At 33.2% G+C, this 59685-nt stretch overlaps 5 protein-coding genes and 1 pseudogene across 7 annotated transcripts; 4 read left to right on the top strand and 2 right to left on the bottom strand.

The window, feature by feature from the left end:
- Positions 1-3399: 3399 nt before the first annotated feature.
- Positions 3400-6784, bottom strand: LOC129904499 (cytochrome P450 82A3-like). 2 transcript variants are annotated; one of them, XM_055980066.1, is made up of 3 exons: positions 6714-6784; positions 4906-5931; positions 3400-4183 (listed from the first exon to the last, which is right to left on the bottom strand). In XM_055980066.1, the coding sequence occupies exons 2-3, from the start codon at positions 5857-5859 to the stop codon at positions 3569-3571; spliced, it is 1569 nt and encodes a 522-aa protein (XP_055836041.1). In that variant the 5' UTR covers positions 5860-5931; positions 6714-6784; the 3' UTR covers positions 3400-3568. The 2 variants fall into 2 exon arrangements, with proteins under 2 accessions (XP_055836041.1, XP_055836040.1); XM_055980065.1 differs by lacking the exon at positions 6714-6784 and having other exon boundaries at positions 4906-6438.
- A 4722-nt stretch (positions 6785-11506) lies between these two features.
- On the top strand, positions 11507-14395 carry LOC129904516 (cytochrome P450 CYP82D47-like). The gene is made up of 2 exons (XM_055980080.1): positions 11507-13157; positions 13663-14395. The coding sequence occupies exons 1-2, from the start codon at positions 12213-12215 to the stop codon at positions 14284-14286; spliced, it is 1569 nt and encodes a 522-aa protein (XP_055836055.1). The 5' UTR covers positions 11507-12212; the 3' UTR covers positions 14287-14395.
- A 1621-nt stretch (positions 14396-16016) lies between these two features.
- On the top strand, positions 16017-18453 carry LOC129904047 (cytochrome P450 CYP82D47-like). Its single transcript, XM_055979575.1, has 2 exons — positions 16017-17265; positions 17741-18453. Exons 1-2 carry the CDS (start codon positions 16336-16338, stop codon positions 18362-18364), a joined length of 1554 nt encoding a protein of 517 aa, XP_055835550.1. The 5' UTR covers positions 16017-16335; the 3' UTR covers positions 18365-18453.
- A 3455-nt stretch (positions 18454-21908) lies between these two features.
- On the top strand, positions 21909-23736 carry LOC129902394 (cytochrome P450 82A3-like; annotated as a pseudogene).
- Positions 23737-27503: 3767 nt separating this feature from the next.
- LOC129903477 (inactive protein kinase SELMODRAFT_444075-like) lies at positions 27504-32121 on the top strand. Of its 2 annotated transcripts, XM_055979041.1 has the most exons (8): positions 27504-27977; positions 28055-28191; positions 29000-29094; positions 29511-30541; positions 30664-30824; positions 31053-31129; positions 31366-31687; positions 31781-32121. In XM_055979041.1, the coding sequence occupies exons 1-8, from the start codon at positions 27782-27784 to the stop codon at positions 31913-31915; spliced, it is 2154 nt and encodes a 717-aa protein (XP_055835016.1). In that variant the 5' UTR covers positions 27504-27781; the 3' UTR covers positions 31916-32121. The 2 variants fall into 2 exon arrangements, with proteins under 2 accessions (XP_055835016.1, XP_055835017.1); XM_055979042.1 differs by lacking the exon at positions 27504-27977 and having other exon boundaries at positions 28103-28191; positions 29000-29104.
- Positions 32122-43071: 10950 nt separating this feature from the next.
- LOC129902788 (protein JINGUBANG-like) lies at positions 43072-45240 on the bottom strand. The gene is made up of 2 exons (XM_055978191.1): positions 44511-45240; positions 43072-44071 (listed from the first exon to the last, which is right to left on the bottom strand). The coding sequence occupies exons 1-2, from the start codon at positions 45042-45044 to the stop codon at positions 43280-43282; spliced, it is 1326 nt and encodes a 441-aa protein (XP_055834166.1). The 5' UTR covers positions 45045-45240; the 3' UTR covers positions 43072-43279.
- Positions 45241-59685: the final 14445 nt, after the last annotated feature.

Below are 59685 nucleotides of genomic sequence, written 5' to 3'. Positions count from 1 at the left end.
CCTTTATGGGGACCAGACAAATATTCCGCATCTGCGTAATCAATCAATTGTGATGCAGATTTATTTGAGTAAAACAATCACATATCAATGGTCCCTCGAAGGTATCTGAATATATGCTTAATTCCATTTCAGTGTCTTCCTATTGGAGAAGAACTAAATCTTGATAACAAGCTTATAGAGAAAGCTAAATCTGATCTAGAATTATTGGCAAGATACATTAATGCACCAATTGCACTAAGATATGGTATTTCAGCACCAATAAGCTCTTCATCATTTTCATGAGGACGAAACGAATCTATATTAATATCAAGAGATCTCACAACCATTGGGGTACTCAATGGATGTGCTTTATCCATATAAAACCTCTTTAAAATATTTTCAATATATATTGACTGATGTACAAATATCTCATTTGTAAAATATTTAATTTGTAGACCAAAATAAAATTTTGTCTTTTCGAGGTCTTTCATTTCAAACTCCTTTTTCAGACATTTTACTGCCTTTGAAAGTTTTTCCGGAGTTCCAATAATATTCAAATCATCAACATATACTGCTATTATGACAAATTCAAATACAGACCTTTTCATAAAGATACAAGGGCAAATTGGATCATTTTTATATCCTTATTTTAGCAAATATTCGCTAAGACAATTATACCACATGCGCCCTGATTATTTCAACCCGTATAAGAATTTCTGAAGCTTTATTGAGCAAGTTTCTTGAGAATCCTTGTATGCTTTAGGCACTTTGAATCCTTCAAAAATTTTCATAAAAATATCGTAGTTCAATGAGCCATATAAATAGGCAGTGACCACGTCTATTAGGTGCATTTCAAGCTTTTCATGAACTGCCAAATTCATTACATACCTGAAGGTAATTACATCCACCAAAGGGGAATATAGACACCCCTAGGTCTAGCTATCAATTGGAGGTGTTTAATCAATAATTCTGCTAGACCATTTTAAGTATGAACATGAGAGATCAATGCTCAATTTTTATTTCAACCGACATACAATAATCATTAAAGGATTGAGATATAAATTCATCAGCATTATCAAGACGAATTATCTTTATTGCATAATCTAGAAATTGTGCTCTTAACCTTATAATTTGAGCTAATAATCTCGCAAAAATCATGTTGCGAGTTGATAATAAGCACACATATGATCATATTGTAGATACATTTATCAAGATCATATAATATTTAAATGGTCCACATGAAAGGTGAATTGTCCCACATATATCACCCTGTAAACGTTCCAGAAACAAAGGGAATATAATCCCAACCTTAGTTGCTGATAGTTTAATAATCAGTTTTTCTTGGGAACAAGCAACAGAAGAAAATTTCTTAGATTGAAGAATTTTTTGATTCTTCAAAGTGTGTCCATGTGAATTCTCAATAATTCTGCACGTCATATTATAATTGGGATGGCCCAACTGGTCATGCCAAATGATAAAATCATTAGAATCAGTAAACCTTTTATTTATTATGGCATGTAATTCAACAGTACCAATATTTGTATGGTACAATCCAGAAGAAAGTGCAGGTAATTTTTTATGCACAATTTTCTTCTTCGTATTTATTGTAGTAATATAAAGGTATTCAACCTTTCCTTCATTCGCAGTCTCAATATGATAGTCATTTTGGCGAATAACCTTGAAACTTAACAAGTTTATTTGAGAGTTACTACAATACAATGCATTATCAATTAACAATATCATTCCTCCAAGTAGTAATAAGACCGCTCTTCCAGGGGCTTAAATTAATTTTGTACTACCGGATATTGTATTGACATTGACCTTTTTCATAATCAAATGACGGAAATATTTCTTTTCTTTTTCATATCGTATGAGTTGTGGCACTATCCAAAAGGCACATATCTCCATTACTTATCTTGGATCCAATTGAAGACTGAGAAATTTATTTATCTTCATAAAATAAAAATACATTATAAGAGATAAAATAAGTAACAATATTACTAGAAAAATATAAGTCCTTTTTTCTTCTCTTTTTTAAATAGATAAACGTAAAAATATGATAATCAAAAGTATATAAAAAGGACAACATATTGTAAATCATATAGTGAAATTAAACATCAATTGTAATCCCTAAAAAAGTCTCCAACCTCCAAATGAGTAATATCATTGATGTCATTACAATCGTTATCCTCCAAAGCTAGATTTGCTTCAATATTGTCATTATGCGAAGGTCTTGTCTGAACATTATTTTTAAACGCCAAGTATGACTCTATCCGAGCATTAGAAGAAGGCACCACCTCTATTTGTCTTTCTTTTGAAGAAATTTTGATAAAGCCTTACAGAATGCTCAAGCGTCCGATATTCATTTTTTCAGTAGCCTTTCATGCCACGACGATGCCAGTTACTTCTTGAAGGGCCACTTTGAAAACTCATATTGTTCTCCCTTTTATGTTGACCACTACCACGACGATTATTATATCGTCTTCTTCCATTGCCACGTTCACGCACATTATTGTGACCTTGATTTTTATTTTGTCTTCTTTCAGACTGGCCATGTGCTTCTACCACATTTGCTTTCAGTAACGGGGCAGTTCCACTGAGACGGGCTTCATATTTTTTATTAAAAGAGCATTATGTTGCTTAGCCACCATAAGGCATGAGATCAATTCAGAGTATTTCTGAAAACCTTTTTCACGGTATTGCTGTTGTAATATCACATTAGAGGCATGAAAAGTAGTTAGTGTCTTCTCTAACATGTCCTTATCATTTATAGTTTTTCCACATAATTTTAATTGGGAAGTTATTCTAAATACAGCAGAATTATACTCAATTATAGTTTTAAAATCTTGAAACCGTAAGTGCATCCACTCATAACGAGACCTTGGCAATACCGTTGTCCTGAGGTGGTCATACCACCCTTTTAAATCTTTCCACAATTCAAGTGGATCTTTTACTATCAAGTATTCAATCCTTCAGGCTTTCATCTAGATGATGACGAAGAAAAATATAGCCTTCGCTTTATTCTGACTTGATGTTTTATTTCCTTCGATTATAGTATCACCAAGACCCTTAGTGGTAAGGTGGATTTCAGCATTAAGTACCCATAAAAATAAGTTTGACATGATGAAAATTAATTTAAAAATAACAAAGACAACTAAAATTAAATTTCTTCAGTAGATATACCTGATATAGAAGTTAATTTTTTGAAAAATAAAATTAGAGTTTCATGCTGATAACATATTATAAAATAAACTAACTTAGCAAAATAGAAAAAAGGGAGTAAGCGAAAAGGAGAGAATTCTTTTAATATCTGTATCTCTTAATATCACGACCTATAGGCTATTTATAGCCGGGGAAAGGAAGGGAGTTAAAATAACAAAATAAGTTATAGGAAAAAGTAAGAAAACAACAAATGATGGGTAGAAAAGAAAAATGGACAGCCACCACTTGTGTCCACTTGTATAACAAAAAAGTATTTTGATGAATAACTTTCATGACTTGAATCATTCAATAAATTACAAGTGTGCACTTCAATTATTGTAAAATGACATTTTCTTTTATTTAGAGTTTACTAATATGGGGTTTATATTTAGTAGTACAAATCTAGGGATAATCTTGGAGCAACAAGAACCTCGAGTGGTGTAGCTTTCGTCGCAAAACTCGCAGTCATGTCAATTGGTTCATCAGATGGCCTTGTAATTTTAAATGAATGTAGCAGGTTAGCTAAAGTTAAGTGCAATAACACAAGTGTTGAGGAAATTCCAGGGCAAATCCTTCTTCCGGCACCAAATGGAATCAATTCAAAATGATTTCCTTTAACATCTAAATCTTTATGAGTTGTCAAGAACCTCTCTGGCTTGAATAAATCAGGTTCTGACCAAATGATCGAATCCCGTTGAATCTTCCACAAGTTGAATAGTACTCGAGTACCTTTTGGGATATTATAGCCACCAATGGTGCAATCTTCCAAGGATTCATGAGGGGCTAAGAGTGGTCCAGGTGGATATAAACGTAACGATTCTTTAGTAATGGCTTGAAGAAAGACCAAGTTATTTATATGTGACTCGTCAACAAGTGTATTTCTTCCAACTTGAATGTCCAGTTCTTCTTGGGCCTTTTCCATTACTTGAGGGTTGTTGAGTAACAAAGACAGAGTCCATGTTAGTGATACAACTATGGTGTCAGATCCTCCTGCTAACATAGACTTCCAAAATAGGAAAACCGAAAAGAGAGAAAAGGAGAAAAAAATTAATAAATTATATAATGACCTGTATAAATGAAAGAGTAAGCTTTAGATATAGTATATAATATATGTAAAATAAAAAGGAAAAGATAGAAGTACTAAATCTTAATGTAACATATTATTACCAAAAGCATATACATATTATAAACTTATCAGTTACCACTCAGGAGTCAGGACGATATTACTTGGATATAGTCGGATTAAAAAGGTCACTTACTTTAATTTGTTCTAAGTTATGCGTTTTCTTTTTAATTTATTAGAGAGAAAAAGAAAAAGACCCTTCTTAAGTTTGGAAATAATAGGCATTTGGTTATAGATTCTAAATATTTTTTGTTTTATTTGAAATTTATGAAGATAGAGTTAAAGAATGAGTTGTGTTAGTAATATCTGTAGCAAATAAGAGAAGAAATCACTTTATTTGAAATTTATAAAGATAAAATTGAAAATAGAGTTGGAGCACTTTTCCAAATTTTTCTATCCAAGTCTAAATTGGATTTGAAAATTTTATAACGGAACATTTATTTCGAAATAAAGTAAAAAAGTATTCTAAAAAATATATAAATAATTTCTATATTCAAACGGTTAACTCAAAATCATCATTTTACCGGTACTAATTGACAAATTTTTATAACCACACAAATAAAATGCAAAGTAGAAGGAGTGGATTAAAAAATTAGACTTACCAAGCATGTAGATTTGATAATGGTGTCAGCATCAAAAGCAGCAAGATCTTCATCCATAGCATCTTCAAAAAGGGACAACATTATATCCATAAAATCTTTCTCATCCTCACATTTCTTTTCTCCACAACTTGTCTTTTTCTTATGTTCCACTAGCCATTTTTCAAGAATATAATCTATTTCCTTGGCATTCTCCTTCATTTCCTTCTCATATCCTCCTATATCTAAGCATCTTAGTGATGGTATATAATCAGCTACAACAAATGCACCAAGTAACTTGAAAAAGTTTGTCATTGCTTTTCTTGCTCTCTTTCCATCTTGTACCTCAAGTTCTTTTCCGAAAAGCATTCGTACAATAATGGTCATAGTCAAGTTCTCAAACCACTCTTTCATTTCTATTTTGACGAAATTTGAAGAATCGTTCATCTTTTCCTTCGACCACTTTTCGTACGTTGTTTTGATAGTTGTTTTCACTTGGAATTCTCGAATGTGTCTAAACATTTGTACGCGATGATTGGAGAGTAATTCGAGTACGACTATTTTTTTCAGTTCTCGCCAATACGGTCCGTATGGGCCAAGCCCAAAAACAGCATAGTTGTAGGCCAACAGCTCTACTGCCAACGACTTAGGTCGGCTCGCCAAGGCCTTGTCGTTAGTGGTTAAGCAATCTTGGGCTATCTTACTATCGTTCACCACCAAAACTTGATGGACTCCAAATTTTACTGTGAAAATTGGCCCATATTTGTCTGCCATGAGCCCAAAAGTTTTGTGAGGCTGATTAGATCCACTGAAGAGGTGAAGATGGCCAATGACAGGCCACGCACCAGCAACTTTTGGGGGCGTTCTGTTGTTAACATTGCCTTTTTTATTACTGAAAATCCCCTCCAAAAGCATGTAAATGAAGTAGAGAAAAATAATAACTGTAGTAGCATAAGTAATGGCAAGAAAGAAATCCATTTGGAAAAATGCTTTGCTGGTTTTTCCTCAATTGACCACCTTTGCTAGTTTTCCTCAATTTGTGTGTTGCTTCTGTAGTATTTCACCATTGCCAGTAGTCAAGTCAAAGAGAAGACGAAGCAATTCACGTAAGGGTAAAATAGGAAATAATAATGTGTTTTTTTAATGTGTTAAATCTATGTAATTAATCCCACGCTACTCTAACCAGTCTTCTATTTAATCCTGCTCTTACCTAACGCTACTTAATAATACTTGAAGCAATTTTCCTCTTCATCTTTCTTATTCCTACTTTATGCCACTTAACTCTAATTAATCCTTCTTTCCTATTACATAATCATATATAGGCAAAAACTAAACACCACCCGAAAATAGGAGCAGTCCGTTCAAAAACTTGATAAAATCATGTTTAAGCGCAAATTATTGAGCGCGCAAGCACCTCACATCCCATCTCTTATTCTAACAACATGAATTTTTCAAAACCCTTCCTAGCTATGTTCCAATTCAATCTTTTAATTTTCTCTGACGATAATTCAATCTCACCTTCTTTGTATGTCAAACCAAATTTTGAGATGAACAACCATGGAGAATAGTCGAGGTAACAATTATTCAATCCAATACTTGGAAACGAACGATTCATTTATCAGATGATCCCTCAACTAATAATAAATTACTTCTTGATTTTGATTTTTTGTTCAATAAAGAAAATAACTTTCTAATAGAATAATTAATAGTTGAGTTACCTTTGATCATACGGAAAATCAACTAGAAAAATAAATAAACAAAAGTAACGACGGACCGAAATATTTAATAATTAACTAAAGTCATAAGAAAATGAGTGAGAAAGAAAATGTTACCAAACAAACACTAGGTAAAGAAGCCAGATCGCAGCTTTGAAAGAAGAGGACCTACAACCAGATTACGAAAATTGTATGTCTATATATATAAATGAATTATGTATTTTGAGAAGAAGTTTTATCAAAGAGATAAGGCATGTGAGGTTAATTAACTGTCACATGGCAAACATTCTACTAATGAATTACTACTAATGAATTAATTATGTCTAGGCCAAAAAAATAAACTAAATAACTAGTCCAAAATGAAAATGCTACGACAAAGTTTACTGACTTATTAAATTAAGACATTAAAAAAAACTTTGTAATTTTTCTTTTTCTTTTAAAAATGAAACCAAATTTAATACCTAATATGAAACTCTTTTTCTTCAATATCGTGCAATATGCAAATCCTTGCTATTTTTTTAATATATTTTTTCAAGAATTTTTTTTGATAAGTAACTAAACATAAAAGATATCAAAAAATTACAGGGTTATTTTTTTTAATATTTAAAAATATGTCGGATTATTTATTCCTTCACCAATCATCATAGTGTGTTTTGTCTCTTGAGTAGATCAGTTTCGCTTTCTCTTGTTGGTAAACATATCTATTATGATATTATTGTCATGACGTTCCAATGGGGATGGACATCATATGATATATATCGAATTATCATATCAAATCAAAATTTTTGATATTATGATTTTGGTATTATGATATTTGATATGGTATATGATATATTTTTTAATTTTTCTGGTATTCAAAATGATATTTGGTATTTAGAATTAATATATCAAAATACCGAATATCATACTAAAGTAATAGTTATATAAATAATATATATATATATATATATATATATATATATATATATATATATATATATATATTATTAAAATACTAACATATATGCAACCTCATATTAGTATAAACTATATGTTTAGAAATTGAAACTTTGACTACTCTATTTTGTTGAAATGTATATTGAATAGAATTGATTAAGAAAATGAGTTGTTTGTACTTTCTTTTAAATATATATATTTCTACATGTATAATGTGTTAGTATGATACAATTGAGATCTTTTTTTGAATTATCGAAGTCTTAATACTCTATTATACGAGTATATATTAGCTAAAATTAAATAAACTATAGTTACTGATTTACTACCACACCAAAACCAAACTTTAAAACATTGAATCATACTGAATTAAATTGGTCTAATAATGAAATAAAATATTTTAAAAAAATTAAATAACAAAATTACCGTATCAAAATTTCAAATAGCATACCATATCCTACCATGTCATCCCTACGAGTTCCAATAGTGTGTGTGTGAATTTTTTGGCCAAAAGCAAGGAATTGGTTGCAATTTTTCTTGTTCTTATTTCTAGTTGTCGGACGTGATTGGTTATTATTCACTACTAGTTTCCAAATAAGTATATTGAATCATTCAATGTTTACGAAAAAATCAACATTTTTTTTTGACACGCATGAAAATTTTGACTGATCAATAATACTTCATCGATTTCATATTAATTGAATTTATCAGGTAATGCATATATATTAAAAAAAATATTTAAAATCATAATTTGAATCATACTTTCTAATATTGCATTTTGTAAAATCATAATATAACTAAAAAAGTAGTGTGATTTATCTCCTAAAAAATATAAAACTTCAATAAATGAAAAGGCAAATATGAAAATAATTTAATCATCCATCTTGAACTTTGAATAATTTAATTATTTAAAATAATAAAAATATCTCAAAAATTCAATTAATATGAAATAGAGAAAGTATTTACTAAACATTCTCTCTCGACGCCGAGAATTCTTTATGTGTCCAGATCGATTAGAGGTTCGGCTTCCTTCTCCCCCACCTTTTAGCCTTCTGGACCCCTGGATTTGATTATCAAAATATCTTGAACAATTATTATATGCAAAGGCCAACTTATCGAAGAGATTTGATTTATAAAGAACAGATTTTGTGTGGATTTCCAGAAAAGCTTCAAAATAACAAAATAGCTTCTTCTTTCTTTTTTTTTTTTTTTAAAAATACAATATAAATTTCATTTTCTAGCACATGACAATATGATATACAAGATGAGAGAACCGTCAGGATATAGTTGGAAATCTCAGTTAATCGAATTTGGTGTAATTACATTATCTGAAATATCTGATTGATTATGTAATTACTTGATCAATAGGTAATTGGGTGTAGTTAACAGGAGTAATTACACTCTACAATTAAGAGGGGGGAAATTTGTAAATTGGTGTAATTACATGATGTAATTACAAATTGATTACTTTTTAATTTCTTTATTTTATTTTTATTTTTTTCATTTTCATTTATTTTTTATTAAAATTTTTAAAATTTTTATTATTTTAATATTTTCTAAAAATTTTATTATTATTATTTAAATTTCATTTTCTTGTCATTGTCAACCTTTACTTCATGTGATTTCATGCAAATTTTTGTATTAATTTTTTTATTATATGTTTGTTATTTTCATTAACATAATTTCGCTAGTATTCGAATTTTTAAATTAAAGTAGAAGTCATTGTTGAATAAAGTTGTAGATTTACATTTTTCTTTTCTTTTAAATCATATTTATGTACGTTATGTTGAACTTTGACATAAGAGTAGTATTGTGTTTAAAATTTTATTTTGAATTTAAAATTTATGTTATATTTTCAGCTTCATTTATTTTAATAGTATTGACTTAATATTTCACATTGCAAGCCATTTATTTTTTAGTTAGATTTGTTAGATAATCTTTTTGTCAAATGTTTTGATAATTTTATGACATTATATTTATAATGTTAATGTTTTTTGTCAAACATGCATTTCATGATGTTGAAAGAAATGTTGTATTTTTAGTTTCTATGATTAATTAATTAAAATATACAAATTTTTTAAAAAATATAAATCAATTTTTTATAATATTAGTAAGAACTTATGTTTATTAATTAATATATTTTCAAAATACAATATATATCTAAAATGTTTAATTTAATATTATTTATAAAGGCTCTTGTTTGTCTAATATAAATTTTAAGTTTAGATAATTAATTTTTATTTTTAAAATTTAACACAATCTTGTAATTACATTTGTGCAACCAAATAGTCTAATTATAATGACACTGTAATTACATAGTAACAAACAAACACGTCATTATAATTACTAAGTTATGCTGATAATTACTATCCTAATAATTACATCAATTTTAATTACCCGATGGCTTTCCAAACAAACCCTCAAAGAAATTGAAAGCGTGCACTTAAATAATATAATGTGCATTGAAGTTTGACATCTATGGATTTAAAGCTTATATAAAAAGGATAAAAAATAAAATTGAAAGTTGAAACTAATATACTCATTAATAAACAAAGAAAATTGGCATAATTTATGAACTAATCGATGTTAAATAATCTCAAACAAATAACCAAAAATATACTATAACACTTATACTTATAATAATTATTTATATAAATTATATAGTACATAATAGTCTATCTATATTATAGTAGAAGTATGAAGTAGTTTTAAAAATGTTAATTGAACTTTTTGTCCTTTGTAAAAAAAGTTACTACCTACGTCCCATATTAGATGGACACTTTCTATTTAAATGGTGATTAAGAAATCATTAATGGATTGATTACTTTTACTATTTTTCCCTTTATTCACATCGATGTAATATAAATAGAGTATAAAAATAACTAGTATTGAAAATTATTCATATTCAAAAGGTCATATTGATTGTAGGGGTAAAATGAGAAAAAAATAATTAATTCTACCTTGATTTAATAAGTGATCAAATAATATAAGACAAATATTTTTAGTAAGATGTCTATCTAATATTGGATGAAGGGAGTATAAGATAAAATTGTTATTTATTATTTTTGTTTAATATTTTTAATAATAAATTTTCACATCATAAAAAAGGGAAAAAATTCAAAGTCAAGAAATGGCCTATCAAGTTGCCTGCTGATGTGCAGCCCTTGGAATTCTCCAAAATTTAGGCAAGGAGCAATTAATGTGAGGTATATTATTTGGAAATTGGCCAAGAATTTGGCAAGGAGCAATTAATAACAAAGAAAATATCTAATCAAAAAAAAATATTTATGGAAAAATATGAATTTTGTAGGTAACATAGTGAAAATATTTCGTGGGGAAATATTTATGAAAATAAAATGAATTTTATAGGTATGTTTGATAGAAGAAACGTGAGGTTAGTGGGGGAAAAACCTCCTAATATGAACCAACTACCATGACACATTACAATTGTTTTTTCATCAATAGAGAAAACATAAATTTGTCTTAAATTAGAGCATGACGTAACAAATTACCAACGAGTTTTGCTTAAAAGAATTTTAAAAATTATTCCTTTTTATGTTACTTTTTAATAGTAACATAAAAATAAATTTGTCTTAAATTAGGCTGAGGTTTTTTTATTTGATCAAATATGATTTATGTTAATTGAGTTCTACAAGTAATAGTGACCTGCAGAAGAAAAATGAAACCAAAAATGACAATTGAGTTTGTCGACAGTTTGACATTTCATCTTTTAGTTTGACAATGTTTCTTAACAAGATTGTACAAGAATGTAAACATACATTGCAATAATTAATATTTTCGTTGACCCTATTTTATTAGCATCGTTTGACGGGAAATGAAGATTAACAATAAAAAAAGACTTTTTAACTATAAATTATTTTATTAAGAATAAAAGAAGAATTTAAATATTAAGTTATTTATAAAAATATGATATTATTTTTAATTTTTTTTCATAAATAAATATAGCTTGAACCATAATTATGAATAATAATTATAGTTTTTCTAATTACAATTCATAGCAACAATTTTAGAGAGCAGAGAGACGAACGAGATAGAAAGAGACCTAAAATGTGAGTATGTTGTATTAAGATACAACGTGCATTTCAATTGAAATTAAAATACATAGATCACAAATACATAATTTTCTCATTCCCCTAAATCTCCTCGCCTCTCTCCTCTCTCTCAATCTCGACACACAAGTGTACAAATATACATATTAGTTTTGAAACTGAAATATAGATATATATACACATTGTACCACCGCAAAATAAATCTATAAATCTCTGTATCAAGTTTTTTCTTATATATAAGTTATAATACTTTTCAATATAGTTCTATTATACTTTTCAATATAACTTATCCACCCAAAACTATATCAAACTTTCAACGCTTTCACATTAAGGACATTATGTGTATCAATTACTGTGGCGAGTTGGTCAACATTCCCTTATTTATTTTTATTTATCGATTATATTATTGCGGTGAGTTGATGAACACTTATTTAATTATTTTTATTTATCCATTATATTAAAATATAACTTCAGTCTGTGACCGAATATTTTAAGTGATATAATCTCGGAGATTTTGTGATATGGTTGAAGATACTCAATATTATCGACAATATTGCGTATCAATTTGTATATAAGATTCCCCAGGATAGTTAGCTCGTTTAACAGAGCAGCCATGGATTTCCTTTTGATTGCCGTCACTGTAGGTAGCTCCTTTATCTTTTTCTTCTTTCTTCGCAAGCAATTTTTCTCAGCTAAAACAGAGAGTATAATTAGAAGGGTACCTGAAGCTGGCGGAGCATGGCCCATTATCGGCCATCTCCATCTTCTCGGTGGATCCGAAACTGATCAGTTACCTCACAAAATCATGGGCCGCATGGCAGATAAGTACGGGCCTATTTTCGGAATGAAGCTTGGAGTTCATCAGGCTATAGTTGTGAGCGATCCCAAATTAGCCAAAGAATGCTTCACAACAAACGACTTAGCCCTAGCGAACCGGCCCAAATCAATGGCTTCAGAGGTAATAGGCTACAACCACGCTATGTTTGCACTAACTCCTTACGGACCTTACTGGAGAGAAACAAGGAAGATTGCCACAATTGAGCTTTTCTCCAATCGGCGAATCGAGATGCTCAAACACATCCGAGAATTTGAGGTAAAATCAGGGATTAAAGAGATTTATAATAACTGGGAGAACAGTAATTTAAATGGTGTTGTGAAGATGGAGATGAAGGAATGGATTGGGGATATAGTTATGAACACTATGGGGAGAATTTTATTCGGAAAAGGGCGCAGTAGTAATGAGGAAGAAGGAATAAATAAGGCTCACAAATCAATAAGAAGATTTTTTGAACTGTTAGGGACTTTTGTTGTGGCTGATTTTATACCTTATTTAAGATGGCTGGATATAGGAGGCCATGAGAAGGCAATGAAGCAGACTGCTAAAGAAATGGACTCTTTTGTTGAAGAATGGTTAGCAGAGCACAAAACGAAAAGGGTTTCTAAAGGAATTATTAAATCTGGTGAAGGAGAAGATTTCATGGATGTCATGCTTTCCATTTGTGAAGACAGAGATCTGCCTGGATTTGATGCCGATACTGCTATCAAAGCTAACTGCATGGTATCTTCTAAAGCCTATTTCAAGCTCTGGCATGAAGTGACTGGACTCTAAACATCCAAAATCTTCAAAAAGACTTATTTTTAATGATTTTTATTTTTAAGCTTTTTTTAGTTTTGAAAGTTTTTGAATAACACAAAAAGTGTTTAAACGTACATTTTTAAAGCTGAAAAAGTATAACAAAAGATTTTAACTTATAAGTAACTTGAAAAAAAAGTTAATCGAAACGTTCACTAAAATTTACCTTCTAACTTTTGACTATATATAACTTAAAATTATTCTATTTTGGATTTTCGTCAGTGGTTGAGGTCCGAACTTTTGACTATATATAACTTAAAATTATCCTATTTTGAATTTCCGTCAGTGGTTGAGGTCCGAATATAGTTTTTTTCTTAGTGGTACGGGTAATATTAGATCAAACATCTAATATAATCTAAAATTATTTTTTCATTTACTAATTATCAATTGATTGTGTGGAGCTGATTACTTAATTTGTTGAATTTGTTAGGGTCTACTATCGGCAGGTACGGACACTACAATCGTAACTTCAATATGGACTTTATCTTTACTCCTAAACAATTACAATGCACTAAAAAAGGCCCAAGATGAGCTAGATGTGCACGTTGGAAAGAATAGATGGGTCCAAGAATCGGATATCAAGAACTTGATTTATCTTCAAGCTACTGTCAAAGAAGCATTACGTTTATATCCAGCTGGACCTATCTCTGTACCACACGAATCGATAGAGGATTGTGTTATTGGTGGCTACGATATACCAAAAGGCACTCGCTTATTGTTGAACATATGGAAGATTCATCATGATCCTAATATATGGCCACATCCTCACGAGTTTAAGCCAGAGAGGTTCTTGACGACCCACGATGATGTCGATGTAAGGGGCAATCACTTTGAGTTGTTACCTTTTGGTAGTGGAAGAAGAATGTGCCCTGGAATTTCATTGGCCCTTAAAGTGGTGCCCTTTGTAATAGCAGTGCTGCTGCAGGGGTTTGACATGAAGAGGCCTTCGGAGGAACCAATTGATATGAGTGAGAGCTTTGGATTGACAGTCCTCAAGGCTTCTCCGCTCGAAGTTCTCCTTGCTCCACGCTTGGCTCCCGTTCTTTATGAATGAAATGCTGACAAATTTGTGCCTCATGCCACTGTTGTATATTAGTTTGTAATATTATTGTGAAAATAATAATGGAACTTCAAAATTCCTACATTTCTTTGTTAACAACTTGATTTTGATATATCAACAAATCAAAGGTTACTTGAAAAAATTTAAAGCATCGTTGGTACGCTAGTGAGAAAATGACAGCAAAGACGTGAAAAATAAACTTAATTAAGATTAGTTATAAGCGAATCTATATATTATTTTATGTAGATATTCTTAGGATCGAAAATAATTAGGTGTCGTGCGGAAGCTAGCAACGCAAACCTCAAAAGACCATGAGTAAGAAGACAAACGAGAAATATACCAAAAAAAATACAAACATTTAATGTGTTTCGGTCAACCAACCTACATCCACAAGAGGAGATAAACAATCCACTATAAATATGAAAGTACAAAATATCGAGAGAAATAAACTCACACGATTCACCCGGAATACAAAGAGGATTACACGAGTGATAACGTATCACTTGTGACTCATAGTTTCTCTCCCCACACAAAACTGTCAAAGCCCCTTAGGACTACATTATGAATGTTATTATGTTAGAAGGAATGAACCTCTATTTATAGAATCATAAACATTTTCCTACAAGAAAAAAGACTAGTCAAATATGAAAACTTTGTGTTTTCCTTTTAGGAAAAGAAAAACTCAATTATACTAGGAAAGTCAAGGCAAACATCCAACAATTCTCCTCCTTGACCTGAATTTCTGACAAAATAAATTTGCTCCACCTTCTTTACATAATTTTCAACAGGTTGCATCTCCATTTTCAAAATCTCCTCTGCAAAATCTATGTCTCAACACTGAGAACTTTTCTGAAAAATTTCTCCAAAAAAAATCTTTATTACTATCAAAAAAGTTGCAGCTAAAACTGAACCCGCCAAGATGAACATCTGTTTTTAACTCGCTCTGATATTACTTCTTAGGATCGAAAATAATTAGGTGTCATGCGGAAGCTAGCAACGCAAACTTCGAAAGACCATGAGTAAGAAGACGAACGAAAAATATACCAAAAGTAACACAAACATTTAACGTGGTTCGATCAACCGACCTACATCCACAAGAGGAGATGAGCAATCCACTATAAATATGAAAATACAAAATATCGAGAGAAATAACCTCACACAATTTACTCGGAATACAAAGAAGTTCACACAAATGATACGTTATCATTTATGTCTCACAGTCCTCCTCCCCCCCACCCCCCAACCAACAAAACTCTCAAAGCTCCTTAGAACTACATTGTGAATGATACTATGTTAGAAGGAATTTTAGGAAAAGGAAAACCAATTATGCTAGAAAAATCAAGGCAAACATCCAACAGATATGAGTTATATATAGATTAATTATTCACGTATTAATTAACATGCATTAATTATTTCACCTTCTATTTTACATAAAATAATATATAAATATATATGTATTAGTTATATGAATTTCTAAATTTTCAATCAAATATCATATTAATTTTATACATAAATAATTCATTTTCTCTCTACTTATAAAATATTGTATAAATTATAAGAAAATAAATAATTAAATAACAGAAAGCATTCCGTCCTATTTTGTTTGCAGTCAAGTGTTTTATTTCAATTTCAAGTTTGAAAAATTAGTTTTTTATTTTAAAATAAGTTCCCAATGTCAATATCTTTTTCAAATAAAATGCCACAAAAGTTTACCAATTGATATAGAATTTGACATTTGTTCCCTGCCTACGTCCACAAGCCATCATTATCACTATCGCGCTTCCCAATGCAAATTTTGTCCTTTGTCGAATGGATTATTATTATTATTAGTTGTGCACAACTCTGCCGGAAATGGGAAAGGATCCATATATCTTTTTTCACACAAAATTGTTATCAAAATTTCAACGCTTTCATATATAATCGCCATATGTTTGGATTGATGAGAACAGCAATTATCACATATCAATCTCTCTCTCTATATAAGCTCCCTGCTCTTTTCTTTTTTCCCTCATTAGAGAAGACGACTGATAAGTTTTATTAGCCATGGATTCCGTTTTGATTGCCGTTACACTGGCTAGCTCCTTATTTGTTCTTTTCTTACTTCACAAACATTTTTTCTCAACTAAAAAGCAGAGTAGAATTAGAAGGGTACCTGAAGCTGGCGGAGCATGGCCTATTATCGGTCATCTCCACCTTCTCGGTGGATCCGAATCTGATCAATTGCCTCACAAGATCCTGGGCCGCATGGCAGATAAGTACGGTCCTATTTTCGGTATGAAGCTTGGAGTTCATCAGGCTATAGTTGTGAGCGATCCCAAATTAGCAAAAGAGTGCTTCACAACAAACGATTTAGCCCTAGCGAGCCGGCCTAAATCCATGGCTTCAGAGATCATAGGCTACAAAGACGCCATGATTGGACTTGGTCCTTACGGACCTTACTGGAGAGAAACAAGGAAGATTGCCACAATTGAACTTTTCTCCACTCGCCGAATCGAAACGCTCAAACACGTCAGGGAATTTGAGGTAAAATCAGCTATTAAAGAGGTTTATAATAATTGGGTGAAGAATAATTTAAATGGTGCTGTGAAGATGGAGATGAAGGAATGGATTGAGGATTTAGTTATGAACACTATGGGGAAAATGTTATTCGGAAAAAGGCGCAGGAGTAATGAGGAAGAAGGAATAAATAAAGCTCACAAAGCAATTAGGAGATTTTTTGAATTGTTAGGTGCTTTTGTTGTGGCTGATTTCTTACCTTATTTAAGATGGCTGGATATAGGAGGCCATGAGAAAGCAATGAAGGAGGTTGCTAAAGAATTGGACTTTGTTGTTGAAGAATGGTTAGCAGAACACAAATTGAAGAAGATTAAATCTGTTGAAGAAGAAGATTTCATGGATGTCATGCTTTCTATTTGTGAAGACAGAGATCTGCCTGGATTTGATGCCGATACTGCTATCAAAGCTACATGTATGGTACGTTTCTTCAGATTAATTACTCCAAATTTGTTTCTATTTTTGAGTTATAAACCAATTATATGACTTGACTAAATATTTACGAAATATGTCACAATCCATTGAATTATATCAAAGAAAAATGTTCAAATTTGCCGTATGTTATATTTTGGTCTTTTCACACCATTAACAGAACTTCAACATGAAGCGACTGTACTCCAAAGCGTCCAAATTCTTTAAGGAAAAAAGGTCTAAATTTATCTTTCAATTTCTATCATTAACGGGTAATTTCGGATAATACAAATACATATTTGATCAATTTTCCTTGTATGAAATAGCGTAGAACTTATTGTTTTCATCGTCAATATATGTACTCTAAATCTTTTTTCATTCACTAATTATCAATTGATTGTGTTCTAACTACGGAAAGAACTATATAAACTTGTCACTTTGTTGAGCTCATATGTGGATCTGATTGCTGAATTTGTCTTGTTAGGCTCTGCTGTCAGCAGGTACAGACACCACGATCGTAACTCTAACATGGACTTTATCTTTACTCCTAAACAACTACGAAGCACTACAAAAGGCCCAAGATGAGCTAGACGCTCATGTTGGCAAGAACAGATGGGTCAAAGAATCGGATATCAAAAATATGGTTTATCTTCAAGCTATTATTAAAGAAGCATTACGTTTATATCCGGCTGCACCGCTCTCGGTACCACACGAGTCGATGGAGGATTGTACTATCAATGGCTACGATATTCCAAAAGGCACTCGCTTATTAGTAAACTTATGGAAGATTCATCACGATCCTAATATATGGCCAAATCCTCACGAGTTTAAGCCAGAGAGGTTCTTGACGACCCACAAGGATGTCGATGTAAGGGGCAATCACTTTGAGTTGTTACCTTTTGGTAGTGGAAGAAGAATGTGCCCTGGGATTTCTTTGGCCCTTCAAGTTTTGCCCTTTGTAATAGCAGTGTTGCTGCAGGGGTTTGACATGAAGAGGACTTCAGATGAACCAATTGATATGAGTGAGAGCTTTGGATTGACAGTGCTCAAAGCTTCTCCGCTTGAAGTTCTCCTAGCTCCGCGCTTGGCTGCCGTTCTTTATGAATGAAATGCTGACAATATTTGTGCCTCATGACACTGTTGTATACTAGTTTGTAATATCGAAGTGAATATAATAAAGAAATACTTCCACACGTACGAGAATTCGAATTGAAGACTGTTAGGACCGAAATAATCAAGTGTCATGCGGAAGCCACCAAAGCAAATCTCGAAAGACCATGAGTAAGAAAATAAATGAGAAATATACCACAAGACACAAGTATTTAACGTGGTTCGGTTAATCAATCTTGTTAAAATTGACAAGATTCTAGATAGTCTTAATGTAGCAACTTGGTAAGTGAAAGTTTAGTAAACTTGGTAGGTGAAAGTTTGGTAAACTTTGACATTTTGACAAAATGTAATGTCATGGATGACATCAAGAAAAAGAATTTATTACTATAAATAGGTAGCTCTTGATCCTCAAAAACATTTCTCTCTTGTCTTCTCATATTATAAGACATTTGCAAAACACATTAGAAGAGTAGAGAATTGATAGAACAATTATCTTAGTTGTATTTGAGATCTCTTCCCTTTCTTTGTTAATATAAAGACAGTTGTTCTCTAGTGGACGTAAGATCATTCTGATCCGAACCACATTAACTATTGTTGTTCTTCCTTGTTCTTTATATTTTTCACGTTTCCACTAAGAGAAGATGAGCAATCCACTATATAAAAGAGAGTATACAATATCGAGAGAAATAACCTCACACAATTCACTCAGAATAAAAAGAGGTTCACACAAGTGTTAACGTAACACTTGTGTCTCACAAAATTTCCCCCTAAACAAAACTCTCAAAGCCCGTAGAACTACATTGTAAATGCTATCAAGTTAGAAAGAATGAGTCTCTATTTGTCAGAAAATTCTTCCTACAAGAAAAAGGATTAGCCAAATATGGAGACTTTGTATTTTCCTTTTAGAAAAAAAAAACTCAATTATACAAGAAAAATCAGGATAAACACCCAACAAAAACATGCATCAAACAAATATATGAAAGGTGTTTGAAGGAAAACATGAATGGTTCAAAATGTTGTTCAAAATATTAATGAGACATTGGTTCGAGAACTTGATCATGAACATTACTGTAAGGATGCTTTTGGAGAAGATCATGAGGTAAGAAGAATGAGCGCTAGGAAAGGAGAAGAGAATGTTTATTATTCAACTCTCGTACATGTTTGGCATGTGTATTATTAGTATATATTCACTTAAAATTTGACAACTTGCACGTACATGTTTGGCATGTGTATATATTCATTTAACATTTGTCTAGCTTATAATTTCTTGATTTATACCTTTTGAGAATCTTAGTGCTGCTAGTGATGAGAGCACGTGGGCAGAAATTCAATCATAATGTCGTATTTTTTAGTTTGTACAACATGTGGTATCTAATAAAAAATATTACGTATATAATTTCTCTTCGAACATTTTTTCAATCGAGCTCATCGTATCTTTTATGATTTATGAGTGCATATGAGAGAATTTACATAGTGTGCGCTTAAAAAGTAGCAAATCAATTTCCCGTTGGTTAAAAACAAGAAAAATTAGAAGGCAAGTTGTTTCGTGGAGCATGCTTCGCAGTATTATTGAGATAAACAAATAGTCGTAATTAATATATAGGGTGTGTTTGGTAGGAGGGAAAATGTTTATATGAAAAATAAATGATTTTCTTTTACTTTTTTTTTAATATTTGGTAAGTAAGCAAAAGAATATTATCTCAAAGTTATTATATGTAATGTCATTTATGTAACTTGTTTTTCCTACTTTCATTAAAGAAGTCGTTTTCCTCATTTTTAAAAAGCTTATTTTGCTAAAAAAAAATATTTTTCAAAAGATTTTGATCAATCAAACATGAAAAAATTAAAAAATATTTTAAAATATATTTATTTATCTATATAGAACCATGAAAAAGAAGGAAAAGTGCCACGCTCATCTTTGTTACGTTAATGACATGATCGACCTACTCCTTTGTAAATAAAGTAAAGAATTGGAGGTAGATGATTCAGGATATTATATTATTTGTTGTTGTTATTGTTTTCTTCTCCATTATTTTTGAGTATGACTTCTTCGCTATTATATTTGTTTTACATATTTAATTTTTAATATGCGTTAAATTACTTGAGTTGATGATCTATCAAAAACAACTTCTTTATCTTCACAGAGTAAGATTGAATATAATGTTGTTTTAATTGAAAAAAGATGAGCATATGCATCCAAAGGAAAAAAAAAAAGGAACATTTGAGATTATTTTTTCTTGAAATGAAAGAAAGATGTATTACTTAAAGAGAAACAGGTAAATTGTTTCCGGCAATAGCCGATACATGAGTTTGGGCTCCATACTGCGCAATGTTGTTAATATTATAAGAAGAGACTTTCCTAGTGTAACTAGTTCCTACCGCATCTGCTTTAAAAATATCGGTGGCAAAAGCTGATGGAAATTCTGGTAGATGTACGTCATCCAAAAAGGGGATCTGGCTCCTTGTTTCTCCAAGCTATCCGCTACTCCATTATCTTTCCTGAATATGTGCTTAATAGCTATGACCTGCAATTCCTTGATTAAGTATCTGCACTCAGAGGTGATATTGTTAAAACAATAGTGATTATTGGTAATCATTGATATTGCTTCGTGTGAGTCAGTATTGATCTCCAAAGATGTAAGTCTTCACTATTAATTAAAAATAATTCTTGGTTCAAACTCAATTTTTATTAAGAAAGTTTCCAACTTAATAAACTGAAATTTTGAATTAACCAGATTAATGAATTTTGAATATCAACTGAGTTAACGGCACTCGAAGCATTTGGAATTATCAACTCTCCATACTGTAGAGAAGGCCTTGGGTATGGTCCATGCTAAACATGAAATTGCGTCCCAATGCTTGATCCAAAGAGCTGTCCGGTTAAGTTTTACTTGTTCAAACATAATATAATTAAGTAATTAAAAATATTTTTATTTATTATTATATAAAATATGGAAAAGGGCTTAAAATGCTTTCCTACTATTGAAATGGAATAAAAATGCCTTCATCCATTTATTGAGCCTAAAATATCCTTGACATCCATCTTTAGGTTTAAAAATGACATTGTTTTTAATCGAAAAGGCATTTTTAGGCCTTATATATGGATGAGGGGTATTTTTGTACCATTTTCAATAGTTCGAGGGCATTTTAGACCTTTTCTAGTAATTAAAATTCTGTTAAATAAATTTTGATTTATAATTAATTTTAAATAATTAAATTGTAACCAATAGGTGACCGTCACGTGTTTAAAAAAATATTCAAATTATTTAATTCAAATTCTGTTAAATAAATTTTGATTTATAATTATTTTTAAATAATTCTGTTTAAAAAAATTATTCAATTTATTTAATTAAAATTTTGGATCTAAAAGTGGATAGTAAGGTCATTTTTGGACCTCTGAGCCTAAAATGCCCTTTTCGTTAAAAACAATGTCATTTTTGGACCTTAAAGTGGATGTGAAGGATATTTTAATGTCAATAGATAAATAAATATTATTTTTTTTTACTATTTTTAATAATATAAAGATATTTTAGGTCCTTTTTCGCGTATAAAATATGGTACTAGAGCAAAAGCAAATGTTTGAATTAAAATCTCAAAACATTTTTTTAGGTAATATATAATTTTGAAGACCATGTGATATGGTTGATGATACTGATTATTTTTTGGCTGATCGAGATTCGAGCCAACAATATCGCTTATCAATTTTTGTACGTATAGTATAAGCTTCCCCACGGTAGCTTAGCTCCTTCCACAGAGCAGCCATGAATTTGTTTTTGATTGCTGTCACAGTAGCTAGCTCATTCCTTGTTTTCTTCTTTCTTCGCAAGCAATTTTTCTCAGCTAAAACAGAGAATAGAATTAGAAGGGTACCTGAAGCTGGCGGAGCATGGCCCATTATCGGCCATCTCCATCTTCTCGGTGGATCCGAAACTGATCAGTTACCTCACAAAATCATGGGCCGCATGGCAGATAAGTACGGGCCTATTTTCGGAATGAAGCTTGGAGTTCATCAGGCTATAGTTGTGAGCGATCCCAAATTAGCCAAAGAATGCTTCACAACAAACGACTTAGCCCTAGCGAACCGGCCCAAATCAATGGCTTCAGAGGTAATAGGCTACAACCACGCTATGTTTGCACTAACTCCTTACGGACCTTACTGGAGAGAAACAAGGAAGATTGCCACAATTGAGCTTTTCTCCAATCGGCGAATCGAGATGCTCAAACACATCCGAGAATTTGAGGTAAAATCAGGGATTAAAGAGATTTATAATAACTGGGAGAACAGTAATTTAAATGGTGTTGTGAAGATGGAGATGAAGGAATGGATTGGGGATATAGTTATGAACACTATGGGGAGAATTTTATTCGGAAAAGGGCGCAGTAGTAATGAGGAAGAAGGAATATAGTTTTTTTCTTAGTGGTACGGGTAATATTAGATCAAACATCTAATATAATCCAAAATTATTTTTTCATTCACTAATTATCAATTGATTGTGTGGAGCAGATTACTTAATTTGTTGAATTTGTTAGGGTCTACTATCGGCAGGTACGGACACCACAATCGCAACTTCAACATGGGCTTTATCTTTGCTCCTAAACAATTACAAAGCACTAAAAACGGCCCAAGATGAGCTAGATGTGCACGTTGGAAAGAATAGATGGGTCCAAGAATCGGATATCAAGAACTTAGTTTATCTTCAAGCTATTGTCAAAGAAGCATTATGTTTATAACCAGCTGGACCGCTCTCTGTACCACACGAGTCGATAGAGGATTGTGTTATTGGTGGCTACGATATACCAAAAGGCACTAGCTTCTTGTTGAACATATGGAAGATTCATCATGATCCTAATATATGGCCACCTCCTCACGAGTTTAAGCCAGAGAGGTTTTTGACGACCCACGATGATGTCGATGTAAGGGACAATCACTTTGAGTTGATACCTTTTGGTAGTGGAAGAAGAATGTGCCCTGGAATTTCATTGGTCCTTCAAGTGGTGCCCTTTTCAATAGCAGTGTTGCTGCAGGGGTTTAACATGAAGAGGCCTTCGGATGAACCAATTGATATGAGTAAGAGCTTTGGAATAACAGGGCTCAAAGCTTCTCCCCTTGAAATTCTCCTTGCTCCACGCTTGGCTCCTGCTCTTTATGAGTGAAATGCTGACAAAATTCGTGCCTCCTACCACTGTTATTGTATGCTAGTTTGTAATATTGAAGTGAAAATAATTGCGGAACTTCAAAGGTTTTACATTTGAAATGTGATTGTAAAAGTATTTTTTGAGTCCTACAATGGGAATTTCATGTTGTAACTGTGACATTAGGCCTACATTATTCTCCCAGCTTTAATTACAATTTTGAATCGTTCAGCTTTAAGGGATATATATATCGACATTGTTGTTGTCATTTTCTCTCTTTCGTGACTACATATATGTCTACATCCCCTTAATTTTAATTTTTCAATTTCAATACATTTGATGAGTTGATCACCCAATGATGGATTAATTATTTGAACGAGTCTCTTTTAATAAATAATTACTAATTTTAAATATACTCTCTAATTATTACCATCTATAGTAATACTATGTATTTTATTAGATATCTCTCTTGCTCTTTCTCCCTTTCTTTCTCTCTCGTTCGTTCTCCCTTTCTTTCTCTCTCTCTGCACTCTATATCTCTGTGTTCTTTCTCGATCTCCCAAAATTGTGAAAAAAACTAGTCTTTTATCAAAGGATGAAGATCCATAGAGAAGTTAGGGCCGGCTATTTTTGTAGACTGAAGAACTGGGGCTGCTCAGTTTGCTGGAGAAGTTGGTCGGTTTCTCATTTGTTGCTTTGACGTTGGCGATGATACTCATTCTAGTGAATGTTATATTAATAATCGTATTTGGTATTTGTACCTAATGAATATTTGAAGATATGAATATTTGAATATATATGAGGATTTGATGAATATAAATATATGAAAGTTTGAAGATATAAGATTTAAATATATGTGAAGGTTTGAATATATGAAGATTTGAAGATATGATGATTTGAAGTTGTGAATTTTTGAAGATTGTAGTAAAATTGAAATGATGTATGTCATGTATATTAAAATTGTATTGTGCATTGTATTATAAGTATATTATAAATGATTCTAGTAAGTATCACTAAAAAGAAAGTTATGTTTGCCGTATGTATTATAAATATACTAGTAATAAATAAAACATAATCTTATAAATTGTTTTGCACTAAGAAAATGAGTGATGTTTGAAATATATATTACAATGTAGTGTATTTATATTATAAATGTATTAAAAATATTTATCTAAATTATTATGATTGATATCACTAAAAAAAAAAAAAAAAAGGTGAAGTCTGCAATATGTAAGAATGCTTTTTGGGAGAAGATTGTGAGGGCTAGGAAAGTAATTAAAAAAATGTTTAAGTTATTTGGTGTGATTGTTGTTGGTACATTAGGTGATTAGGTAGGACATGAGAAAATCGATTATTGTTGAAAGTTTGAAAGAGAATAATTTTTAAAGTAAAGTTGAGAGCATAAATTATTAAAAAATGACAATAAATATTATTTTTAAATAATAAGTTATGGTTTTTGTAGTTTGTCTAGAAAATCTATACAAAATCTTTTTTGTCTTTTTCTGATCTAACATAATTCAAACCCTGTCCTTTGAATGAGTTACGGAGCTAATGCATTTTGGGGTATAATACAAGGTCTTGTCATTCCCTCACCCCACCAACACCAAAACACCAACAATTCACGTTGTCTTTGTTTCTGTTAATTTGTGAATTGATCTTTTTTCTTTTAAAAAAAATGTTGTGCTATGGACCTACTGATTCATAGAGGTGATAAGGAGAGCCACCTTCAAATTTATTGGTTTCGAGACGTACCGATTGATGTATTTCAAATAATTTTATTCATTAAGGTATATTAACAAAAAAACGAAATTATCAACCTATTTCATTGATCACCAATCAGGTCGTTAGGTACTATTATGCAATTGATTCCACGAGTACTTTATGTTTGCCTAGGCCCTAAGGACACCACCAACGATTGCAAGCTCGCAATGTACTACTGCCTTTGTTTCCACCCAGCTGGAGTGGAGCCACTTTTGTCCTTCATTATCTTGTTTTCTCATCGTCTCTTTGACTACTAATAAATCTAATATTTGAGTTATGTATATTAATAAAGATTAAAAAAAATTACACTATCTTTTTTCAAATTATCAACTCATGGTTATCGTTAAAAATCGTTTTAGTTGAATTTGAGTTATAATAACCTGATAATATATATCTATTAAAAAAATTGCATTGTAAGAACTATCTACTTTAATTTAAAAAAAGGAAAAAGATACGAATAATGTCATGTTATCATATGTAAGCATATATTATATCAAAATTTTGCCGTTGTTTTCAGGATATTTTATGGTAAATACTTATTCACGTACACCAGTTTAATTAAATCAATGAATTCAAGACAAGTGTCTTGAACCATAATTCTAATAATGTATTCTCACTTTAAATTTTAATTGTTAAAGTTGAATTGCTTAATTCGATATAATTAAATATAATATCCGATGTAAATACGTATTTATCATACTTTTACCACCATATATATTAGCCATTCATGCATATGAAAACTTGAAGAGTTTGTTGGGACATTATAGCAGTGCGTTCAATTGGTTGACGGAAATGGGCGTGGTGTCGATCTCTGAGATAACGCAAAAGCATTGGGAAGAAAACCAAAATTAAACTTAGGAAGTCTTGGGAAAATGGATGAGCTTTTTATGACTTGCATTATGTGTTGAACCTTTCATGGCCAGGCCAGCCTGCCCCCATGTGATCGATATCACATTTTCAATAGTATCATGGCCCATTAGTCACTTGAAGATACCTTCTAGTCTTGGAACAATATTATCTCAAGTATAATTAACTTATGACGAGGCGGAATAACAGCGAGCGTTATATAAGAATTTATCTGAATTTATAAATTATTTTGACTCAAACATATCTATGAGTTAAAATGTTATTATATAAATATAAATAATTGATTTCGAATTCAATTACCGAGTTACAGTTTAATTTTTTTTTTAAAATTCATAATATTCAAATTATCAATCAACTTCTGATCATAAATTCTTGAAGTGCTAACGATGTAGATAGCTAGAGCTAGCTTGCACAGTATAAATGTTCATTTTTCACTTAGGAATTCAGATTTAAGTTATATATGTGATCGAGATATTTTTAAGAAAAATTTATTTATATTATATTCATGTTTATTGCCAAAAAAGAATCGTAAATATATAACTCCTGTCTCCTATACTTCTTACCTACTGACTTTAAATATTAAATTTAAAGATTGTCCAAGATCATATAAGGAGCTTTTTCATTCATCTGATGTAGGATTCTTCAATATCCTTATCACACTCATGGCTGAATATCTAAAGCATGGATAATTTAACCTGGGACCTACTATTGATAAATAGTAACTTGGATGTGCTCTAATAACACTTTAAAAATAAATTTTAAGTCTAATTCAACTTCAAAAACTAACCAATGAATTTTTTTTTATCGAAAATCATATAATTAAAGGAAATCACACATGAGTTGAAAATTGCATTCTTCCTGATAAACATATAGGTTATATGAGTAGTTAATTACTCTTGCGTATAGATGAGTACTACTCTAATTGAGATTGGAATTAATAGAAAATATAATAGAGTAGTATATTAAATTAAGATTAGGAAATTGATTGAATAATAATTATAATGTAGTAGAATGAAAGGAGCATTAATTGCATAATAAGTGTAATCACATGATTTTTCGTGTGACCTGAGCTAGCTGTCTTGAAAACAACATGGCATGCATGCCAATGCAACTGTTTTAATATGAGTTCTGATTTACTATTATTCATATGTTTATTCTAACATAAATACAAATTTAAAAGTATTCTGAGTCTCTAGTCCTCATATGTTCATCTCAGCCCTACCTACACACATCATTTTCATGGACTTGTTCACTCACTCCCAATTAGTCTCTTTTGCTTGGCTGTTTATGTTAACGCGCTCAGTTTTCATGATTCCATAGTCAATTAATTATTTTTTAAAATTTGCACCGTATGCGCTCACTATTAGCTAATCATTTATACTCGATGATTTACTAATTTAAATTCGCGCATCCTGTAACTAGCATATGATTTAATTGCCAGTTGAGTTCACTTTCTTAACAGTTAAGCGTATATTCCAAAATTAAAATCACAATCAAGCTATAGCTAGCCCCATATTTTAGCTCCCCATACTATAGGCCACATAGCTTTCTTCTCCCGGTAAGTAGTTAACCAACCGCTCAACCTCAAAAGGAAATTTCTCTCGCTTTCGCCATAGCATAAGCTTCACCGGTCGCCGGAAACTGACGCCATACAATGTTCCCGCCAAAACCACAACGCCGGACTCAGTCGATGCCACGTGGCATTTTTCCTAATCTGGCCGACAAAGTGATCGTCGCCGTGAAGGCGGAGAAGCTGATCAATAAGACCGCACTAGCTTGGGCTCTAACTCACGTTGTTCGTCCTGGAGATTGCATTACGTTGCTCGCTGTGTTTTCCGATGAGAAATCAGGTATATCTTCCGATGAATTTAGTAAGTTAATCCTTCTCGTTTAGATTTCACCTTTTTTAAAATGTTTTTTTTTACAGAGAGAAGAAGATTCTGGGGATTTCCGAGGATGAGAGGAGATTGCCGGAGTAATGAACGGACGAGCTCACATGATCAGATTGGAATAATCACGGAGTCTTGTTCTCAGATGGTTCTTCAATTTCACGATCGTATTGATGTGAGTAAATATTATTAATTTAATCAATAGTAAGAATTATACGAAGTGCGAATAATGAAAACAACCTATTGCAGAAATGCAAGCAATAGACCCTTCCCAAACCCCAATACTGGAGTGCTCTGTTTTAATCGTCCTCCCATCTCACTGGGAACTGCATTTGCTTTACTAGGAGGGATTTGTTTTGAACTTTTAACCCTATGTTGTTAGATTGAATTTATGTGTATCACGATGTCGTTCTGGTGGACGGAGTTAGAAAATTCCAGATAAATGTGTAGATTAAATCAAATTTAATTGTACATATAATTAATTTATTTTACACTGTAGTGGATAGAAATGAAATTCAGTAGTTAATCACATATTAATATGTTCTTCAATGTTCAATCTCTATGTCATATGATTGCGTTTTTTATGGATCAAAGAAGATTCTAAGCTTGTCAGGATCCAATGTAAACTGTTGTACTTGAAGCTAATAATTTGTAAGGAGTTGCATGTGCTCTCCAGAAGCAATGGCTGGTAGGTAATAAAATATTGAAGGAATCTTTTGTACTGCTGCTGATTTAGGCGTGATAATTTTGCTGATCAATCATTAGCACTACAATGTGCCGTTGGACTCTTATCTTTTCCTGGAAAATATGGAGAAAGTACGCAGAAAAGTAGTCAGCTTTCTCTTTAAAGATCACAAGATTAAAGATTTACGCTTGTTGAGACAGAAACGATAGATATTGCAGTGAGAAAAATGACATTACCCTTGCAAACAAGCGTGCTTAACAATAATGAAATTGTGATTTAAATCATCTTCTGTTTGTAGGTTAGGGTGCGAATTAAGGTCGTCTCAGCTTTGTGTGCTGGTGTAGTGGCAGCTGAAGCAAAAAGCAATGCAGTCAGCTGGGTCATTTTGGACAAGTAATAGCATGTAAATGTATTATTTTCTGTTTCACTCTCTACGCATCTTTGCCTAAAATATCTGTTCTCTCCTTGCCTCATCTCTGTTACCAACGCGAAATGGATTTCTTTTCCAATAACTTCAAGTTGACTTGCATGCATATTGCTGGATTATGGAAAACCTGTAGTATCAACATACCATATGTTGTTGCTCCCCAGGAGGTGTATGTACTTCTATATGTTCTCCATATACATTGTTGGATACTGTAATTGTAATTGTTACTTGCTTTTGTAGTTTTTTTTCTACTTTTTATATGGGGCTATCTCATTATTCTTTGTTGTGCATAAGGCAATATGTTTCTTTTCCTTTTCTCTTTCCCCTGTTTGAATATCAAATGGACTCATTTTCTTTTTGTTTTATCACTTTTGTTCTACAGAAAATTGAAGTTAGAGCTTAAGCATTGCATGGAAGAACTCCGTTGCAATATTGTAGTGATGAAGGGTTCCAAACCGAAAGTTCTCAGGTTAAATCTAGGATCTTCAGAGGAACTACAAACTCCTTTCTTCTCTGCCAATTCCTCTCCTGTTTTGGATAGTAGAGAATTACAGGATGAAAGGATGAAGCATTCTACTCCGGTGAGCAGTCCCGAGGATCAAAGAACATCCTATATCAGAACTTCATTACTGAATTCATTGACGGATCCAGACACATTCCTTCTGTATGAACGGAATCCTCTGTATGAAGGGTTCGATATAGAAACATTTTCACCGGTCCGCAAGCAAAGTGGGCATGATCATCCAGTAAATGAGCTGCCCTCGTTTGGGGAAAGGATAATAACTCTTTCAGCAGCTCCTAAATCTCAAACTCATAATCTTAAAACTATCCTTTGGATTCCGCAGAACGATATTATTGCTGACAACTATTCAGCTGTAGAAAACTGCAAAAGTACCTCACATTCTGTCACTTCTAGAAATGAAAATCGGAATTTTATCGGGTACAAACAAAACCTGAGTACCCAAGGAAGCAAGTTAAATCGAGACACTGACGTGGACTATCTGAACTCCAGCATCAGAGAAGCAGTCTCTTTAGGTCGAACTTCCTCGATACCTCCTCCTCTATGTTCATTCTGTCAATGTAAAGCACCCTCATTTGGAAAGCCTCCTAAACAATTTCGCTATGAAGAGTTAGAGGAAGCAACAAATGGATTCTCAGACACAAATTTTCTAGCAGAAGGTGGGTTCGGTCTGGTTCATAAAGGGGTTTTAAGGGATGGATTGGTTGTTGCAGTAAAACAGCTGAAGTTTATTGGATCTCAAGCAGACGCTGATTTTCATAGAGAAGTTCGAGTTTTGAGCTGTGCCCAGCACAGGAATGTTGTGCTGCTGGTTGGGTACTGCATTCAGGGAAATCGGAGACTATTTGTCTATGAGTTCATTTGCAACAAGTCCTTGGACTTCCATTTACATGGTATTTTCTGTTTAATTTTTCTCTTTTAAAGTTCATCTGCAATCCATCCTACAGTGCAGCTTTATATGAAGTTCAATCAACTGGACTGTGAAAACGCCTTAGTGTTCAAATAAATTTTGCAGGAAAAAAAGAAACAACTCTAGATTGGAGCTCACGCCTTAAGATAGCTATTGGGACAGCAAGAGGCTTACGATATCTTCATGAAGATTGCAGAGTGGGATGCATAGTTCACAGGGATCTCAGACCAAAAAACATTCTCTTAACTCACGATTTTGAACCTTTGGTATGTTTCGCTGATGGTTTTAGTCAAGCATGTTTATCATTACAGTTTTTGAGTGCCAGGTGCAGCATATATTAATCAAATCCATACATGCGCCATTTGGATGAGAAAAGCTATTACATTTGAGAGATCTGAAAGCTACCTAAAATTGCATGCATTTATGGATAAACACATTTATTCTTTTGTAAAAGCAATGAATAAAACCTATATCAAATGGTTTGCTTATTTAAGGTTGCTGATTTTGGACTTGCACAATTGTACAATGAATGGGAAGTTTCTGAAGATGAACATCTAATTAGAACTTCAAGGTAATTTCTGTTTATTTTGTTGTCTATGTTAACTGCATCTCAATCTTCCCCTAATTGTTGTTTATTATTATTGATAGTCTAGAACTTTTCAGCCTAGTGTCGTATACATCTAAACAAAGATCCCAAGCTCTAAGACTGCTTATGTTTTACTTTCTTTTTCAGACTCATCTCTATGTTTAAGTTGACAGATAGATTGATGGTTACTTGATGAGAATTATTTTGGAGTTGTTTTTCAGATATCTTGCCCCAGAATACTCTAATGATGGAAAGGTCACAGAGAAGGTTGACGTATATGCTTTTGGCTTGGTGGTATTGGAGTTGATAACTGGTAGAAAAACCACTGACTTGCAATGCTACAGCAGTCAGCACCTTCTTTCAGGAAGCCTTTCCCCTACATCTGGAAAGGGACCATATCTTTCAGCATTTAAAAATCAGCTGCTCGACTCCAACTTGACCTCATCTCAGCTTGAAAACTTCCCTTATGAACTACAGGCAATGAGTCATGCTGCTTATATGTGTCTACAGGAAGATCCTCATATGCGACCTCCCATTTCAAAGGTTCTTTTAGTGTATTGTTTTCCATTCCGTAGGCCTAGTAATGTACCTGATGCATGGTAGGAAATTTATTCGATGTTTCGTTTAAATTTTCAGGTACTTAAACTACTAGAAGGAGGCAGTGGCATTCTTGATTCAAATTCATTTGGTAGTAGAAGTGGTTATATGCAGGGAACAAATTCTAAAAACCATCCTATATCAACGGGACATTCTCGCAGGCTCTCTTACTAATATTATCGGAATGTGATTTCTACTTAAGAGTGGTGTGAATCCTTGATCTTCTTGTAGTCATTTTCCCTTCATACTCTAGAATTAATAACTCCAACCTAAGATAGATAAAGTTGTCATACAATTCTAGTTAATTTTTGTACAATCAGAAGTTTTCTCATCTCTCAATGTATCACATTTCTAGTGTAAATAGATGTAAGTTCATTCTTCCATCTTCGTGTGACGTCTTTGAACCCTTTTAGTGAAGCTATGTGAATTGAAATTTACATACTTTCTCTTAATTGGGAAGGTACTTTGTGTAATGGAGACTATCACAGGAGTCAATAGTTCATGTTTTGGCCTTCTGTTTTCAAAATTCCAGCTTTGGTTTTTACTCCTCCACAATTTGATCCAATGTCAATTTTTACTTCTGTTTGGAAGGACAATGAGCCTTGAAATTTGTCTGGAGATAAAATTGGTTGCTGATTGTATCTACTGATATTTTGGCCACCAAATATCGATGTGGGACAACTTAACACCCCTCAGAGGCCAACCCTCTCAACTGGAGTGTAGACAACATAATATCGGGCCGACATTGAGTAAACCGAGAGTTGGATGAGCCTGGGTATGATATTATGTGAATGTGAATTAAAGCAGTATTAAAGTTCCTCTAGATACGATATTAATAGCACTTGTTTATCTCACCATATTAGATTAGAAAAACATTATCCATGTTTAGTATTTTTATATTATAGTTTAAACCTCACCATGCTGTTTATTATTCACGTATTTGGTCAACTTCTTAGAAGTTGTCCTTTCTTCTCAATTGTAAGATTTGGAAGAAAATGCTTGTTATTCGCAATCAATGTATAAATAGAAACGAAAATAACAACAAAAAAATAGGAGATTGTTACTTGTTAGTGGCTATAAATTTGTGATCCCCTCGAGTTTTTAATATGTTTATTATATTTTTGTTAATAAAATTCAAGCAGGTTTTGATAATGATAAATGAGAACCGAGAATCAGGTTCACTTGCTGGATGGTACAGTAGGCAGATGTGGAAAACTGGACAAATCCTTATACGAGTCAAAAACGCAGAAATAAGGAAAGACGGTACAATAGGACTCCTATAAGGAAAAACAATGCTATAAAAGAAAAAGGTCGCACAAAGGATTTCTTGGCTTTGCAAATCTGAAATCGAATTTCTCAAGCAAAAGGCAAGGCAGAGTTTCAAGAGCAAAACATCAAAGAAAGAAGAACTAGAGTTAGGTTTTCTTTTTGAAAGTTAATTCATGTGTTTGAACTCTACTTAGAAATAATATTGAGTTATAATTTTCTAAAGTAGAAAGTGAGGTTTGTAACAAGAAGTGGGTTTGACTTCTTGGAGAATTTGAGTTGCGATTAAAGTTAATCGTTAGAGTTTAGGTACTTGAGTTAGTTCCTTGATTATTGAGTTGTAATCTAAAACCGCTCTTTGAACGTTAGTGAAGTTTGGTGGAAGTCCTACGAGGTATAGGTTGTGGTTTTTCTTACCTTGAGCAAGGAGGCTTTCCACAATAAATTCTGTGTTTGTTTACTGTTTACGTTCGTATTACTCGTTTAAAAACCTGGTTCTTGAAATCGTTAGGTGTTATATGTTTCTACGATTTTGAATTTTCTTAATAAATTTTTGACTTCGCTAGTTAATTTGTAAGTGTTATGACATTTCCAAGATTCCTGCTACCACCTAACGCCCTGCACCTGCAATGGAAAAAGAAGGAAAGAAGAAACAAAGGAAATTATGTGTATAGTTTTTGAATATTCAATTTTTTTAATTTTAAAATTTTAAATTAATTTAATCTAAGTTAACTTTAAACATTGATCAAATTGATTCTCAAAAAATAAAACGTGACAATTATTATGAGATAAAGGGAGTGTTTGTTGGAAAAAAGAAGAAGAAAGAGCTCGGAACTTGATCAAAAGTGGCCTGAATTTTTTTTATTTTTTTATAATGGGTAAATTCAAATTTATAATTTCATCAAATAATTTAAGATACTTTTAGTTTGGAGAGAAAACACTTTGATATTCTTAATTATGTCGTCCATGGTAATTAAAATTAATAGAGGATACCTAAGGGTATTTATGTAATATGTAAATATTATTCATATATATATCAGAGGTCATGGCACCCGTAGAGGGTGAGCAATATCATTATTTCACATGGTATCAAGAGCTAGGTTATTCTAGGGTTTATTTTTCTCTTCTTTTTTTTCTTTCCGCAGCCCTAGAAAATTGCTTTCGATCTCTGTTTTCGTGGCCTCTATTGGAATTCCTACTTCCACGATCTTAACCAATGTTAAGTCTGTCATGTCCACGCTTCTTTCCTCACCTTTGTCGTTTGTGACGCTGCCTGTTCATGGCGCCACCATGTCGCTGCCCTTCCCAATTGGCAGCCCTCGTGTCTCCTCGTTTCCTATGCAACCAGATAATGGAGAGCAATACTAGACAACTTTTACGTGGACTCCAACACGGTTTGTGGCTCCTTCTTTTCTCTTCCAGACCAGCCAATTTGAGCGTCGTAATTCTTATGGGGGTTCGACGTTCACTGGTCGTCCAAGATTCATATCCCAGCCATATACGACTTCTGGCTTTGGCGTACCCCTTGGTTTTCATCCTCATGGACCGTCTCTTGCCTCTCTCGCTTCTAGTCTGGAGCCATCTAAATTTAATGTCAACAATTTTGTTACTACTATTCTCAATGTTGTTGAGGATTATTTACCATGGAGTACATAATTTGAATCGTTTCTTATTGCTCATGGTATACTTGGCATGATTGATGGTTCCATTCTGAAGCCTCCAATTTATATATTGGATACTTGTCATCGTGAGATTGGCAATACTGATTATCATTACGAATTGATCAAGTTGTGCGTGTGTGTCTTTTTGCTACGTTGTCTAAAGAGACTTTAGTTGATGTACATGATATTAAACATTCGATAGGGATTTGGGAGAGATTACAGTCTTGTTTTATGAATGCAAGTATGGCTCGGTCTATGGAGTTGAAAGGTATGTTGTCTCATGTCGAGAAAGGCGAGACTCAATCTATAGAGGCATTTTTTTGTCAGATTAAACTGATCGTTGATTCTCTTGCTGCTATCAATTCTCCTGTGTCGAATAAAGATTTAATTGAATATACCGTATTGGGTCTTGGTGAGGATTATGAATCCTTCATTGCTAGAGTTACTTATTTTTCGGGGGCAATGTCCTTTGATGAGCTGCGTTCTATGCTACTAGTTCAATAACAACGAGCGATTTTCAAGAAGAACAGGGAACACGGGCTAGTGACTCATCAAGCGTTTGCTGCAAGTACTTCGTCTGCTAATACCAACACCAACTTCTCTACTTCTCATAACCATCAGCAGCACAAACAATACAATAAAAATAATGGTCGAGGACGAGGAGGTTGGCGTGGCGGTCGTGGGCGAGGTTGCGGTCACAGTGGCCAGCCACATGGACAGCAGCAAGGGGTATCTCAGGGCCACAGCAAAATGCACAAACTCAGAACACTCAAGGAGTTATGGCAATTTGTAATTCAGATTTAGCATCTAAGAGTATTATGACCCTTGCTTCCTATGGTACTAAACAAATTTTTGCAGGCAATTCTAATGTTGAGGGGGTGTTTGGGACTAATACTCCTCTTGTATTTTGTCAAATATGCTATCATCCAGGTCACTCAGCAATTTCTTTTCCATCCCGTTATGCTCAGACGTCGTCTACGTCAGCTTTTGCTGCACTTCCTATGGGCGAGAATGAGACCACTACTTGGTTTTCTGATTCCGGAGCATCTTCCCACATGAAAAATGATCAAGGTATTTTAACGAATAAATCTCTTTACTCTGGCCAAGTTCAAGTTCAGGTTGCAAATGGTACTAAAGTCCCTATTAAAAATATTGGTGATGCCTCATTAAACTCCAACAATAAATCTTTAAAGTTAAACTTTGTTTATCATGTTCCACAAATTAAATTTAATTTAATGTCGGTTCAAAAATTATGCAAAGATAATAATTGTACTGTGAATTTTCACGAGAATCATGTTTTTATAAAGGAAAATCACTCGGGGAAGGTGCTACTCAAGGTTACTAGTCAGTGGAGTGTATACCCGATCACCATCACCCATCGTTCTACTCCGCCAATAGCTCTTTGACAACCTCCATTCCTGGTCCAACCTGACATCGTCGACTTGGTCACTGTGGAGATAGAGTTCTAGACACACTTAGAAAAAATAAGGCTATTGTTTGTGCAACTATTTTTATTCATGGCTGTGTTTCATTTCGTTTAGGAAAATCTCATCGTCTTCCATTTAAAGATGTCATTCATTCGTGTGATAAACCTTTGCAAATTGTTCATTCTGATTTATAGTAATCTACTATTTCATCAAATCTTGGATACAAATATTATGTTTGTTTTGTGGATGATTATTCTCGCTACTCTTGGATTTATCCTTTAAAAAGAAAATCAGATGTTTATTAAAATTTTATTTTCTTTCAAAAGTTAGTTGAGAATTAATTTGATACAAAAATAAAATATTTTCAAAGTGATGGAGGGCGTTAGTTTGATAATGGTCCTTTAATTAACCATTTTTAACATAATGGTATTTCTTTTTGAAAATCCTTCCCGGACACCCAGGCACAAAATGGCGTAGCCAAACGAAAGCATCGACATATCATTGAGTTGGCCCGAACAACGCTCATTGCAGCCTTACTACCTGCTCAATTATGGGTCGATGCTGTCACGACCTAGCCCCGTGGGCCGTGACTAGTGTCCGAATTGGACACTCGTATACACACCTATTACCTATAGTCAATCGGCAGTTAAATATGATATAAGATTTATATGGGTAGCACGTCATCTCAAACTGTCACTTATATATATACCAAAATCACTTGTTTCTTGGAGAGTCTTAATTGTCAAAAATAAGATAACATAATACGTAAGCCGACAAGGCTTTCACTCCGAATGTAAACGTACAAAAACATAAGCCATACTAGTACACCAGACAACATCTACATATAACCCACTCATGTGTCTATAGACCTCTAAGAGGATTAACAATAGCATATGACGGGACAGGGCCCCGTCGTACCCCTAAATACACAAATATATACATTATAAGGATTAGTACCAAAGGTTTAGGCTCCGAGACAATGGAGCACTTCAAACCCGTTGAGTAGAATCCTAAGCTGGCGGCTCTCCAAAATGAGTATCAGTACCTACGGACACGAAACGCAGCCCCCCAAAGAAGGGGGTCAGTACGAAATATGTACCGAGTATATAAAGCATAAAATATTGTAAAGGAGATCACATCTGAAATAAAGATTCAGGAGTCAAGTATCATAATCAATAAATCGCTGTACCTGTGTCTTATAAAATGAAGACATGCATATCATCATCATATATCGTACCTGGCCCGTTATGGGACTCGGTATCACAATTATATTAATATATCGTCATATGTATATATATACCATACCCGGCCCTCTAGCAAGGGACTCGGTGAATAGAGTAGTGTACACTGATACCGTACCCGGCCCATTATGAGACTCGGTGCCATAATCATATCGTCATATCATCATAATATCATATTATCATATCACGTACCCGGCCCTCTAGTAAGGGACTCGATGAATAATGTAGTGGAATCCATACATGATAACATACCCGGCCTATCGTAGGACTCGGTGAATAATACCATAACAATATGCATGAATAAGGTATCATTAGCAATCTTGTGAAATTTGATCATTATCGGAGACTTAATAGAATAAGCAAAACAGTCCATCATTTGAAAACCAAGACAATAGTCATTATGAATCACATCAATTATGGATTATACTAAAATATGAATTATACCACAACATGAGTATACCAACTAGGATGGTTGGAATCATACACATGAGTCAAGACATAATAATATAAATTTTGAAAATCAAGAACGGTAGCCATCCGAGTATATCTACGAATAAGAGTTTCTTTGGAATTTAAGCATACGTCATTCGTTCGTTTCATATGGATCATGCCAAAAGAAGAAAATGTTAACTTTACATACCTTTAGCGTTTATACGTATATGCTGTCCAATATTGTCTCAACCTATATTAAAACGTTAAGCACTATGGTTAAGCTATGGACAAGAATAAAACGTAGTCTATCGTTAGTAGGTTATTTCTAAAAAAAATTGGACAGCACCTCCCCTATACCGCTCACTTTTCCCACTTTCAAACCAGCCATATAATCATCAAGAAACATCAACAATCCAAAATGTTAACACAAAATAAGATTTATTATTGACAATAAGCCTAGAATGTTTCCACCCGACTCATGTTACTAAAGCAATAAATTCGGAAAGCCGAGTACCTCAAGTTGTATCTAAATTTTGAAAATTAAAACGGCAAAACTGGACTTTATGACCTTCATGAAACATTTAGATCTCTATCTTAAGTTTCCAATGCAAAAGAAATCCACTCAAAACTCATTTTCTACAAAGAGATATCATCAAAACACTAACAGGTATACATGAGGGATTTTTGCAATCCAGAATCTGGACAGAATTTGTCTTATGATTCATCCTCATTTTGCGATATAATAACAGCATATATAGACTACAACATAAACATAAGAGTTGTAGGTACGTGTATTATCTTTCCAAAACATGTTTAATATCTAAAATCTAAGGTCTACACAATGAGATATTCCAGAATTACTACCAGCTACTCAATTCCAAAAACGGGTTTGAACATTCACAATCTTCATACACCTTTTTCCTCCAAATTTAAGAACAACAACTCATCAACAACATCAAAACAACATCAACCATTATTATACATCATCACTAAGATAATTCCATCCATTTAAGCTACCTAAAACAACCCTTTAACCTATAAATCTCAACAAATCACCAAACTAGTTTATAACACTATTTTCTCTGTTCTAATCCGTTAAAACTCTAACTAAACTTGTTAACAATGAAAAGGAGACTTTAATATTACCTTAAATTTGCAGCACCATATAAAATCTTCTCCTTATTGGATGATATCTAGCTCAAATTGAAGTCAATGTGACGTACAACAATTTTCTCTTCAAGAGCTTTGAGATTCGGGGCTTTAATTGTGGTAGATGTTGGTGTTTCTCTCTAGCTTTCCCTTCTCTTACTCTCTCTGGAAATTTCCAGATATTTCTTGGTCTAAAGTATGAAGGAAGAGATAAAAATTAGATTAATTTCGTGGGTATTGGGCCTGACCCGAATTAGAATTGGGTTGGGCCGAATTCACTATTTAGCTTGGCCTGTCAGACTTAAAACGTCTATATCTTATTACTCCGATATCACATTTCGTCCCACGACCTATGGTTGGAAAGATATTTCAATTACCTACAACTTTCATTTTGAGAGATTTCCCAAATTCCCAAATTCTAAAGAGGTTATGGCCTTCCAAAGTTGGCTTACCCGAAACGTGACTTTAAGAAAAAAAAAACATTTGATGGCTTCTACTTTGATTTGGCTCAAGGGTCCTTCTTGAGATGTATTTTACTTCACATAAATTATTCAAATAACTTGGCATCTATAACAAATCATGTCTTTTTAAAATTCAAAATTAAAAGTCCTTGAATTTATAACCGTTAGCTTACGAATAATCCAGATGCAAAAATACAGAATGTAACAAATGCTACTTATACAGCCATTTATCTAATTAATTGATCGCCAACTCCAGTTTTGCATGGTGTATCACCTTCTGAGAAATTATTTAAATGGATTTCAGATTATAATTTCTTACGAGTATTTGGAAGTTAGTGTTTTCCTAATTTTCCTACAAAACCATCAAACAAGTTAGCTCCTAGGTCAGTGTCATGTGTTTTCATTGGCTATGCTCCCGGTTATAAGGATTATAGGTGTTTGGATTCAATTACGGGCTGGGTATATGTGAGTCGGAATGTCGAATTTCATGAGTCTGTCTATCCATATCAAACCTTAGTGTCGAGTCAACTGCCCAAAGTCATTGGGACTAGTGATTCGTACCCCTCACTTTTATCTTTCTCCCAATCCCCGACTAATGTAGCTCACACCATTCCCTTAGGTGACCCTTCTGTTTCAGACCACACCCGTTGGTCTGACCCATCCCCAGGTTCCCCTTCTTCGTCTAGCTCATCTCGTGGTCCTCTTAGTTCACAGTCGAGTTCTAGTCTATTCCAGCAGCCACCTACACAATATCCTCTTGAGTTGTCACATTCCAGTCCACCTATGCAGCACAGTCCACGAGTCCCACCTAGCCCATACCTTGCTGGGTTATCTTCCCCATTTACGTCTTCTTCTGAGCCCCAAATTCAACAGCCCATTTGTGTTTCTTCTGATAACGTGGTCCAACAGCATGTCGCACCTCCTTTGGGTGGCATTTTTGTTCCACCGTCTTCGAGCAATGTTCATGAAATGCGGACCGGAGCTAAAGATGGTATTTTAAAACTAAATACTCTATTAAATCTCAACACTATTGAGTATGAAAATGAACCGAGTTGTTTTTCACAAGCTAATAAGGTGCTAAAGTGACGCCAAGCCATGGTCGAGGAGTTTAATGCTATGCTCACTAATCATACTTGGGACTTAGTACCATTTAATTCTAATAAAAACTTGGTTAGTACAAAATGGGTTTATATGCTAAAATGCGATGAGCATGGTAATGTGGCTCGGCCTAAGGCTCGTCTAGTTGCTCATGGAATGCATCAACAAGCTGGTGTAAATTATACTGAGACTTTTATCCCTGTTGTGAAATCAACTACTGTTTGGTTGGTTTTAACCCTTGCTATTTCTTTTGTTTGGATTATTCGGCAATTAGATGTTAAGAATGTCTTCTAACATGGGACACTGTTAGAGGAAATGTATATGGAACAACCTAAGGGGTTTGTTCATCCTGATTTTCCTAATCATGTTTGTCGTCTCCAAAAGTCTATCTATGGTCTTAAACAAGCTCCAAGAGCTTGGTATCATCGGTTGAGTAGTTTTTTGTTGCAGCAGGACTTTTTTTGTGCACAATTCGATAATTCTCTCTTCATTTTTCGTTAGGGAAAATTCGTTGTTTATCTTCTTTTATATGTTTGCTATCATTCTTATTGGCAATTCTACTCTTTTAATTACCAAGTTCATTTTCGTTTTGGCCAACGAGTTTGCTATGAAAGATTTGGGAAATTTGTATTTCTTTCTTGGGGTGCAAGTATGTTAAGGATCTTATTCGTAAATTCAACCTTCATACAATTAAGCCAGTACGCATTCTTCTTCCCAATCGTACCACTTTGTCTCACATCGATGGTGAGTTATTGTCTGATCCTAGTGAGTACCGTAGTATGGTAGGGGCCTTGCAATACTTGACCATGACTAGAGCTGATATTACATATGTTGTACACTTGGTTTCTCAGTTTATGCATGCTCCTCGTACATCTCACTTGTTGTCTGTTAAGCGTGTCTACAGGTATTTAGTTAGTACAGCAAATTTTGGTTTGTGGTTACGTCCTTGCAGGCAAGCTTCAATTATGATAAGTTACTCAGATGTAGATTGGGTTGGCTGTCCCGAGAGTTGCAGGTCTACCACGGGTTATGCGATCTTTTACGGGGACAACCTCATTTCTTGGCGTGCAAAGAAACAACCCACGGTGTCCAAGTCCTCCACCGAGGTAGAGTACCGGGCAGTTGGATCCGTTCTCTGTTAGCAGAGTTGGGTTTGATGATACAATCTCTTGTTAGACTTTATTGTGATAATGTTTCAGCGACGTATTTAGCAGTGAATTCAGTTCAACATGATCGTAGTACGCATCTTCGAATTGACTATCATTTTGTACGAGAGCGTGTTGCTCATGGTGACTTGGTAGTTCGCTATGTCCCAACTCAGCACCAGTTGGTTGATATTTTCACGAAGAACTTATCCGATCAACGCTTTAAATATTTACGGTCCAACCTGAGCGTGGTTTCCCCCTCACAGTTTGAGGGGGGTGTAATAGAGGATACCTAGGGATATTTATGTAATATGTAAATATTATTTATATATATATAAAAGGTCATCACACCCGTAGAGGGTGAGCAGTATCATTATTTCACAAGTTGAGGCCGCAGTATTCAACTCTCAACATACATATAATTTGATATAGTGGTTATGTTTCAAAATACAATAAAGACTTCATGATTTGACAACGTGCACCTACATGTTTGGCATGTGTATGAGTAAATTTATTTAAAATTTGTCCAACTTATTCTTTATTGATTTGTTCCTTGGGAGAATCTTTTAGTGCTGGTAGTGATGAAAACGTGGGCAGAAATTCAATTATACATCTTTTTTCTTTTATTTTTCCATCAAATTAAAAGGGTCAAAAAGGCAAGTTGTACTTGTGACTTCTGCAACATGTTTGGGAGGTCATACATCAATTTTGCTTTTCCAAACGCTTTCTCAATCGTGTTCCTTGCATCTTATATGAATTTGTGAATTATTGCATATAAGAAAATCTATCTGGTGTAAGAAGAAGGAAGCCAAGTTGTTTCAATGAACATGCTTCGCTGTATCATTGAAACAAACAAACAGTCGTAATTAATATGTGATGTTATCTGATTTGCCAGTTTCCAAATATTTTTGTTTATGTAGAACCATGAAAAAGAGGGAATACTGCCACTCTCATCTTTGTTAATGACAAAATCGAACCACTCCTTGGTCAATAGGAACATTCTAATTATTTGTAAACGAAATTCTTTTAGCGAAAATCAAATTTAAGTAAAGAATTGAAGGTTGATGATTCTTGAAATTTCTTTTATTTTGATTATCATATTATTTGTTGTTACTATTATTTTTCACTAATATGACTTCTTCATTATTGTATTTACTTTACATGCTTGATTTTTCACATGGTGTTACTTGAACTGAGGGTCTATCAGACACAACTTCTCTATCTTCACAAGATAAGAGTAAAATCTACGTACATTTTACCTTTTTTCAAACCCCACTTATGAAATTACAATTGAAAATTGATGAGCAGATGCACTTGGAAGAAAAAGAAGGAACAATTGAGAATACATTCGCAACAATCAAATCAATAAATTTCGAGTACCAAATATATAAAATGGTATAAATAGATAGAAATTAAATCAGTAAATTTCGAATATTGAATAACTAAGAAATTGTAATTAAGAGGATATTATTCATCCACATTCCTTATCCTGAAATTACATAGCAGTCATCTTGCCAAAATAAAATATACACACTACATTAATTACATGATTTAAACCATAATCCCTTTAATTGACTTTTCATCTCTATTAGCAACAATGGTGTAAAAGACCATGCAACTTAGACAAATTAATTAATCATGCATCAACATTACACGTGTCATACACTTGGACCGTCCGATGAGTATTTAACAGATGGGATTGAATCCCAACTATTATCTTCTTGGCCATTTTGTTGCATACCGGCCATTTGATGCAAATTAGGTGCCATTTCTGAAACACTCCAAACTTTAACCGATTTATCAAGACTCCCACTATAAACCACGCATTTTTTCTCTCTTCCGGTCGACTCTTTATCTTCCTCGACCGCTAAACATTTCACCGGTCCATTATGACCGGTTAATATAGACAAACACATATGAACCGGACCGTCCCTTTTCCAAACAATAATATTTTTGTCCGCTGAACCGCTAAAAACCAAATTTCCAGCAGCGGCTAAACAAAGAACCGCCAATTTATGCCCTTTAAGGACCCCACCATGTGTTAAATTTTTCTTCTCACGTTCCCAAAAATTTAAAACGCCATCTGATGAACCGCAATAAACCACTGAACCGGATTTATTAACCGCTAGAGCCGTAACGGCGCATTCCTGGTTAAGTAGCGTCTGAACAAAAACATGATTTACGGTTTTTCCGTTAGATTCTCTTTGCCAAACTTTGACGGTTCCGTCAGCTGAACCGGTGTAGACGATTCCGTCTACACTGGCGACTACTGAATTAACGGCGTCGTCATGGGCTTTAACGGACTCTAAACATTTGGAACTATCAACTTTCCATACTTTAAAAGTTCTATCCCATGAAGCTGAGTAAAGAAGGCCGTGGCTATGGTCCATGCTTAAACATGAAATTGCATCGCAATGCTTGATCCAAAGAGCTGTCCGGTTGCGTTTTACCTGTTCAAGACATAATATAATTTCAGACATGATATAATTAGGTAATTAAAAACATATTATTTTTTAGCAAGCAAATGTTTTGATTCAAATTCATTACAGAAAAATAAAAAATATCACGACCGTGATAAAATCATGTCCATAAGTAAGGAAGCATGTTAAGACAAAATATAATTAAGTAGACTCTCTACATTAGAATGCTTGACTTGTCCATGAAAAAGAATCAGGTCACTAAGTGAAATTAAAGGTCCTAACAAGTCATATCATTGAAAGTAAATTGAGCATAGCAAGATTAGTTTTTTTTTTAAATAACATTTCTTATTTAGAACTGACAAAAAAAAATGTATGATATAAAATGAGACATAAGAACTAAGAAGTAATTACAAATTATTCTCTATGAAGTTATTTAATTATTAAGATAAAAAATGGTGACGCAATTTACCTCCACATAGTTGCTAGGCTTAATGGAAGCCTTGAAAATGTCAATAAGTTTTGGCAAACTCCCAGCACGTTTATGGTTGTTAGGATTCTTCGATTGCACCTTCCAAACTCGCACTTTTCCATCTTGATGACCCGTGAAAATCTTCTCTCCGGCGATGATAATGGCTTTAACAAGACCGCTATTTGATTTAAAAGCCGAAAATTCCTTCATATCCTTCCAAACACGTATGTTCTTGCTATCCGAACCAGTATAAAGAATATCATTCTTAGCAGCTAAAGAATAAATATGCCCTTCTTCGCGAACGAGAGACCCAATGAGCCCATTTTGGGGGAAATTCATCGGAACATCATCATCGAATTTATGCCAAGGGGATTTAGTACAAGGGGAACAACTTTGGTTCCACGGAGACAACATCGTAGGGGACCCGTCACCACTAAGGCGATTCGGGTCATAAGCCGAGAAATTACTGTGACGGACATCAAAATCATCGTCCGTCACAGCAGTTGACGACATGTTGGGCACGGAGTGAACCATGTTGTATCGAAAATTATTGTTATACGAGGTTATTTATTATGCGGGACAAATTTCAACTAATATTTGAGGTTGTAAACTTGTTAAAAAAAAAAAAAAACTGGCCTTTTCTTTGTTACTCGTTTAATCTTCGAAGGGGAGAATGCGAAGAAAAAGCAAAGGTGAAAAAATGGAGAAAATGGAGATGAAGAGAAAATTGTTTTGATGAAAGGGAGAATGGTGGAGAGGCTTTGTAGGGAATATATAAAAAGATTGAGGCGGGAGAGGAGAGAGAGTGATGAGAATGGGTATGGGGAAGGATATGCTATCAGATATTGACACGTGTATGGTGGATGTTATTCTGGGTTTGGTTCGGGTTTTCGTTTTGTTGTTGTACATATATCACACTAATAAAAATTTATAGCATCAGGCGTTTATATTAAACTATATTAACTTATTATTATGGTCTAAGTGATTTTATAAAGTACTAAACTACTAATAATTTATACAAGTATATAACATATATTTATTGACTTGACATAAAAATTGATACCCTTAAATTTTTACTAAGAAACTAGAAAAAGACTATTTTCTTTACTTCAACTCGTAAAATGGCAAGAAATCTCGTTTTCCTTTGCTAGCAAAATGTACATAAGTTATTTTCTTGTGTTCATTTTTTCCTTTTTAAAAAAAATATTGACAGACACCGTGGAGCTTTTTGGCAACAGAAAAGTATAAGGATTTTAAATAAAATATTTGTATGCACTATTCTCAACTAAGATTCCAACAAAGTTATATTTTGTGGGTTTGACAACTAATGAACATGATTGTATACAAATACAGAGAGGGAACTTAAAGAATATTGCAGCCTCATGTCAAGTTGTTAATCTTTTTTGTAGTTTACTTTTTAGTTGATTCTTTGTGGATGATTTTATATTTTTTTTGTTTCTTCAAATAATAATTTGATTATATCTTAATATGACATAAAACTTCTTTGAGTTAACCGATTAAAAGTATTTGATAAGCATCAAGTGTTGAAAAATGTTTTTAAGTTTTAGAAGTTGATTTTATAAATAAGCAGTAACGTATTATGATAAAATCGTTATATATGTCGCACGACAATGACCAACCTATTATAGCAAATGCATCAATAAGATAAAAAGTATTTGTAATTTAATTAGTTTATAAGCTTAATCAAACATCTTTATAAACTCAGACACTCATGAACATATATATGGCATACAGTTTAAAGTGTCATTCTTAAAATTTTAGCTAATAATTAATCTAATTATATTAAATTAAAGTTAAAATCGCACCCCAACTAGATGCAAACTACTTCAATGATTAAGGTTTATTTAGATTCTTAAGACTTTAAGAGCCTAGTGCTTAGGCTAATTACGTGCTTACGTCTGTATGATTTGGTACATTCATTTTAGACATACTAATTTTCATCATCTTATTGCTAAGCGCATCACAATGCAATTATTTAGTTTGTTAATTTTATCTAACCTCTGAAAATGTGGCACGAGACTCGAAGTATAGAGTGCTTAGGAATAATTTGAAAACTGAGAGGTATTTGAATTCAATAAAACATTTTTTTTAAGATTCTTAATTAAGCAAATTAAATGAAGGGGAAGCCTAGGAGCAATATCAAAAAGTTGTGTCTATGTGATATAGGTCACGGGTTCGAGCCGTGAAAACAGTTACTAATATTTACATTTCGATAGACTATCTACATCACACTCATTATTAAGTACGGCCCTTCTTCAAACCTTGGTAATGAAGGATAGTCTTTAGAATAATATTTCATTACAACAGCCAAGCTCTCTTTGAAACAAATTGATATTCATGGTATGCTACATTATATGTTATATATGATAATATTTTGTTATAAAATTCAAAAATTGTTGAAACAAACGACATTTTTATAAAGAAATTTGATTGTACTTACAAATCTAAACTATCCCTTGTGGATTTTTATGCAACTAACGTTTTTCTACTCCTCATGAACTATCTCAAAAAAGGACAAAGGAATAAAACCAAACAAGTTTTCTCATAATATCCGTCGTTAACTGTTTTAAGGAACAAGAGAAATTAACAATCAAATTATTCTTTAACAGAAATGGAAGCATCTTATCCCTAATAATTCAGAATTTTCACCATGCATCGAATAGATTTTTTTCATATTTATAACTTGCTAATCTTGCAAAATGTATTATATAGTATTAATTCTGGGTTTAGTTGAATTCAGTAGGATTGATTCAAGCTTTGTATAGTTATATATAAGAATTAACAAATCTATAAAATATGGATAAATAATACATTTAACAACTTTTTAGGGGGCTACACTTATGGAGCAATAGAGGGGTTAGTAATGTGAGTAATGATTCTTGTTAGAAGACTTGTGTGCTAATTTTACAAAATAATAGTACCAAAAAGTAATGAAATTATAATATGAAAAGGACAAATTTGTTCTTTAAGCAATGTTATTAATGTTCAAGGTTGAAGCACCGCAACCTTAATATGCCAAAAGGGAATAAATAAATGATGGATATAAATCTTTAAACCTACTAAATATAAATATAATATATGAAATGAAAGGACAAGAAAATATTAGATCCAATTATATTGATGGCTTATAGTGGTCGGCTGCTAAATTACAAACTTTAAAAGTTGCACAAATTTAACATATGCAAGTGGTTGATGGGGAGGAATTTGGTTGATACCTTACCTTTTGAAAATTATAGCTTATTATTCCCCCATGCATAGGGAAAGAACTCGCACCTTACAATTATCTTAACAAAAATCCAAGAATATATCCTATGAGAAATATATACTCCAAGTACAACAAAAATGAAATCGTGTTCCCAAGGTTTCAAACTCTATAAAACATAATCTCTAAAAGAATCTCAACTCAATTATTCTGAATTGAAACATTTATCCCAATACTTAACCACCTCAAACGCAAAAGTGGAGGGATTGGCAACTTATCTTAACTTGAGAATCAAAATTTAAAGTTAATGAGTTTGGGATTTTAACTTTTTGAAGTTATTAGGTTCTAAATTTGTTAATTATACATATCAAATACATTTTTTTGACAATAAGACTAGCTTTCATAATAAGAAAAGGCATAGATTGGAAACATATATACTACCATAAGCATGCCTATTGAGTTCCAACATCGGTTCTGGTGCAGTGGTGGGACTGCTTCATCCTTAATCAGAGGTCTCGGGTTCAAGTCCTGGGTATGGAGAAAATTCTGTTGGGAGAGTCACTGCCGAATGGGCCCTGTAGTGCGAGATCAGTTTAGTTGGGACTCCACAGACTCCGGACACCAGGTAGGAACCCAAAAAGGATAGCCTATTGAGTTAGAAGAGCGGCATGTTTTTCATTAATTAGCTCCTACCTAGTACACTTCAATGTATTTGGTAGGGCTGTACAGGGTAAACCGATAAACCGTACCAAACCGACAAATCGAACCAAACCGGAAAAAAAACCCGACTAGTGGTTTGGTTTGACTTGGTTTGGTGTTTGGAAAAAAAAACCGACCATTATAGGGTTGGTTTGGTTTTAACTAAAAAAAGTCAAACCGAACCCAAACCGACCCGATTATAGATATACTACTTTTAAATTATATTATACATAAAAATATTTATTAAAATGTAATTTATAAATATTTTTTAAAAAAAAATCATAATTTTTATTTTCTTTCTTACATTTAGATTTGGACTTAAGAAGCACATCTAAATAATATACAAAAAAAGCTCATCTTATAAAGTTATATTATAAAGTTAAAACTTCAAACAGTGTTGTGCCTCCATCTTATATGTTGATATTTTGTACTAGAACTCTTTTTAAGAAGCACTGCTCTGTGCTTTTTATTAGATATTATGAAAAACCCGAGAAATCCGAAAAAAACCAAAAAACTCGAAAAAAACCGAAAAACCCGAAAAAAATTGATATCGAAAAACCCGACTTTTATTGGTTTGGTTTGATTTATATATTTAATAACCCAATACAAATGGTTTGGTTTGTAAAAAATCCGAACCATCCCGGTCCATGTACACCCCTAGTATTTGGTATGGAAGAAAATATTTTCTGAAAAATGTTTTTTTATTTTTTTTATGTGGATAAAATTTTAAGAAAATATTTTCTTTAGTAAAATAAATTCTTTAAAAATGAGGAGAATGACTTCTTTAATGAAAGAAGAAAACAAGTTCTATAAGTAATATTTTATGTTTATTGTATCCTACCCATCCATCCAACACCCTCAACCTCTGCTCATTTGAAGAGAATCGATACCTTCAACTACCTTAGGAACTATGTTCTTAAGTTTATGTTTGATAAAACAGTAATAAGAACACACAGATGTTTTAATGGAAAACCTCTTTGTTAAAAGAGTAACAACCACACCTTTCATTAGTCAAACCCACTTCTCATAACAAATACTTAAAACAAAAAATAATATAAACTAGCTTCTATCTTGCCTTACAAATAACTCTCAATTGATGCGCTTTGCTTTTCGTCAATCTGCTCTCTATGGGTGTATGTCCTTACTCTGTATGACCTTCCATGACTTTATATAGACTTAAGAATCTTGAATCCTATTTGAACTCGAATTATGAAGTTGACTCCTACTTGGACATAGTTGCTGCGAAATACTCTTCCCTTTTCCTAGTTGATTTGCAAATTATATTAATAATATTTCCTTATTCAACTCGACTTGCCAAAAATAAACACTTTGCCTCAATCAAAACCTGTATAGTTCACTGTTCATATGCCACTACTCTTCATCATTGACCATTCCACCCCACCAACCCCGACCCCGCTCCCCATTCCCATCCCACCCTTATTTATAGTGACTAGATTAGGCATGAAGGCTCTTGAGATAACATTGTTTTGTTTACTTATCAAACATTAGAAAATAAGTAAAAATTAATCAACTTATTTTTCAAGAAAACATAGAAAATGTTCTCCTTCATACTAAACTCCAACATGCCTAAATTTGATATAGGGTCAAGACTCAAGAGTGATTTGCTTACACTGCTGATTAATATTTACTTTAGCGAGCAATAGGTTTATTTTAGTATGTTATTATACGCATATTTAATTTAAAGTCGTTGTAAGTTATTAAATTTCATGCATCAAACAAAAACTTAATAAATAATTTTAAAACGAGCACTAACAAATTAAATTTTCTAATTGAATTATATAAATTTCTGTAGTGCTGCCCAACGTCATGCTATACATATTGTTTCACCACAATAAGACTTCAAAACAAAGTGGACACTAAAATGGACTAAACGCTCGTAACACGCACAAATACACAACCCGTTTACATCAATAGGAAAACCAACGGGCTTGTACAACCAAAACTTAGATTCTTACAAGCCCATCAATGATTGATTTTAGGGTTTCCGAAGGAATTGTTTAGTAGCACAACTAAAAATTGCTAGAAAAATCAGGATCGAAATCGACGAATAAAATTGGTATATTAGCCCAAATAGATGTCAAATAAACGCACTCAACGACATCGGATTTTGGTGCTACAAACTTAAAGGATCGACAGAGAGAATCAATTAAAATCGAGGGATGGTTGACTAATGGACGAATCGACTTTTCGAAAAAAAAACCATAAAAAATGTAGTTACGTTGAATTGAACTTAGGTATTTTCTATAACTTTGAACAATTTTATCACTTGACTACATATACTCTTTGATGAAATATCTCCATCATTTTTATTTATACTCTTCAAGTGTAATTTGTATTTTAAATTTTGACGGAGTTTCTCAATTTTGTGGATCGATCATATCCCTCGATTTTTACATATTTTTAGAAATATAGAGTGCATAAAAATAATACTAATATTACATTTTAGCACAATATTTGATTACAAACTTTAGTCTAATATAATCAATCGATCTATCATATTCAATACTATTATTCCACGTAGTAAATCATAATATTAATAACACATAGTAATTCACATTTTAATATATCATATTCAATAATATTTCTATTTCATTACACCCTAATCATTATATACAATAAATCAAAAAAACTGATAAAAAATAATGTTCGCGTTACTTATAATCTCATCAATATAAATAAAGTAGTCTATTATTCTTATAATTATAAGTATACCCTTGCCTTCAAATTCAACGACCTAAACAACTGCCTCGAGACAACTGGACACGTATACAAAAAACACATTCTGACACCGAATTCTAGGAATCCGCTAATCACCTGCCACGTATAAAAGTATCATATTTTCCTTTGTCCCTTTCGGCAAAGAGCAATAAATATAGGGCCCACATATAGAGTACACGTGGGTCCTACTTCCTAATAAAACCCATAATATACTATCACATATAGGACTGTGTTGTCGTCCTACACAATCTTGGAAAGTAAATAATGGAGGAAACATTTGATCATTCAACATTTCTTGCAACCTAATATATGGTACTTTTCAACCTTCTTTTACCTATGTTGTTTTTATAGCTATCTAATGCATGTGAAGCCACTATGAGTTCCATACACACTATCTTTTAACCTTTTTAAAATTTCTGGTTTTTTTGGGAAGTGAAATGTGCGGTGAGTATAGTGTGGATGAGAAGATGTACAGTTGGATACAACCTACTAATTTTGATCTAAATTTTATATTTGTTTTGATAAATTTTTATAATCTGTAGATATTATTAATTTAGAACTTTTAATAATGATGATATATTAAGTGAAATTTCATAAATGGAGTTTGGAAAGGAATATGCATAGATCTAGTTTATCTTATGAAGGTAAAGAAGTTGTTTCCGAAGGACATTCGGATTAAGTGTTACGATCCCTTCGTCCCCATTTATGTGATGTTATTTGATTTAGCATGGAGTTTAATAAAAAAAAATTGAAATTTTTGGTATAAAATAAGTCATAGTGATTGTGTGGCTATAAATCATCTCATCTATTATATATATCTATATATAATAGAAGAGGTAAAAATGCATACGTATAAGCACCACAAAAAACAATTTTTTTAAATAATTAAATTTAATTACATATAATAGGATTAAATATTAAATTACTACTATTTAATTTTTAAAATGATTTTAAGGCAATTTTAACAATTAAATTTTTACATCATAATATAAAGTATTTAGAGAATCTAAAACTTAGCCAAAATAAAAGGAACTACATTATTTTATATTGAAGATGATTAGTTGTTAGTTATTAGTTGTTTGTTGGTTGTTAGATTGGTTGTTAGTTAGCTTAATAGTTTGTTAATAGTTTGTTAAGATAGTGGGGCCCACACTAATTAAGGATTGTATATGTACAGGAAAAGATGGATATTTTTGTACATAGTTTCATTTCCAATTTGGAGAAAATCAGAGGAGCCCTAATTTGCTCTCCGCCTCTCTCTTCATCTTCATCACTTCTCTTCATCTCCTTCTTCTCATTCCTTCACAGGTTCCATTGATCATCGAACATGGTATCAGAGCAGGTCACCGATTGAAGACTGGAGCTTATCGAAGAGAACGAGATTAGCCGGAGAAGCCTTAGGAGCTCGGAGGCGACGAACAGTGAAGAAGAAGCTGCAAAAATGGGAGATCTTTCGCAAGGTGAAAGAATAGTCATAGAGCATGGTCATCCCTTGTATGTGCACCCATCGGACACTTCGGGATGTGTTCTAGCACCGGTGAAACTCATCGGATCTGAGAACTACGGAGTATGGAGCCGAGCTATGAGAATCTCACTTCTGGCTAAGAAGAAGCTAGGGTTCGTAACTGGAGCGTGCAAGAAAGAATCGTTTGATGAATCTCTCCACGAACAATGGGAGACGGTGAACGCGATTGTGCTCTCGTGGATCATGAATACAGTGTCGGAGAGCTTGTTGAGTGGTATTGTATATGCATCAAATGCACATTTGGTTTGGGAGGACCTGAAGGAAAGCTTTGATAAGGTGAATCGAGTGCGAACATTTTAGGTACACACGGCCATTGCAAATCTTAAACAGGGAACTAACCCGGTGTCAATGTACTTCTCAAAATTGAAGGAGTTATGGAGTGAGTTTGATTTGATAGCCCCTTCTCCAAATTGTGGCTGTCCAAAATCTAAGGATTATGTTGAGTACCTGCAAGAGCAGAGATTGATGCAATTTTTGAGTGGTCTGAACGAATCTTATGATCAAGCTAAGAGGCAGATTTTGATGAAGTCCAATGCACCATCTGTGAATCAGGCTTATGCCTTGATAGTGCAGGATGAAAGCCAACAGTTGAATGCAGAGAAATCTATCCCAGTAGCAATGCAAGTCAGAAGAAATGATAACTATAAGGGTGGCATTTCATTGTTCTGTGAAAATTGCCACATGCGAAATCACACAAAGAAGGATTGCTACAAGCTAGTTGGATATCCCTCAGAAAGAAGCAACAAGGCTAACAGGAGGGACAACAACTATCGTGATGGATGGAGGAGAGATAGGTACAGAGAAGGGCACAAGCGGAATAACAATGAAGAGTGGAAGAAGGAAGCACATGCTGCTCTAGCTAACAATGCAGATTGTGTCCAGGAAAGGCATGCTTGTAAGGATGACAATGAGGGCCGACATGTTGATGGCAATAGAAGAAGTGATTCAGAAAATCAGTACAAACAATATGGCACTAATTCTAAAGAGTACCAAGCACATATGACAGGTATTGTGACTTGTTTGATGTCTCAGTTAGAAAAATGCGAATGGATAGTTGATTCTGGAGCATCTCATCATATTACTGCAAACAACAAGATATTGAAGAATATTCATAGCCTGAGATCAAACAAAGGAATGAGGATGCATTTGCCAAATGGAAGTACAGTGTCAATTACGCATACAGGATGTGCTGAGTTGTTTGGAAAGGAGAGAATTACAAATGTGTTATTTGTGCCTGATTTTAAATATAATTTACTGTCAGTGTCACAACTAACTAAGGAACTGAGTTGTTCAGTCAAATTTTTTCCTGATCACTGTGTCTTTCAGGACCTCTACAGTGGCAGGGTGAAGGGGATTGGTAGATTGCAAGGAGGATTATACATATTCCAAGAAACAGCTGAGGACTATGATGAAACAAAAGGAAGCATGAGACAGGCTTACATGGCAGATGCAGATGGAAGATGCAATCTATGGCATAGGAGACTGGGACATCCTTCAACATCTACAATGAAGACTATGGTAGAATTCAAGGACAAGATTGGAAAAAATATGCATAATAATTGTAGAATTTGCCCCTTAGCAAAGCAAACTAGGCTGCAGTTTCCTTTGAGCACTTCTAGAGCAGCTCAACCCTTTGAGCTAGTTCACTTAGATTTGTGGGGTCCTTACAAAACCCCCACCTTTGATGGGAGGAAATACTTCCTTACTATTGTTGATGATCATACTAGATATGCTTGGATTCATTTGTTGCAGCTTAAAACTGAAGTAATTGTAGTCTTGAAACAATTTCTTGTTTGTGTGAATACACAGTTCAACTGTAATGTGAAGACTCTTAGGTCTGACAATGGCACTGAATTCTTTAATCATCAGTGTTATGAGTTATTACAGGGCCTAGGAATAATTCATCAAAGTAGCTGTCCTCATACACCACAACAAAATGGAGTGGTTGAAAGAAAACACAGGCAGATTTTGGAAATGGCCAGAGCTATTAAGTTTCAGGCTTCCTTTCCAACAAAATATTGGGGTTTTTGTGTCAAAACTGCAGTATATCTTATGAACAGGTTGCCATCCAGTGCACTGCAAGGCTGCACCCCTTATGAGTTGATGTACCACAGCAAAGCATCCCTTGATCACTTAAGGGTGCCTGGTTGCCTCTGTTTTGTTACTACCTTGCCCAAATCAGATAAGTTTGCATGCAGAGCTAAAGAAGCTGTATTCATGGGTTTTTCAGAGACTCAAAAGGGCTACATTGTGCTTGATTTATCTACTAACAAGTTCTTTGTTAGCAGGGATGTAATATTCCATGAAGATGTCTTTCCTTTTTGCAGCTCTGCAGCTGAAGAAGATAACACATTTCTTCAACCATGCCATGTTGAACCTTCTCCTATTCACATTTGCCAGTCACCTCCTACAGCAGCAAGGGGGACACCTGATAATTCTGGTGCTGCTACAACTACAGCTGCCACAGATGCAGTAGAAACACCTATGGTTATTGCTGCACCTGCTGATGATGATGATGATCCTGATGTTGCACCTGCTGCTGATGATGATGATACTGCACCTGCACCTGATAATGATGATAAGGCTGCACAAGAGGAGGTTGCACCTGCTGTTAATGGAAATAGACCAGTTAGGCTGACCAAACAACCTGGGTGGCTGAATGACTATGTTGTCAACACTAGTCATGATAATGATCACATCTACTCTATAAGTAAATATTTGTCATATGCAGGAACATCAGAAAAATACAGGAGTTATTTAGCAAAGTTCTCTACTTTAGCTGAGCCAAAAACTTTTAAGGAGGCTTCAAAAGATGCAAGATGGATAGATGCCATGCAACAGGAAATCAAAGCCCTTGAGGATAATCATACTTGGAGGATTGTTGATCTTCCAAATGGAAAGAATGCAGTTGGCTCAAAATGGGTCTACAAGATCAAGTATAAGGCAGATGGAGAAGTAGAGAGATTCAAGGCAAGGTTGGTAGTAAAAGGATACAGTCAAAAGGAAGGTCTCGACTATCATGAAACCTTCTCTCCAGTGGCCAAAATGATCACTGTGAGATCAGTGATTGCACTGGCAGCATCAAAGGGCTGGAAACTCCACCAAATGGATGTGTATAATGCATTCCTACAAGGAGACTTGTATGAAAAAGTGTATATGGAACTACCAGAAGGGTTCAAGAGGCAGGGGGAGACCAAGGTATGCAGATTATTGAAGTCTCTGTATGGCTTAAAACAGGCGTCAAGGCAATGGAATATCAAGTTAACTGATGCATTGCTAGCTGCAGGATTTACACAAAGTCTCCATGATTACTCACTTTTCACAAAGAAATCAGGTATCAACATTGTCATAATACTTGTATATGTGGATGATCTTCTCATTACTGGAGACATCAACAATCTCATAGAGTCAGCCAAGCAGATCCTGCAACATGATTTTAGAGTAAAGGACTTGGGGGAACTCAAGTATTTCCTTGGTATAGAAGTTCTGAGATCACAATATGGTATCATTCTTAATCAAAGAAAGTACATATTGGAGCTTATATCAGAAATGGGCTTGGCAGGCACAAAGCCAACTGCCACACCTCTGGAACCTGGAATCAAACTGACTACAGTGGAGTATGACAAGGCAATTGGAGTCAGGAATGATAGGCCTTTAGAAGAAATCTCAAAATACCAAAGACTGATAGGAAGATTACTGTATGTCACCATCACTAGGCCAGACATCAGTTTTGCAGTTCAAACACTCAGTCAATTTATGCAGGAGCCTAAAGTTTCACATTGGGAAGCAGCTGTTAGAGTAGTTAAATATTTGAAGAATGCACCAGGTCAAGGCCTCAGTTTTAAATCACAGCCTACACAGGAGATAACATGTTGGTGCGATTCAGATTGGGCAGCATGTCCTAATACTAGAAGATCCATCACAGGTTATGCAGTGAAGTTCGGAGAGTCACTAATCTCCTGGAAGTCTAAGAAGCAGCAAACAGTGTCCAGGAGCTCAACGGAGGCAGAATATAGGAGCATGGCGGCTGTGGTAGCAGAAGCTACTTGGCTGCTGGGCTTATTCAGAGAACTTGGAGTGGAGATTCATAAGCCAATAACAGTGTGGAGCGATAGCAAGGCAGCAATTCAACTAGCAGCAAATCCAATCTATCATGAGAGAACGAAGCATATTGAGATTGATTGTCACTTCATAAGGGACAAGATAAAAGAAGGAACCATAAGGACTGAATTTGTGAAGACAAATAATCAACAAGCAGACTTGACGACGAAGGGATTAGGCAAGCAGCAACACATATATCTAATGGACAAGTTGGGAGTGTTAGATGTTATGCACCCTCCAACTTGAGGGGGAGTATTGAAGATGATTAGTTGTTAGTTATTAGTTGTTTGTTGGTTGTTAGATTGGTTGTTAGTTAGCTTAATAGTTTGTTAATAGTTTGTTAAGATAGTGGGGCCCACACTAATTAAGGGTTGTATATGTACAGGAAAAGATGGATATTTTTGTACATAGTTTTATTTCCAATTTGAAGAAAATCAGAGGATTTTTAAAAATAATCCTAAATAACTGACAAATAAAATTGCTACACACAGCAACTGTGTTAAAAATCAGTTTGCAAATTTTTAACAATCAGTTTGCAGCTTTTAAAAAAACTTAAACTTATTAATTAAAAAACTAACTTCAGTTACTGCATTATTCACGAAGCCCATTCAATTAATTTGCTGATTTTGACTTTTTAAATTTATCAATATAAATGAAGTTAATTAAACTTTTAAATTCAAAATTTGAATTGAAGTTCTGCATTTTTTTTTAAAAGATGAGGTGGTTATAACTATCTTTATTAATCTCAACATTAAATGTCTGTTCTGATCGGTTGCCATTTGCAAAGAAGCAGGAGAGAGAGCGAGAGGAAAATCAATAAAAATGAAGTCCAATCCAAGAGTAAAATGAAGTACAATCTAAGAGTATCCTTATCTCACCGGAAGAGCAGGAAAAGCTCATTTCACGGCACAGTCAAGTGAGCGTTGGATATTGATATTTTAGACAAAGATAGAATTATATCAGCACGTTTAATTTAATTAGTGTTTGTGGATACATTGAATTTTGTTGAAGTTGTTTTTGCTTAAGAAAATGCCTATACTTGATAACGGCATGGATAACATAGATCAAATGAAAGCTTTAGTGGAGCTTGATGGACACCAGATAAAGATATACAATGTGTGGAAAGTCCATCAAAGTGAAGAGAAAGAAGAAAGAAGCCATGTGTACAAATGGCCATCTGATAAAATTCAAGAATTCACAAAAATAGCCAACCAAACAAGGCCCTTTATCTCATTAAGGGTAAAATTGTAAAAGAAAGCGTCTTCTTTATTTACTTAGTATAAATAGTAGTCTTTTAATTTGGAAAGGGAATTGTGGATGTTGAATGAAGAAACTCTTAAAGAGTGTAGCTTAAGGGTAGATTCCCTTTAGGTTAGGTTAGTTTAGTGTAGGTCTCTCGGAAACAGTCGTCTTACCTTGATAGGAGTAAGATCTGCGTACACTTTACCCTCCACAGACCCCACGTTGTGGGATTTCACTGAGTTGTTGTTGTTGTTAGCTAAATCTAAATTAGTGATGGGTGAATTTCCATTGTTGATTGAAGACTTCTTGCCCTTGATTTCATATTGAGTTACTCATTTGTGGATTTTCAGTGAGTTTCTCTTTTTCAATGAATTCAAGTCTTTTCTTCCTTTCAATTAGTCCTTCTTTCTTCCCTTCTCATCCCCTCTTTCTCATTTATCTTAATTTTGTGTTGTTTGAATTCCGCATTTGATTTCAAATTGATTTCATTCCCAATTAGAATTTTATCAATACTTTTTTCTTTTATCTTTGAATAGGTAATAAAGAATTTATGATTTCTCGATAAACTGACTTTATTTGATGAAACTTCATATTTGATTAATTTTTTTAATCATGTTTTTGCAAGGATAAATTCACTGAATAATTTATATTGGCATGACATAAAGTATCTCATTGATTTCAAATATTTCTCTCAATTAAAATATATAACTTTTAAGAAAATATGAATTGTACTTGAAACTCAAGAATAAGAAAAAGTAATAAAAAAATATTGTCTGTTAAAAATCCTTTTCATATGTTATAAAATAAATTTAAATACTGTTGATTTAATATTATTAAATAAAAAGATAAAGATATAGAACTACTACAACTATTACTACTACTATAATAAATAAATAAATAATATAATATAAATAATAAATAATAGAAGTGGTAGTAGTACCAGCAACAATAGTAAAAATTACTAATTAATAATAATAAAATAGTAAAATAACCAACAAACGAAAGAAAAAAGAAATAAAGGTAAATGAGGAAAAGATAAAGAAAAACAAAACGTAGGAAAAAATAAAATGCCCTATATATTAATCTCAATTTAATTATATAATTTATAAGAAATTTATAATAGATATATGCATTATATATAAAAAAATATCTAGGATAAGGAATAGAAATAAAAAGATCTTTTTAATTAATTGATATGATATTTGAATTTGAATTTGCATTTAAATAAAATTTGAGTTAGACTAAAGTTTTAACTTCTCAACCTCTCTTTTATATATTAAGATTCCTTCTCTTTTTTATTTATTGATCATAAGCTTTATTGATAAATTTGTTTACTGCTTTCTTCATTTTCTAATTTTTTTTTATGTTTGAACATTTTCATTTTTCATTTTTAGAGATAATATAATTTGCAACTAGTCTTATTGATCTTAACATAAAATGTTTTTTTTTTCAAAAAAAAAATCTATTTCGATAAAAAAAATTGAAATTAACACAAATATATTGAACAAAATGGATGATGACTTGCAAAGTGCTATTTTCAGATTTTCATTTTTATCAACTTTATTTTTATCATCTTAAAATTTTCATTCTATCATATAAAATTTCTCCACGTGTATTTAAATCTAAGAAAATAATTGATATTATAG

The sequence above is a fragment of the Solanum dulcamara genome, chromosome 9 (assembly GCF_947179165.1).
Source record: "Solanum dulcamara chromosome 9, daSolDulc1.2, whole genome shotgun sequence".
Classification (NCBI taxonomy): Eukaryota; Viridiplantae; Streptophyta; class Magnoliopsida; order Solanales; family Solanaceae; genus Solanum; species Solanum dulcamara.
The sequence above is the reverse complement of the archived record's forward strand: the minus strand, read 5'-3'. Positions and strand labels throughout refer to the sequence as shown.

Coding starts and splice junctions, on each gene's coding strand:
- LOC129904499 (XM_055980066.1), bottom strand. CDS start 5,859: ATGGATTTCTTTCTTGCCATTACTTATGCTACTACAGTTATTATTTTT. Junction 4,184..4,905: donor TTATCAAATCTACATGCTTG/GTAAGTCTAATT, acceptor CTATTTTGGAAG/TCTATGTTAGCAGGAGGATC.
- LOC129904516 (XM_055980080.1), top strand. CDS start 12,213: ATGGATTTCCTTTTGATTGCCGTCACTGTAGGTAGCTCCTTTATCTTT. Junction 13,158..13,662: donor CTATCAAAGCTAACTGCATG/GTATCTTCTAAA, acceptor TGAATTTGTTAG/GGTCTACTATCGGCAGGTAC.
- LOC129904047 (XM_055979575.1), top strand. CDS start 16,336: ATGGATTCCGTTTTGATTGCCGTTACACTGGCTAGCTCCTTATTTGTT. Junction 17,266..17,740: donor CTATCAAAGCTACATGTATG/GTACGTTTCTTC, acceptor TTGTCTTGTTAG/GCTCTGCTGTCAGCAGGTAC.
- LOC129903477 (XM_055979041.1), top strand. CDS start 27,782: ATGTTCCCGCCAAAACCACAACGCCGGACTCAGTCGATGCCACGTGGC. Junction 30,542..30,663: donor CTTGGACTTCCATTTACATG/GTATTTTCTGTT, acceptor TAAATTTTGCAG/GAAAAAAAGAAACAACTCTA. Junction 30,825..31,052: donor CTCACGATTTTGAACCTTTG/GTATGTTTCGCT, acceptor TGCTTATTTAAG/GTTGCTGATTTTGGACTTGC.
- LOC129902788 (XM_055978191.1), bottom strand. CDS start 45,044: ATGGTTCACTCCGTGCCCAACATGTCGTCAACTGCTGTGACGGACGAT. Junction 44,072..44,510: donor AGCCTAGCAACTATGTGGAG/GTAAATTGCGTC, acceptor TGTCTTGAACAG/GTAAAACGCAACCGGACAGC.